The following is a 69,740-nucleotide window of genomic DNA, read 5'->3' as shown; positions in this document are numbered from 1 at the left end:
GCTATAGCGCACTGTTTTGTGGTCCCGGGTCAATTTTTTATGCTGCATGACCCTTGTGCACGGCTATCGATACGTCGCAGAAACACATTATTTTGTCGTTTCGGGCGAGTTTCGTGGGCTATAGCGTACTGTTTTGGGGTCGCGGGTCGGTTTTTATGCTCCATGAACCCTGTTCATGACTATCGAGATGTTGCAAAAAACGGTTGTTTTTGTCGTTTTGGGTCAGTTTCGTGGGCTATAGCGCACTGTTTGGGGTCCTGAACCCTATGCACAGCTATCAAGATGTTGCAAAAACTCGTTGATTTTGTCATTTCGGGCCAGTTTCGTGGGCTATAACGCACTGTTTTGTGGTCCTGGGTCAATTTTTTGATGTTCTTTGAACCATGTGCACAGCTATCGAGACATCACGAAAACTCGGTGTTTTTGTCGTTTCGGGCTAGTTTTGTGGGCTACGTACGTGGGCTTGGGCCTCGACGGAGGGGACGTGGAAGGCATCGAGCGCGGAGGCGGCGGCGCAGGCGGCGACGAGGAGGAGCGGCGTCTCCGTGGATGAGGGCGAGGGAAGAGGATAGGCGAGGGTGGGGGAGGGGGTGGGCGGGGTCTCCGTGGACGAGGGTGGGGGAGGGGGAGGGCGGCGGCGGCGTCTCCCTGGGCGGCGTCTCCGTGGACGAGGGTGGGGGAGGGGGTGGGCGGCGTCTCTGTGGACGAGGGCGAGGGCATAGGGGATAGGAATGGCGCACCCCGAGCGGTGCGCCATTAGAATGTTTTTTTGATAGAAGTGGCGCATCCTCATGGAGTGCGTCATTAGTAAAAAAAATTATATAGCAATGGCGCATCCCAGAGAGGTGCGCCATTAGTAATCTTTTTTTGGATAGCAATGGCGCACCCTAGAGAGGTGTGCCATTAGTAATTTTTTTTGGATAGCAATGGCGCTCGGGTGGGAGGGAGGGGGTGGGTGGTGCGCTCGACCGATTCCGTTCGGGGGAACCGAGCGAGGAGACACGGGAGGGTGCGGGGGGTCGGCGGCTGCGGTGGAGCGGGGGAGGGTGCGGGGGGTCGTCGGCGGCGGTGGAGCGGGGGAGGGTGCGGGGGGTCGTCGGCGGCGGTGGAGCGGGGGAGGGTGCGGGGGGTCGGCGGCGGCGGTGGAGCGGGGGAGGGTGCGGGGGGTCGTCGGTGGCGGTGGAGCTGGCCGGGGAGGGTGCAGGGGTCGTCGGCGGCGGTGGAGCGGGGGAGGGTGCGGGGGGTCGGTGGCGGCGGTGGAGCGGGGGAGGGTGCGGGGGGTCGGCGGCGGCGGTGGAGCAAGGCAGGGAGGGTGCGGGGGGTCGGCGGCAGCGGTGGAGCGGGGGAGGGTGCGGTGGGTGCTCGGTGGCGGTGGAGCGGGGGAGGGTGCGGGGGGACACTATTGGGACACTATGATGCAAATGAGGTGAGGAGGAGGAGGCACCCGAGACAAGCTTGGAGGAGGAGGTGGAGAGAATGAAATTTAGTGTGGTAGGTGGCTGTCCAAAATATATAGCTGGTCCCAGGTTACTAATGGCGCACCACCTACATATGCACCATTAGTAACCCTGGTTACTAATGGCGCACCAGCTGGTGGTGCGCCATTAGTAGTTTTGCAAAAAAATAAATTAGTAGTGACGCACCACCTACAGATGCACCATTAGTAACCCTGGTTACTAATGGCGCACCAGTTTGTGGTGCGCCATTAGTAGTTTTGCAAAAAAAAATATAATAGTGACGCATCGAGTGTGTGGTGTGCCATTAGTGTCCATCACACTAATGGCACACATGCACATGGTGCGCCACTACTATATAATAGTGGCGCACTACTTGTTTGATGCGCCATTAGTGTCTATATCATCTATAGCCTTTTTCCTAGTAGTGATGGCGGAACACAAACGGGCTGTGGGGGTCAAGAAGACTATGAGGTTCCACCTGTCCACGGGCGCCGAGACCAACTCGACCATGAACGTGTACTGTTTAATGAACAGGCGAAACTCATTTATCCTGGTATGTAAAATTGCGGTCGCATTTATCAGCATGTAACTCTCCTCAGATCATAGCATGTTACATTATTTGTTTGTACCCAACATCTTTCTATTCGGATGGATAATATATATATATATATATGTATGTATATATATATATATATATATATATATATATATATTACCGATGTATAATGCGTTGTCGCTTAATCCGTGTATGTAGAATGGTTTAGTCCTGTGCCATGTATTCCAGACAGACTCTGCATCCGACTACGACGAGGACCCCAAATGCCTCGGATGCCATCAACAAGCATGCAGTGGTAAGTACTGAATGACATTTTCTTTCTTTGTGTATATATGGGGTAGTAGTACTATATATACCTAGTTCAGAGCTAGCACCTGCTTCTTAAATGAAATATGTTGATGCTTCCTTCTTGTTTGAAGAATTCCGGCCGTTCGATCCTATGTTCTCTACCACCTCGGTTCCATAATATAAGAGCGTTTTTGACACTACACTACTAGCGTAAGAAGTGCCTTTATATTATGGGGCGGATGAAGTATTGTTTTGTGGAGCTGTTATTAATCTGCTATGCATTTTCATCTACAATATGAGATAGCTTCTTCACTTCTAAAAATCCTGTTTGTGATGCAGGACACCACCATGATCAAGAATTCGGAGCTCCATGCAAGTACGCTTCATTCAGTAAAACCCAACCAGAACCAGAATACTGGCCAATGCACCATGGCCCGCCGCGCCATTCTGACCCAAGATTAATGTCTTACATTGAACAAATTGGAAACCTCTTGTTAAGTGACCCTGATCCTGACAACTCCGTAGGTAAGACTCCTAGATATGGTTTGTAATTGCTAGATACTACTCCCTCCATCTCAGTTTATAAGTTCGACGCATGTACCTAGGTCGTCAATTTGATCAACTTAATGATAAGCATGTATTATAAAAAATATATCATTAAAAACTTTAGATGTTCTATTTTCTAATGATATAATTTTTATATTAAACAATAGATTTTATATTAGTCAAATTAATGACCTAAATACACGTGCGTGCCTAGTAGCTCATAGTCGAAGCTGGTGGAAGTAATAACATATCTTTCTTTTCCAGATGTTGGAAATACTAGTGCAACAAGAGGCGACCCTCCAACGGCTGACCATGGGCAGTCCAAAAAGCGCAAAAAGATCTCAGATGTTTGGGATTACTTCACCAAGATATTTGCGCGCGACATCAACGGAAAGGTCGTGACATATGCGGCTTGCAACCACTGTTGCAAGATACTGTCAGCCAGTTCCAATAACGGCACCTCACAACTTGCAAGGCACGCGTGCCCGTGCAAGTTCAAGCCAGTAGCAGCTGGCAGAAGTGCCAAGGATTCCGGCGGCAACGTCAATGTCCTATCGTCCTAACTTCTTGATCTGGTCTTTTCTTTAGGAATTCTTCAAGTATTATAAGTCTTTTTTTGTGTGTGGGTGTTCTATTATTATAAGTTGAGGGTACTTCTAAAGTTGAAACTTTTTGTGAGTTATGGGCGGCATGCATGGGCTGAATTAGACAATGTTTGTATCCCCCTGATGTACATATGAGATAATAAAAAATAATGCTCTTCAACAAAAGAGAAGTGAGATGGTATCAATGGTGGGGTTTTGCGGGCAGTTATGTAGCATCGAATAAGGCATATTAATCTAAAAATCAATAAAAATATGTCACAATTCAGGTATGTTATGAGCCAAAACAAACTATGGCATAAAGTTCAACACACACAAAAGTTTGGAGTGTAATATCTTGTTAGAAAGGTGTACACTACATTTGATCAGAATTTCACAAGAAACTAATTAACATTGTTGGAAACCGGGATCAACTACTCCATCCTCGATATCCTACATTACTGCCTATATTGATGGGTCGTTCAAACTCACATGAGAACGTCAACATCGAAATACAACATAAATGCAACACCTAAATCTTGACATACTAGGGTATACATATGGGGGTTGTTTGAATTTTGTTTGCCCATGATAGCCCCGCATTGTATGAAAGATCCAAAGGACTGTCAGGTTTCAACGCTTTGTGCCACCCACATCTTGCCTGATCATTGGCCAAAAATTGTTGCAGCTATGTTGGGGACGGCAAATGATGGGCTTTGATCCAAGCAGTGTCCGAATACTTGGTCAACGGAATTGGCTTGGGAGCTCCCATCCAAACAGGCTCGTATAGCCAAGAAAAGGGAGACGTAATCAGAGCATGGTGCAAACAAAAAATTTCATTACAAAAGGAAGATATTAATTTTCAACGGAATTTCAGACTTCCAATTCGCCTTTGTTTTGTGTCCCTCACAAAGAACAATGTATATCGATTTCAAGGTGAACCTTCATATAGGAATTTTAGGCCATATCACTTGGGCGATGTCCCCATAAAGTTGTTTCGGTATCTCGGCACTAAGGTTTTCCAAGATATAACATTTTGCTTTCAAAAGATCGACAAAATAATGTGTGCTAGTTGGTATCAACAACTTCAAAAACCAGCTGGTTTGGGCCCTAACAACAAGAAATCATCATGAGGAAAACGGTCTTTGAGGGCGGATGCCCACTGCACCAATCGAGCCATTTTTTTCCTTTTGAACGGTCACGGAGGAAGAGATTCCGTACCTAAATCTCAATTCGATTGTTAGTTTTTTTAAGGGACAAAATTGTACATGGAGCTCCATCAGCGTAGCAGAAGGGAGGGATCAAAAGACAAGCCTAGACAACAACACCACTTCATCCGTAAACACCTATTCATAATAGAGGTGTGTAGAGACCCCCGCCCCCAAGGCCCCAAGGTTTTTAGGCTTACAAAAAGAGCAGTATCAGAATTCTTAAAATAACCCCCCTACCGCCGCAGTTGTAGCCGTGTTTGGATCTATGAAGTTGTAATCGAGTTACAACGCTTGCAGTTTGCAACTTGCAAAATATGAAAAATTATCAATATTTCATAAAATATTAAAACTATGCACATGTTGTACAACGCTCAATTTTCTACTTGAATGAATTGTACACATGTTGTACCAACGTGTTACAACGCTCAATTTCCTACAAGTATTAAACTATCAATATTTCATATAAAAATAAGTGTCGCTACTTTAGTACAAAATTTGTACTAACGTGGTACTAAATTTGTGTCACTTATTTTAGGATAGAGGGAGTACAATATTAAACTATTTCATAAGATATTAAAATATACGCATGTTGTACAGCGCTTGCAGTTTGCAACTATAGTGGTGTAAAATATGGAAAACTATTCGCATGTCGTACACCCCTTGAGGTGTGATGCTCCCATACAAAAATGTACAACGCTCAATTTTCTGATAAAAAAGTCAAACCACGAATAAGCATCTCCCTGCAAACGAAATAAACAACAGAGAAACAACTGCATAGGGAAAGCAGCGTAAATAAGGAGAATCAGCCCCGAGAGTGGATTTTTGGAACATGGGTGCATTGAATGACTTTATTTTAAATAGTCTAGGAATCACATTTAGAATTTTTCAAAAATCCCGAAAAGAACTCTACATGATCATATGATGGATGTTACAAATGTGTAAAGTTTGGTGATGAAATAAGTAAGCATGTGAGCTACGCCAAAATGAGAAAATGACGATACCTAAATAGTGAACAATACATGCACTGTTTATGATTCCAAAATCATGATTTCGTCATTTGTGTGTAACTCGCATGGTTACTTATTTCATCAATAGAATTTTCACATGTGTAACATACATCCATATGAAAAAGTCGAGTTTTTCTGGAATTTTTTGAAACTTTGAAATATCTTTTTTAACACTATTTAAAATATAGGTCTCCAATGCACCCGTCCACCAAAGTGACTTTTTGAATGATCCGCCAAGAGTTGAATGCTAAAAAACAAAGCCCAGCCTACGGGTCCTTCTATTTAGTGCGTCGAGTGCTTTGTTTTTTTGCAAACGCACACCTGCAGCCCCCCGTGGCGCTCCTGTAGCCCGGCCCATATAGGACTTTTTTTTTGCGGGTACGGCCCATATAGAACTTACCCAGCTCTTTTCACAACGTACGGCTCAAAGTTGTACAAAGTCAACGACTATTATTTTGGGATGGATGGAGTATGATTCTTCTGTTTGATTTTCATCTATTTTTAGCCAGCCTTTTATTTTCAATATTTTCTATTTAAAATACTTTTTAGAACTCTAAAGAGTGTTTATGATTATAAAAAATATTCACAACTTCGAAAGTAAACTAGATATTTGAATAACTTTCAAGAATTTAATAATATGAAATTAAAAAAATGTTTGCAAATTTTAGAAATGTTAGCAATTTCGATAAATGTTCACAAAATTTAAAAATTGCTAATTCAAAAACTGGTCATGAATTTGAAGAAATGTTCATGAATTCCATAAATGTTCACAATTTTAAAGAATTGCACGAAATTGAAAATGTACACGAATTCAAAAGATGTTCGCAGAATTGAAAAAAAAAATATTTCAAAAAGAAGTGTTCGTGAAATTTAAAAATGTTAAGAATTTGGAAATTTTCATAATTTCAAAAAGAAAGTTTGAAAATTCAAAAAACGTTCGAGAATACTAAAAAGCTAAAACATTTTCAAATATGATATATTGTTCATGAAATTAATAAATCTTCACAATTTTAAAAAAAAATCAAATTCAAAATGTTTCTCATGAATTCAAAAAAAACAAATTGAAAAGGTATTCATCACTTAGAAAATAAATAAAAAAGATGAAAAAGGATATCAAACTAAAAAACTGAAAGAAAACAGTAAAAAAACTGATGGTAAGGTTCTAGAACGTTCCTAAAACCGAGAAAGGGAGTTTCGCTATTTGGGCCGGCCATTTCTTATCTAGGGAAACAAAAGGGGGTTTGCGCTACATGGCTACCCGTCGACCCGCGTCCATACAAGCCAACAACTAGGGGATAATAAAAATATAAACGGGTTGCGCCCGCATCGTTCTACAAATCCTATGTGAACACAAACATGAAAAATATATATATGAAAACGGGCCCATAATAGTGACATAGGCCTACAAGCAGTCGAAACATGGACGAACGGGCCGCAGCTAGGTCACTCGACAACAACCAGCACGTATCTCGGCACCCTCCTACTGGAAGGTTGTGGAGGTGAATGAGACGTAATAAAATCTCAGCTAGCTGATATTGCAAAATTGCATTATTGTTTACGAGCATGTAAGATTGTCCTCTGTAATTTGTTGGTAAGCAAGTACACCCTTTTGCTTCTAAATAAAAGAACTTTTTTGCAGTTTTTACCATTTAGCCCATTCCATCAAATTTCCCATTCTTGAAACAAAATCTAGACGTAAGCCAAACATTGATAAGGCTCCTGTATGGAATTGGTCCAACGTGAATTTGCTAGAGTGAAACTGATTTTAATGGAACGGAGCAGTCTCAAACAGGTCCGATCGGAGGTAGTAGTACAAACTAGAGCGGTAGTCCGCGTGGAGTTAGGTATAATAAGTATCACTAGGAATTAGAAGACGCGTGGCAATGCGAGGTTGGGTTCAGAGACAAGGAGAAATCTTGTTCCGTGCACGTGCGTACGTACCAGCAGTCAGTCACATTTTGCACGTATGGAACTAGTATAGTCAGTCACATTTACCACACGAAGAATGAATGGATTCATTCAGGTGGAATTTCTCCGTCCGTTCCATTCCAGCCCGTTACACACCTGCAATTATGCTTGCGTCTACGTTGTCCTTTGTGCCGCGTGCGTGCAGTAATAGTGATAATAAACTACTTTCTCCGTTTTAAGATAAATGTCTTAAGCTTAATACAACTTTGTATTATAGATAATATAAAGTTAAGATATTTATTTTGAAACAGAAGGAATACATACTAATAGCAGATGGAAAAATGAAGCATAGGCCTGGCCTGACTAATTAAGAAAGAAAGATGTGACCCTTTTGGTTGTGAAACGTACGTAAGCATGGCAAGATGGATTGTATTACCAGCAAAGTGGAGGAGACTAACCCTAACCCTAACCCTAGCTACCTAGTTTAATAGTCTCACCATTAATTAATTATTGTAGGGGTAGCAGACAGATGGAGCCAAGGTAGCAGGAGTGAGTGTGATTAGCATGCACAAGTGGAACTAATTTTTTGATTAGTAACATCGTTATACTCTATGGGAAGCTCCTTGATCAGTTAGTGGAAATATGTATATATGTCAGTGGTACGTCAGTCAAGGTCAAAAGTGCGTGCAATGAGTGGAGCCTGCGATTGCGATTGCGATTGCCAATGCCAAATGAGAATGCCAAGCCAACCCCCAAGGTACCTTCATTAGGTTTAGACCAACCAACTCAACAACATCATTGACTTCAACTGATACTTCTTTCGTTCCAAAATTCTTGTCTTAGATTTTTTTAGATATAAATGCATCTAGATACTAAAACATGACAAGATGCATCCACATTTAGAAAAATTCAAGACGATAATTTTGAGACGGAGGAAGTACTTATTACCGTTTACACAAACCCCAAACAACAACCCATCATCAAATAAGAGCATATTAACCAGCATAACAAGTATATAAACTAGTAACGAGTTTTAGGCATGCAAAATCCAACTTGGTCGCCGCCCGTGGATTTGAATAAAAACGGGTCGTTAGCAGATTCTCCTCTTGCATGCAGCTCAAGTCACGGGAGAAACAATCTAATGCTCCAAAATTGTATACTATCCAGCCAGTCGTCAGCGCTTAGGTGTATCCATGTGGAGTGGAGCAGCTATCTATCCACGCACAGATATACATTATCTGCAACAAGTCGCCTGCATCGTCGTGGTCGTCCTTGTCTTTTAGATCCTACACTAATAACATGACAACTTAGCTACAATCATGCATCCATCTTATCGCATGCATGAACAAAAAATATATAAGGATTCATGATCAAAAGAAATCGGGATATCATAGCATGAACAAAAAGAAACACAAGGATGCAACTAACTGTTGTGACTAGGGATGTGGACGGGCATCCCGTATAAGCCCACACAACATAATATTAGTCTAAACTAAGGTAAATCTGGCAAGAAAATTATAACTAACATGAGATATTTTGTCTTGGAAGCGGGGCGGATCGGTGCCGCTCTACATCGCTAGCTGTGACTCCGTTCCCTTAGAAAAAGGAACTTTTGTGACTCGTTATCATAAATGTACCCGAAATCTGGTCTTCACGTCGTGTCAGCGTGAGCGTGTAGCAGTGATATGCATACTTGCACGCGTCTGCATTTCACTCGGCGATATTTGAAAGAAAATAGAAATCTAAGCTTGCCACGCATGATTTTCGTTTTTCTCTTAAATATATGGGGTTCTTTATGTACTTGTTTAGTCCGGTTTCGTGCGATGCAAGATTGGAAGCAGCTGACCCATCTTCATTCCATGTTGAGTTGACTAGGACTATTTTGTAATTACTCAAATCACTCCCCAAACAGGCTTTCGCCCCAATATACCAATAAACCAACCACCACTTCCGTATAACAAGTTTAAGCACAGAAAAAGTAAACATAAGTCTGTTGAGTCAACAACACAAACATTCCCTTCTAAAAAGAAAAGGAATGAGGGCCAACAAGTGCCCGGCAGATTAGTGGCGGAGGAAGGCGGCGTCCAGCCACAGTCGGCTTGTCCATCATGCTGCATAACTGTGTGTCCATCATGTTGCATAAGTGATCTTGGTCCCGCTATCTAGAGAGCGAGTGTCGATGTCATGAAAGGGCCAGATTTTGAATCTGGAGTCAGTTCATTGCAAGAAGAATAGTTCGGTAATCATTTTATTACGCATCGTCCAAAAGACCAGGTCATAACCACGAACACTAATTAGAAAGGGCATCTCCTCCTACTGGTCTGGTTGGGCTGAGTTTCTAGGAACTCAACCAGGTCCAAGGCCTCCCTCTCAGGCCCCAGAGCCTCGCAAACAAAGTACCAAACAAAATGGATAGTGGGCAACCGAAGAAGATATGAATCACCGTCTCCTGAACACCATACAAAAGGGCACAACCCAGGGTATGGCTCATGCCGCTTGACCACCTCGGCCCCCGAGAGTAGGCGATCATGCAGAATCTGCCATCATAAAGATCTTAATCTTCAAAGAGAGGGGCACTTTCCACAAGTCTAAGTAATAGACGGCGCGTGAAATAGAGTGTGGTATGCCAAGACGGTAGAGAAGCGCCCCGATAGGGCCAAGCATCAAGTTATGAAATCGGGATTGGCCGAAAGCATCGGGGGAAAGGCCGCCCGAAAGTCGGCCCAAGCTACAGTTTTCTCGGTCCCAAATGTTCACCGAGACAGAACGTTTCAATTCTTACTCAAATCACTAGCAAAGCCCTACTTCCTTTATTTCTCCCAGAAGTCTTACCTACCAGTTTCAAAACTTAGGGTGTCGTCACTAGTCCCGTACATGTCAAATCTGATATGAAACTATTCAACTGATAGCTACTAAATTTCCACGTTATAGTAGATAAACAAAATATAAAGAACTTCAAGATGACAGCTACTCCCTCCGTCCCAAAATAACTGTCTCAACTTTGTACTAGCTCTAGTACAAAATTATACTAAGCTTAAGACACTTATTTTAGGACGGAGGGAGTATTTTTGTGCTATGCAAGATGGGAAGCAATTGACCTTCCTCCATTCCAGCTGACTAGGACTATTCAAAACGAAAAGTTCCATAGTATACTAATCCTGAAGTACTATTATTCAACAGCTATTGTATATTATTATGCATCGTTTATGTTTCTCTGGAAGCAAACTACGTAATACCAGATAGCTGGGCATCGTTAATTCTAACAAGAGTCTCACACCGTTTCTGCGCAAATCTTGACAAGTTGACATGGAATTGTTCAACTGAAAATTAATGGTTTCCACGTGTTGGTGAGTAGAACACATAACATATATAACAAGCGTCAGCTATCATCCCACATTGTTAAATATAACGCTGTTGTGATTGCTTAATTCGAAAGCCGTACACCGTTTCTGCGTTGAAGCTTTAGCTATGGGGTCTATATTCTGGAAATGAAAAGTAGAATCAATTTTTGCTCCTACACTATTTAAAAAGCCTAAGGTCGGTGCTTCAACCCCGATACTGAAAAAAAAATCTGGTCTTTTGAGTGCCAAAATCATATATATAGATTGACTCTCCGTTGAATGCGTGTTCGATGATGATGTGGCGCTAGCTTCGCACTTGTGGCAACCCCATTACCCCCAATTAGCAAGAAATAATTAGAAGAAAATATAAATGTTCCAATAGAAGTAATTAAATATTCTAGGAGTCTAAAAATACATAAAAGTGCAATTTTTATGGTAAAAATGAATTTGATGGAATTTGGGGAAATCAATAAATCCAGGAAATTGCGAACTTTTTTTATCCTGTATTAAAATATTTACGTATTTTAATAATATTTATTGCAATAGTCTGTACTTCCTCTATAAAAAAATATAAGTTTGTTTAGATCACTAAAGTAGTGATTTAAATGGTCTTATTTTTCTTTACAAAGGGGGTACTTTTCTTACATTGCACATGTGAAGGTAAACATCTTAGTTTGTGATTTTTCGTATGGTTTGCGTCTGCACATTTTTGTACTCTCTTAGTTTCCTAAGACTAAAAGTCCAAAGAGTGACTTTACAAAACACAAATTTTAATGATGATAATAATAACTGTAAATGGTCTTGTTTTTCTTTACAAAGGGGGTACTTTTCTTACATTGCACATGTGAAGGTAAACGTCTTTGTTTGTGATTTTTCGCATGGTTTGCGTCTGCACATTTTTGTACTCTCTTAATTTCCTAAGAATAGAAGTCCAAATACTGAGTTTACAAAACACTAATTTTAATGATGATAATAATAGCTCTATAGCGATCTCACCGAAAAGTGTTAGTATTTTTACTAGTTTGCTTGATAAACAAGAATGAGGAGCGAAACTTTTGAACGGGACTTAAGATCTGCTCGTAAATACCCAGGCACTTGTATGAGTAATCTTTTCTGAATTATTTTGGAGAATACTGTATATTTTCTCATTATGAAAAGAAAGCGTGTGACCCCAAGATCTCTTTGTCCTCCCAACCAATCAATTACCTTATTTGGCTAGCGATGCAAGATGGCAAGCAATTGACTTGGCCTGGTCGTCTTCCTTCATTCCAGCTATATGACTAGGACTAGGACTAGGACTATTCAAAACATCACACTGTAATCCCAAAATACACCTACTATTCAACAGCTACTGCCTAACCATCTCTTGTGCCCTTCAAACTACGCAGCTTCAAAGCTAATTCAAGGTTTTTTATTAGTGTACCCGTACTACTAATAAAAGTACTACAGAAACATGGCATGTATTTTTACACCAAGGAAGTAGTACTAAATGGAAAGTAGCCACTTACTTATCAGCCCAAAAAAATGGGCATATCTATCAATCAACCTACCTGGTGGTGTGCAACAGTTTAAAGTGGTAAAAGGCAGTGAGATCCTTTGCAAAAAGGAAGAGAAAAAGAGAGTGAAGGGAGAAAGTGATGAGACGGGGCTAAGGAAAGATCCAACAAGGCCATGTGAAGGCCGGCAGCTCCGATTCTGAGGCGGTGTGTTTTCCTGCAACCAATCACGTGGCTCCATATGTCAACGTCGATCTCACCTCCTTTCTAGATTGATTTCATTTGTTTGTCATTAGCACACTACCAGTAAACAAATCATTAGTAAACAAATGGTGCACCCAAGCTGATGGAAGAAGATTAGTCAATTTCGTTGGGCCAACCTAATTAAACCCAGAGATTCTTCTTGCACTGCCATGTTAACCGCAAATCAAGCAGCTAATTTGACCCGACTGCTAATCCAGCAGCTGCCCGATTAGGTGGTGGTAATGGATCCAGACAAGATGCCTAACTGCCTGCCTTCTAGAAGGAATAAACATACCTACGTACCATTCAAAATCAAGAAGAAGAGGAAGAAATATATATTGTAAGTAGATGGCAACATGTAACCTGCTGGCCACGCCGCCCCTCCGTTTGGAATTTCAAAGTTGAGGTGGGAGGAAAAATTCAACCCCGTACAAAAGTCTCGCTTGGGCTCGCCGCTGTCGAACCGCGTCTTCTGCCATCCGGTTTGGAATTTCGAGTTGAGGGCAATGAATATTGGCATATGGTGAAGTTGTCCTCTCTCTTTCTTTTGTCTATGTTAAACCGTGTTTTGTCGTCTAAAATTTTGGAAACGCGTTCTAAAATTAAATTAAATGGGCCCTCCTTCCTTTTCCTCTGCATCAACGATTATCCCAGACGCTTATGGTTATAGATACACTATTATGTGGCGTTTCAATTTGGTTACAGAGACTAGTCAACATGGTAGGCAGGAATATAAAAGTCTTGCTTGGCCGTTGCGGAACCGCGTTCGGTTACGTGTTCCAATTTTAGAATTTCAAGTTTAGGCGAAGGGAAAAAATACATACATGGTTTTCCTTTTTGTTGGTGTTGAATCTTTAGCGCCGCTATGATTTTTAATAGTGTTCTTATAGCAAGGATATGTATTTTCCACCGTGTTAGCAGTTAACCTAATGGTATGGTACGGAGAATGTCGACACTCGTTTGTAGACACATGCGCGAAAGAGAAGTCAACAACAAGGTTTGGAGAAGACGTGTGTTTCAAAATTTCCAATATGAGAAGGAAGCTTACGCTAGTTTTGAAATTCCGATGATGGGATTTTAGCGAAGATGGATGGATGGGTGAACATTCACATATGAAATTTCCTCATTTTTTTGTCGCTGTCGAGCCGCGTTTCGAAGACTCCGAGCAAGAAAGAAAAGAAAAATCGCATTCTCTTTCTCCTCTACATCAGCAATTAATTATGAACGCACATAAAAATTAATAATAGGATTACGAGGGGTTTGAATGTGGGTATGGAGACAAGTCAACATGGTAGGCAGGCAGAACTGTATTGTAGCAGCATGTATGTATGCCAGGATTCCAATAAGCAAGTTTCTTAAGAAAAAGAAAAAAAGAATTGCAATAAGCAAGAGGAGGAGGAGGAAGCTTCTAGTGGTACTAATTATCTTTTTATTCACCCACCTGATAATGCGTATACTAGTAGTACAAGTTTGTCACAAATTTCCATGCAGGCCCAATCAAAGTCACCACCACCACCACCACCATCATCATATGAATGAATGGATGGATGGATGAAAAAGTCAACCATGGTGACTGCATGACCAGAGAAGAGAAGAGAAGAGAGTGGTGTCTCTTTCCTGGCATGTGGTGCGTATGCCAAATCAGCCCCCTGATTATAATTAGCAGGCAGGAAGGAAATTAGTACCAGTACAAGAATCAAATCCACCATTTGCATTTGTATTTGTTAGAGACTAAGCCAAAAGCCCACCACCACCACACCAACAAGGAAACAAGAGCAGCTGCTGCTGCTGATGTGAGGGAGGAGAGCAAAGCAGAGCACTTTCTCCTCTCCTTCCTCTTCCTCTTCTTCTTCCTCCTTCCACCCTTCACACACACCAGCCAAGCCAAGACCAGACCAGAGCACACGGAGAAGAAAAAGATTGAGTCTTGAGGGCCTGCGGAGCTTACAAAGCAGCATCCAGCCCTCCTCCCCTTCTCCTTCCTTTTTTAATTCACTTGTCCTCTTTCTTGAGGGCCGGCCGGAGAAGATCGGGTCCTCTTTCTTGCCTGCAAATCAATACTCCATATATATACTCCCACATCCCGCCGGCGATTCTTCCATTGGATCTTCTTCTTCTGCCGCTGTACAAACCCCCCCTTGTTCCATCTGCCGTCCACCGCCCCCCCCCCCCCCCCCCCCCCCCCCTTGTTCCAATCGCCCGCCATTGCCGCCCTCCCAATCCTCCTGCAAATAACCAACCAACCAACCAACCACTATAGCTGTAGCAGCCACCACCACCAGCAGCAGCCCTGCTCTACCTAAGCTCCGCCAGAACCAAGTACTAGTACTGCTCCAGGACACACAAGGACAGCAAAGATTGCTTCTTTCCACTCCCCGGCGCGCTCGCCGCAGCCGCTGATGGCCTCCTCCGGCGGCGGCAGAGGCGACACGGACGACGGGCACGGGCGCCGGGGCAGGCGGCGGCGGCGGAAGGTGCTGCTGAGCAAGCTCTACACCTTCGCGGCCTGCGCGCGCCGGCCGAGCGCCGTGGACGACGAGGGGTCCCGGATCGGCGGGCCCGGGTTCTCCCGTGTGGTCCACGCCAACGACGCCGCGGCGGCCGCCGACGCCGCCGCCGCCGGAGGGTACCGGTCCAACTACGTCTCCACAACAAAGTACAACGCCGTCACCTTCGTCCCCAAGTCGCTCTTCGAGCAGTTCCGGCGGGTGGCCAACATCTACTTCCTCGTCGTCGCCTGCCTCTCCTACACCCCCATCGCCCCCTTCCGCGGCGCCACCGCCGTCGGGCCCCTCGTCCTCGTCCTCCTCGTCACCATGATCAAGGAGGCCATCGAGGACTGGCGCCGCAAGCAGCAGGTTTGTTCCCCTTCTTCTTCTTCTTCTTCCTGGATCTGCATCTGCATCTCCATTTTCTCCTTCTCCTTCTTCCTCTGCACTGCAATTGTTTATTCAAGAAAGAATTCAATCCAATCCCCATTCCATTCACCAATGACATCATTCAATCCACCACTAGCACTAGTACTAGTATATATATTTGGGACCAAATCCATCATTCAATCCCCAGGATTCGAGCAAAATTTACACAAAAAATAGGGAGGCAGGGGTTGGTGGAGCAGTTATAGCCACCCACTCCTTCATTCCATTTCTTCAAAATCATCAGTACTACCACTAGTATCATGTGGTCCTTTGCTACAAACAACAAATTCATAACCATGCTTCTTGCCAGTACAAATATTATTTGCTGAGAAAAACCAGTGGATGAATGTTTCCTTTCTTGCTCCATCCAGGACATTGAGGTGAACAACAGGAAGACAAAGGTGTTCCAGGACGGCGCTTTCCGGCACACCAAATGGACCAAGCTCCGGGTCGGCGACGTCGTCAAGGTCGAGAAGGACGAGTTCTTCCCCGCGGACCTCGTCCTCCTCTCCTCCAGCTACGACGACGCCATCTGCTACGTCGAGACCATGAACCTCGACGGCGAGACCAACCTCAAGCTCAAGCAGTCTCTCGAGGTCACCTCGCGCCTCCAGGACGACGACAGCTTCGCCGGCTTCGAGGCCGTCATAAGGTGCGAGGACCCCAACGCCAACCTGTATTCGTTCGTCGGGAACATAGAGATCGAAGAGCAGCAGCAGCAGTATCCTCTCTCGCCCCAGCAGCTCCTTCTCAGGGACTCCAAGCTCCGGAACACCGAGTACGTGTACGGCGTGGTGGTTTTCACCGGCCATGACACAAAGGTGATGCAGAATGCCACCAGTGCTCCCTCCAAGAGGAGTAAGATTGAGAAGAAGATGGACGAGGCCATTTACGTCCTTATGTCCATGCTCGTCCTAATTTCGGTCATTGGCTCCGTCGTCTTTGGCCTTGCGACCAAGCATGATTTGGTGGATGGCAGGATGAAAAGGTGGTACCTCAGGCCAGATGAACCCGACAAGCTCTACGATCCGAATAACCCGGCCGTGTCGGCGGCACTGCATTTCTTCACAGCCATGATCCTTTACGGCTACTTCATCCCCATCTCCCTCTACGTCTCCATCGAGCTCGTCAAGCTGCTGCAGGCTCTCTTCATCAACAGTGACATCCATATGTATCATGAGGAGAGTGACACGCCAGCTCATGCCAGGACGTCCAACTTGAACGAGGAGCTGGGCCAGGTCTACACGATCCTCACGGATAAGACCGGGACTCTGACCTGCAACTCCATGGAGTTCATCAAATGCTCCATCGCGGGCACGGCGTATGGACGTGGAATCACCGAGGTCGAGAGAGCCATGGCAAAGAGAAACGGTTCACCCATGATCGCTGATATTGAGGATGGCGTCGAAGCCTTTCATCAGTCCGAGGGGAGAGCTGCGGTCAAAGGATTTAATTTCAGAGACGAGCGTGTCATGGATGGTAACTGGGTTCACCAAGAGCACTCCGGTGCGATCGAGATGTTCTTCCGGTTGCTGGCCATCTGCCACACATGCATACCGGAGGTCGACGAAGTAACAGGGAAGATCTCATATGAAGCAGAGTCTCCAGATGAGGCTGCCTTTGTTGTTGCGGCACATGAACTTGGTTTCACTTTTTACCAAAGGACGCAGGCAGGCGTTTATCTGCATGAGTTGGATTCCTCGTCTGGAGAACAAGTTGACAGGTATGATATGACAAGTTCAAACTTCAGTCACTTTTTTTTCATGTGAAAAAAAAAATCAGGAGTGATCAAGCTGTTACACTAACCTCAACCTTTTTTTTCCCTCTTTTCTGGCAGATTTTATAAGGTCTTGCATGTCCTTGAGTTCAGCAGTGCTCGAAAGCGGATGTCGGTGATAGTTCAGGACGAGGAGGGGAAAACATTTATCTTCAGTAAAGGCGCTGACAGGTTAGTATCTTCAACAATCTGATGCACTAAAGCTGATGAGATGATGCATCTACTCTTGCTCTCTGTATTTGTACGATGGCTATATCTTGACTTGTTCTCAACATGTGCAGTATAATGTACGAGAGGCTGTCAAACTCTGAGAGTGCGTATGGTGAAGCGACGCAGAAGCACATAAATGATTACGCCGATGCTGGCCTGAGAACACTAGTTCTTGCATACCGTCCACTTGAGGAGGTCGAATACGCTAAATTCGAAAGGAAGTTCACTGCAGCTAAGAATTCTGTCAGCGCTGACCGAGATGAGCTGATTGACGAGGCTGCAGATTTGGTAGAGAGGGATTTGATTCTTCTTGGCGCCACCGCCGTCGAGGACAAACTACAAAAGGGGGTGAGTAAATCTTACCTTCTTCCGTGCTGTAAAATGGAATGGTTCACGACTTTTTTGTCTTTGGTTTTGCGCATACTGATTTCCTTTTCTCTAGGTACCCGACTGCATCGACAAACTTGCTAAAGCTGGCATCAAGATATGGGTGCTGACGGGCGACAAGATGGAGACCGCCATCAACATTGGGTATAGCATCTGTCCTGCATGTTTCGATGCTTACAGCGATATCTGTTCGATTCGATGAACTTAAAATCCGATTCTCGTTTTCACAGATATGCCTGCAGTCTACTCAGACAAGGGATGAAACAAATAACCATCACACTGGATACACCAGATATCATTGCCTTGGAGAAAGGTGGCGACAAAGGAGCCATTAATAAGGTAGATAAAGTATTGCTGATTATAGTTACCGAGTCCCCTATTGCATTATGTTTCGGTAACGAATTAACTACATAACTTGCCTGCATATTGATCAAACGCTGCTCTGTTTTACGATAGTAACACCAGATTTTTGTGATATATGGCAGGCGTCAAAGGTTAGCGTGGTGCAGCAAATCAATGAAGGAAAGAAACTCATAAATGCATCTGGCAATGAGTCATTTGCTTTGATCATCGATGGGAAGTCACTTACATATGCGCTCAAAGACGACACCAAGGCCACGTTCCTTGATCTTGCAATTGCTTGCGGATCAGTCATTTGCTGTCGTTCTTCCCCAAAGCAGAAGGCTCTTGTAAGCTCAAATTTCACCTCACAATTGTGTTCTTCCATCCCAGGAAATGAGAGTGGATTCTAAACTGTCTTATCTTCATTTGTGATTCAGGTCACGAGGCTAGTCAAAACCGGCACTGGTAAAGTTACGTTGGCAATTGGCGATGGTGCGAATGATGTAGGCATGATTCAGGAGGCAGATATTGGGGTTGGGATCAGCGGTGCCGAAGGGATGCAGGCTGTCATGGCGAGCGATGTTTCCATCGCGCAGTTCCGCTTCCTTGAGCGTCTGCTACTTGTCCATGGGCATTGGTGTTATAGCAGGATCTCGTCAATGGTAAGCAAGCAATATAACTTATTGGCACGTGAATTACTCTACTTATGATTTATCAAGCATGCAGTTTTGCTGAATGTCTCCTTGTTTTTCTTATTGGATCGGCAGGTATGCTACTTCTTATATAAGAACATCACATTCGGCGTGACCCTGTTCCTGTACGAGTCCTTGACAACATTTTCCGGACAAACTTTGTACAACGACTGGTCCATGTCGCTCTACAATGTCCTTTTCACGTCACTGCCTGTGATCGCCATGGGCGTGTTCGACCAAGATGTTTCCGCTCGGTTCTGTCTCAAGGTACGCACTCACATCGGTTTCTGAAAATTAATCAATGCTGAATCCAAAAAGAAAAGGAATTGCTCACTGTTTCTGGAAATGCAATGCAGTACCCGATGCTCTACCAGGAGGGTCCTCAGAACCTGCTCTTCCGGTGGTCAAGGCTCCTAGGCTGGATGCTGCATGGCGTCGGCAGTGCTGTGATCATCTTCTTCCTCACCATCGCGTCACTCAAGCACCAAGCATTCCGTAAAGATGGCGAGGTCATAGACCTGTCGATCCTCGGCGCGACCGCCTACACGTGCGTTGTCTGGGCCGTCAACATGCAGATGGCTATCACAGTGAACTACTTCACCCTCGTCCAGCACATCTGCATCTGGAGCGGCATCTTTCTATGGTACTACCTAGCGCCGACACCTAAACCAGAGCAAATGACTCACTGTTTTTTTGACCATCGGTCACTTGTATGCAGTTCACCAAAACTGACACTACTACTCATTGTGCTGGCTGCAGGTACCTGTTCCTCATAATCTACGGTGCGATCACACCGTCGTTCTCGACCACATTCTTCATGGTGTTCTCGGAGGCGCTGGGGGGCGCGCCAGCCTACTGGGTGGTGACCCTGCTGGTGGCGGTGGCGGCGCTCATCCCCTACTTCACCCTGGCGGTGGTGAAGACGTGGTTCTTCCCGGACTACCACAACAAGATCCAGTGGCTGCAGCACACGGCGAAGCACGAGGACCCCGAGGAGGAGCTGGGCGTCGTCCTGCGCCAGTTCTCGGTGAGGTCCACCGGGGTGGGTGTGTCGGCGCGCCGTGACGCCAAGCTCGTCCGCACCAACAGCAAGATCTTCCACGCGGACTCGTCGTCGCAATCACAAGCCACCATTGAGTTGACATAGCACACACTAGATATCAGCTGCAGCTCCCCTGTAAATATGATGATCAGCAGCAACAGGTTGGCAGAGACTAAGCTTCTGCCTGTTTGCTTGCCTGCTGCTTCTCAGAGTGTTGCTGACTTGGGTCAGGTGTTAGAGATGAGCGGGCTTCGTCGAATTAGGGTTTAACTGTACATGTGAGGATTATTGATTAATTTTGTTTGTAGAACTAGCTACAAAAGGGAGGGGGAGGGGGTGATGAGGACAGTTGATGTACATTGGAGCTGAGGGATGTAAGTGTAGGAGGAGATGGATGGATACTTAGATTTGTTCCCCTCATTATTATTTTGGGGATAATTTTTCCCTTGTTTCTTTTGTTCCTTTGTTCCTTAGTTAAGAATATATACATCCTTGTGGGGAATAATAATATGAATAAAGCATGTATTCTATTATTTGCTGTCCTTGAAAGAATTGATGCTCTTTTTGGTGCTGATATCGCTGTAAGTTTCCGCCTTCTTTCGTTTCGACATTATTTAACACAAGTGGGAAAAGAATTAATGGGCTTCGAAAGGGACCCTGATTTCAGCCGAACTATGAAAAAAAGAGCAGGGAAATCTTATATTACAAGAAGTAGGATGAAGTTAAACAGCCCAACTACAAAGAAATGATGGAATTGATGGTTAATTGGTACTCATCCACTCTTTGAAACACAACCTTTTTTTTACATGTTTCTATCATAATATATCGGTAAACGTATTAAAATTGACAAAGATCCATGATAAATCTATGCACGCATATGAATTTGAATTCGACGTATGAAGTCTGAGTACACCTAAATAAAACTATATAAACAGGTGACCCATGTCTAACACAAGATATTACCTACATAAGTAATCATGACTATTGACTAGTAGGAGTACTTAGAAGAGAATCTGATGAATCCCTGACTTGTCGACTATACATGGCTTGGCCTAACATGGACAGCAAGTCCTCAGAAGAAAGAGTCAAATAATTAGCCTGATGACTGACCTGAAAGCAACCGGCCAGGAATAAAAAAGATCCTTTTCCCCTTTCTGCACGGCTGCCATGCATTACACATGAGGCCCCTTCCATTCAATGGTCTATGCTTCTAGAAGAAGCCATGAATGCCATTCGCCAGAAAAAAAAGTCATGGTACCGGCGTAACATCGTACACGTGGCGAAAACCAACACCAATAATACATGTTACAATTTCACAGTTTCCACCCCGAAAAAAGTGAGTGGGTTCGGCGAAACAAATCCTATGGGTCAAAGAACTCTCATAAAAAACAATCTTGAGGATTAAAAAATAGTCCAGAACATATAGGAATCCTAAGGAAATGTTTATTGAAGTTTGGCAATCATTTTTTTTTTTACTTTCATGATGGTTGGAATCCTCTGGAATTCTTGAAATCTCACAACCCAAAAATGTCTTATGAATTTTGGAATTTTTTTAGAACGAAAGAGAATTTAGGATTGAAGTGTGCAAACCCTAAATTCTCTTTTAGGACCGGGCATACAAGAGGCATTCGGGGATGTGTGGCCCATTGGGCTCTAGATGGGTCCGTGGGAGACAAGAAAGCAAGCAAGCAAGTAAGAGCAATTTCAATGGGGCGATCCATTTTGTCCGCTGCCGTCTGTTTAGATTCGCGCGGATCCATTTTCAAAATGCATCTACCCCGATCCATTTTCGACCCAAATTTAGGAACGGAATGCGTCGGCGCGGACGCGCGCGCGTCCTTTCGGTGTCCGTCCCATCCACATACGCCGGTCGTCCAACTACCCGCAGTCAACTTTAATTTTTTTTACTTACACTTAGGGCCGTCCTGCCGAGGAAACTTCCCTCCCGAAGGGGGAAATCATCGCCATCGTCATCCCCAACACTCCTCTCATCGGAGGGGACTCATCTCCATCAACATCTTCATCAGCACCATCTCATCTCCAAACCCTAGCTCATCTTGTTGGGTAACGTAGCATAAATTCAAAATTTTCCTACGCATATTCAGATCTTCCTATGGAGAGACCAGCAACGAGAGAGGGGTAAGAGCATCTTCATACCTTTGAAGATCGCTAAGCGAAAGCGTTGCTAGAACGCGGTTGATGGAGTCGTACTCGCAGCGATTCCGATCTAGTGCCGAACTACGGCACCTCCGCGTTCAACACACGTGCAGTCCGATGACGTCTCCTGCACCTTGATCCAGCAAGGAGGAGGGAGAGGTTGGGGAAGAACTCCAGCAGCACGACGGCGTGGTGTCGATGGAGAGACGAGGTCTCCCGGCAGGGCTTCACCAAGCACCGGTAGAGAGGAGGAGGAAGAAGGGCAGGGCTGCGCCGAGAGAGAGGCAAAAGTCTGATCTCCAATGGCCAAAAGTGCCCACTATATATAGGGGAAGGGAGGGGCTGCGCCCCCTTGAGGGTTTCCCTCTCCTGGGGGGGGAGCAGCCCTAGATGGGGGCTGGTGCGGCGGCCAAGGGGGGGAGGAGGGGTGTGGCGCACCCCTGGTGGGCCTTAGGCCCACCTGGCTTAGGGTTTGCCCCCCCCCCTTTTCTCTCCCCCACGCATTGGGCTGAGTGGGGAGGCGCACCAGCCCACCTAGGGGCTGGTTCCCTTCCCCACTTGGCCCACCTTACCCCCCGGGGTCGTTGCCCCCCTTCGGTGGACCCTCGGGGCCACCTCCGGTGGTCCCGGTACGTTACCAATGATGCCCAAAACACTTCCGGTATCCGAAACCATTCGTCCTATATATCAATCTTTACCCCCGGACCATTCCGGAGCTCCTCGTGACGTCCGGGATCTCATCCGGGACTCTGAACAACTTTCGGTAACCTCATATAACAATTCCCTATAACCCTAGCATTACCGAACCTTAAGTGTGTAGACCCTACGGGTTCGGGAGACAGGCAGACATGACCGAGACACCTCTCTGGTCAATAACCATCAGCGGGGTCTGGATACCCATGGTGGCTCCCACTTGCTCCATGATGATCTCATCGGATGAACCACGATGTCAATGATTCAATCAATCCCGTATACGATTCCCTTTGTGTGTCGGTATAGAACTTGCCCGGGATTCGATCGTCGGTATACCTATACCTTGTTCAATCTCGTTACCGGTAAGTCTCTTTACTCGTTCCGTAGCACGTCATCGTGTGACTAACTCCTTAGTCACATTGAGCTCATGATGATGTTCTACCGAGTGGGCCCAGAGATACCTCTCCGTCACACGGAGTGACAAATCCCGATCTCGATTCGTACCAACCCAACAGACACTTTCGGAGGTACCCGTAATGCACCTTTATAGTCACCCAGTTAAATTGTGACGTTTGATACACCCAAAGCACTCCTACGGTATCCGGGAGTTGCACAATCTCACGGTCGAAGGAAAAGATACTTGACATTAGAAAAGCTTTAGCATACGAACAATACGATCTAGTGCTATGCTTAGGATTGGGTCTTGTCCATCACATCATTCTCCCAATGATGTGATCTCGTTATCAATGACATCTAATGCCCATGATCAGGAAACCATGATCATCTATTGACTAACGAGCTAGCCAACTAGAGGCTTGCTAGGGACACATTGTGATCTATTTATTCACACATGTTTTACTGTTTCCTGTTAATACAATTATAGCATGAACAATAGACGATTATCATGAACAAGGAAATATGTTAATAACCATTTTATTATTTCCTCTAGGGCATATTTCCAACACATCTCTTGTACCCAGCTCGATGACAATCTTGGCCTTCTTGATCCAGCAAGAGAGACAGAGAAGTAGATGAGTTCTCCGGCAGCGTGACGGCGCGCCGGTTTTGGTGATGATCTATTCCTGTAGGGCTCCGCCCGAGCTCCGTAGAAATCTAATCTAGAGGAAGAACTACGTATACGAGGTGTAGGTTTGAGTTGCACGTGGCAAAGTTGTCTCAAATCAGCCCTAAATCACAACTATATATAGGAGGGAGGGGGAGGAGGCTTGCCTTGAGGGCCAAGCCCTCAAGGGTGCGCCGGCCAAGGGAGAGGAGGAGTCCTACTCCAATCCTACTCCAATTAGGATTGGAAAGTGGAGTCCTTCTCTTCCTTCCCACCTCTTTTTTTCTTTGGTTTTCTTTCCTTGGCGCCAAGGCCCTCTTGGGTTGTACCACCAGCCCACTAAGGGCTGGTGCGCCACCCCTAGGGCCATTGGGCTTCCCCCGGGTGGGTTGCCCTCCTCTCGGTGAACTTCCGGAACCTGTTCGTCACTCCCGGTACATTCCCGGTAATGCCCGAAAACCTTCCGGTAACCAAATGAAGCCATCCTATATATCAATCTCCGTTTCCGGACCATTCCGGAAACCCTCATGACGTCCGTGATCTCATCCGGGACTCCGAACAACATTCGGTAACCGCACATATAACTCAACTATACTAAAACATCGCCGAACCTTAAGTGTGCAAACCCTGCTGGTTCGAGAACTATGTAGACATGCCCCGAGGCACTCCTCGGTCAATATCCAATAGCGGGACCTGGATGCCCATATTGGATCCTACATATTCTACGAACCTCAGTGTCAAGGATTCATATAATCTCGTATGTCATTGCCTTTATCCTTCGGTATGTTATTGCACGAGATTCGATTGTCGGTATCCGCATACCTATTTCATTCTTGTTACCGGCAAGTCTCTTTACTCGTTCTGTAATACAAGATTCCGTGACTTACACTTAGTCACATTGCTTGCAAGGCTTGTGTGTGATGTTGTATTACCGAGTGGGCCCCGAGATACCTCTTCGTCACATGGAGTGACAAATCCCAGTCTTGATCCATACTAACTCAACGGACACCTTCAGAGATACCTGTAGAGCACCTTTAGTCACCCAATTATGTTACGACGTTTGATACACACAAGGTATTTCTCCGGTGTCAGTGAGTTATATGATCTCATGGTCATAGGAATAAATACTTGACACGCAGAAAACAATAGCAACAAAATGACACGATCACATTCTACGTTCATAGTTTGGGTCTTGTCCATCACATGATTCTCCTAATGATATGATCCCATTATCAAGTGAGAACACTTGTCTATGGTCAGGAAACCTTGACCATCTTTGATCAACGAGCTAGTCAACTAGAGGCTTACTAGGGACAGCGTTTTGTCTATGTATCCACACATGTATTTGTGTTTCCAATCAATACAATTATAGCATGGATAATAAATGATTATCATGAGCAAAGAAATATAATAATAACTAATTTATTACTGCCTCTAGGGCTTATTTCCAACAGCCCCCTCCGCCGAAGACCGAGCCCACGGAGCGGCAGACGGAGGTCTACCGGTGGACCGGCTATCTCCGCGAGTGGGTCAGTGAGCCGCCCATCTGGTTGGGCGCGACACCGCACCAGGAGGACGCATGCCTCCGGCATTGGAGGGCGATGCACCTGGCGTAGGAGCGCACCGACGACCGTCGACATATGGCACTGGAGCGGGAGGCGGAGGAGGAACGACTGGAGATGAAGGAGGAGGAGCGTGCCCGTGCTGCGCTGCCACCGCCACCAGCACAACCCACGCCAGCGGGACAGACGACGGAGGCATGGGAAGCGGCACTCTGAAACACGGCGTTTCCCTGGGCCGGCCCTACACCAACGCTGGTTGACCTCACTGGCCCCGATGTCGACGCCGATGCCGCCTAGGGTAGCCTCGTAGTTTAGGTTTTTTAATGTTTAATTGTAATGGGGCCGCGTGCACCCTCGCGGGCCTTCGTGGCCGGTTTTAATGTTTAATTATGGTTTGTTTCTTATTTTTGGAAATGTTTGAATTTTATTTTTGATGCGTCGGCAAAATGGATCGGTCCAGCGTTGGGCACATGCGCCGACCCAAATGTCGAAGTGGACGTTGATGTCCACTGGGCCGACCTAAACGAACAAAAAAGGACAAAGTCGTCGTCCGCATGGGTCGGCCGGTTGGAGTTGCTCTAAGTGGGTTGCGCAGTCTCTTTATTCTCATGCCCTCGGACCTCGGCGCTAATCCACAAGACTAAGTAGACTCCAAAAAAATTTACAAGACTAAAACTGTTCGAGTAATGTGAATTCAAAAAAATGTTCGAGTAATCGTAAAATGTTTGTGAATTCATAAAATGTGTGCAAAATCATAAAATATTCACAGTTTAAAAAAATTTGATTTTGTGAAACTGTTCGCAAATTATAAAAATCACTATTTGGAAAATAAAGCCATGAAATAAAATCGTGTACATGATTTTGAATTATTCAAAAAATATTCGTGAATCTGAAAAACAATGAACATGACATTTTCGGATAATATTAAAAAAACTCAACAAAATTGTGAATTTCAAAATTTGTCCCCAATTTGAAAAAGGTTCATTGATACAAAAAATGTTTACTGAGTGGAAAATTGTTCATGAATTCTAAACCTAGTCACGCATTTCAAAAATGTTGTCGTAAACAAAACAAATGTTCATGAATTTTAAAAAATGATCAAGTTTAAAAAAATGTTTGTCAACTCCAAAAACTGTTCGCCGATTTAAAAGACTCTTATGTCCAGGGTTTGAGTAGTTCTTGGAAGGTCTTGATATGTGTAGGTGTTGGAATAGTTTGTGGTCGATGAGATTTGCTTTTAAAGTTTTAAACACTTCCTAGCGCTATATAATGACAAGTGTGTCATGCAGTTGGCAAGCTCATTGCCTTTGAGAGTTACCACGTCGAATGCATTGCGATCACGTGGACACTGCATCCATCATCAACGAGAGTGGAAAGAAAGATAATGGGCAACATGGTGAGCCAGCATGTTAAAATAGAGGACGCTCATATGTTGGGGTATTGAGTCATATTTATTAGGCTAGCGTGTAAATTTTTTTGTCTTCCGTTGCAATCCACGTGCATGTTTGCTAGTAACTATTAATAAACGATACAAATTACGAACTTTGCTTCGGTACACCACCCCCTAGGAAAGTTTATGATGAAGACCAAAGGTGAAGATTAGAAGGCACACCCTTCAATCAAAAAGGATAATATACATGGTCAGTAGAGTGTAATTCAGTGCTATATATAAGGTGAGTCAGTGACCGTATAATCACCGCTTCGTATAATCACCGCTTCACGTATATGGTGGCCGTAATGAGCGTATTCTTAAGTTCAGTGATGGTGACCGCGAGTGTATTTATCTCTATCTAAAGTGTAGGTTGAAAACATGCCAATGCTCCTTAGTTAAGTATACAAGCATGACATTAGTTAGTGTTGCTTACGTACATATATCATATATCATATATGTACAACAGCTAGCTACGGGGCAGACGAGATGAATGGAAGTCCCTGTCATCATATATATATATATATAGGCCCCATGGATAACAAACGTGTTTTTTTCTTGGCTCAGAAAAGGTGACAAGGACTTGAGAAAATCCCATTCCCAGTCAAGTCTTAGTCCCCTTGGGGTGCAGCTCCCTTGAGCATGGCCATGGCGACGAGCGTGATGCCGCCATGGATTTCTCTTCTTCCACGGGAGGAGTTGCTGTACCTGTACGCGGCGGCGGTCGCCGTCACAGCGTGGTGCGCCGTGCGGGCTCTGGAGTGGGCGTGGTGGAGGCCCCGGCGGCTGGGCCGGGCGCTACGGTCGCAGGGCCTCCGCGGCACGACGTACCGCCCCGTCGCCGGCGACACGCCGCTGATGCAGCGGCTCAACAGGGAGGCGAGGTCCCTGGTCATGCCGCTGGGGCGGGGCTGCCACGACGTCGTGCCCCGGGCGATGCCGCTCTTCCACCGAGCCATGCAGGAGCACGGTACGTACGTAGCTACTCGAGCTCGACCATCTGGATTAATTTCCTTCTTCCTTCTTTACTTTTGATTTCAAATTTCTTTGGTCCTGCCTTTGACAAAAGTGTGTTCTCATATATACGCTTCTCCTACTATATACACAATCTAATACAACTATTCTATTCTAGTGTTATACATATTGATGTGTTTTTCTAGTATATATATCTGGTCTGACTGACCTATGAACTTCAATTAATTTGGAACACGTGGAGTACTAACAGATTAAGATATCCAAGAAGGCATCCAAGGATACAAAGATTTGAAAGAAAAGCGTTAAAAACTAAAAAGAATAGAGTATCAAAAAGAAAATTCTATGCTGCATGATTGCATCCAAGGCCTTGTTCCTATTGTCTCAATAACAGTCCAATGAAAGATACGTACTCACACTTGCTACACTAGTGCGATGATGACTCAACTCTAGACTTTAGATCCTACCCTTCTTATTTTAGTGCGATGCATGCATCACGTTCGAGGGGTAAGGGCATCTCCAACGCTAACCTTCAAATACACCGCAAACGTCTCGATCAAACTGTTCGGACGCATTTTATCATCCAGCACGGACCTGTATTTGTCCGTGGATGCGCCTGTTTGTTTGTTTTTTCCTAAAAGCAAACCCGTCGGAGCTTTATGAGACTCCGGACAAACACATGACTGACCAAAAGCCATCACTTGCTCGTCTCTACTCTCCATCCACGCAACACAACTCCTATTCTAGCAGTTGATCCGTGGGATGGGTACACATCACAGGGAACAATTCTCACAATCACCACGAACGAATATCTCAAACACAGGGAACAACTATTATAATCACAAGGAACAATTTTCACAGAGAGAAGAGAGATTCTAAAGAGTGAGGAATAACTCTCTCAATCACATGGGACAACTCTCTCAATCACCAGGAACTATTCTAATGTTATACATATTTATGTGTTTTCTAGTATATATTTGGCCAAACTTAAACTAGTCTGGCTCATGTAAAACTTCAATTAATTTGGAACACGTGGAGTAACAGATTAAAGTATCCAAGAAGACATCTAAGGATACAAAGATTTGTATGAAGAGTGTTACAAAGAATGGAGCATCAAAAAAGAAAATCACATGCTGCATGATTGCATCCAAGGCCGTGTTCCTATTGTCTCAATAGTCCAAGGAAAGATACCCACACTACACTTGTGTGATGATGACTCAACTCTAGACTTTAGATCCCATCCTTATTATTTTAGTGGATGCATGCGTCGGACTTGTGGGTAAGGGCACCTCTAACGCGAACCCTCAAATACACCCCAAACGTTAGGATCAAACAGTTCGGACGCATTCTGTTATCCAACATAGACTTGTATTTGTTCGCAGACGCATCCGTTTGTTCGTTTTTCCTAGAAGAAAACCTATCGGAGCTTTGCGGGAGTTCGTACAATCACACGACGAACCAAAAGTCACCACTTACTCGTCTCTACCCTCCGTCCGCGCAAGACAACTTCTATTCTAGTGGTTGATCCGTGGCATGGGTACAGATCATAGGGAACAACTCTGACAATCACCGGGAACAAATATCTCAATCACGGGGAACAACTATTATAATCACAAGGAACAAGTAACACAGAGAAGAGATTCGAAAGAGTGAGGAATAGCCCTCACAATCGTAGGGAAAAGCTCTCTCAATCACCAGGAACAAATCTCACAATCATAGAGAACAACTCTCTCAATCACCAGGAACAAATCTCACAATCATATATAGGGAACAACTCTCATTCACAAGTTGTTGATGTGTGTTCTGACGGAAGCAAGGTAGTAAGCTATGTGCAAAAAAATCCTTTTGAGTTCATTGCGGCAACCGCATGTTCTCGTATCGTCCGCGAACACATCCGGAAGCAGTCCACAAACGGATAGTGTGTCCGCTTCGGGATGCAGCACTGACAAAGTTGTCAGAATCATGACTCAAGTCTTAGAATGTTACGACCTTATGATCCAAACTAGCCCATCCGACTCTACGATTGATTTTTCTCATAGAATCTAAGTTTCTACGATCCTGATAGTTATGATTCTACGATTCACGGTCCTACAATGGAGCTTCAATCCGATTCATAATCTCGATTCTGACAATTTTTAGCATTGAAGATGCCCTAACCAGCCGTTCATTAAGCATGCATGGTAAACCAATATAGATATTATATACTAAAGGAACAATATAAGATTCTCCTCTAGACACTGCAGTAATACACATCACCAAAATTATATCGACCATCACATCTTTAAATTCTGGCTAGGATTAAGCTAGAAATAAGGAATCACTACTGATGTTGTCTTTGTGAAACAAGTATGTTGAAAGCAAATTATGTAGTCGTGTCAAAGAAAATAATCCTTATTTTGTTTATTAGTGGAACACAACCGATGGGTATTTAAAGATGTACCTAAGCAAATTGACAAGAAAATTCTAAATGTCGATGGTATGAGCAATTATTTCTTTTAAGACTTTTCCATTGTAATTTGTAAAAGTGCTATTAAGTCATTGCCCGTGCATATGCCATTGTAATTTGTAAAACTAATAGTTGGTGTGTGGGCCACTGTGCTGGTTAATATTCTAGCAACATCTTTATTACAAACTAAACAAACACCCTATCCAAAATAAGTGTCATAGTTTTGTTGGTTTAATTTTAAACTAAAACCAGAACGATTATTTTAGATAGGAGGGAGTATATTCGTAGCTACTAATTAACAAATACTCCACTTAGATAAATAGACTAACAGTAACTGCACATGAAAATCGAAACAGGTAACAAAACTACAAAGAAATGATGCTTCCCATTTTGACAGGTAAGATTTCATTCACTTGGTTCGGACCTGTACCCAGGGTGACCATTAGCAAGCCTGAACTGGTGCGAGAGGTTTTGTCCAACAAGTTCGGCCACTTTGAAAAGCTCAAGTTTGGCCGGCTCCAGAGGATGTTGCACAACGGCGTGGGCAGCCACGAGGGCGAGAAATGGGCCAAGCACCGGAGGATCATCAACCCGGCCTTCCATATGGAGAAGCTCAAGGTGATATATATGTACATACCATCTCTATTGTGTCATTAACATGATTGATGCCAGGGAGTGACAAAAGAAATTAACTGGTGTTTGATCAATTTTCAGCGCATGTTGCCGGCCTTCGCAGCATGTTGCACGGAGCTGGTGGAGAGATGGGAAGGCCTAGCCCTAGCCGCCGGCGATGCGCCGTGCGAGGTGGATGTCTGGCCTGACATGCAGAACCTGACGGGGGACGTCATCTCCCGCGCTGCGTTCGGCAGCAGCTACCTGGAGGGACGGAGGATCTTCCAGCTTCAGGGCGAGCAGCTCGAGCTCGTCACGCTCGCCATGAGCAAGTTACACATCCCTGGTTACATGTGAGCCTCATGAGTTGTTGTTCCCTTGCCTTGCTTGTTGCAGTTACTCTCATGCTGCATTGCACTGCAGCAGGCCGGCTGTACTGATGCAATACTTATGTGCAGGCTGTTGCCAACAAAAGCCAACCGGAGGATGAAGCAGATCGCCGGCGAGATCGAGCGGGTCCTCAAGGGCATCATCGCGAAAAGAGAGAGCGCCATGAGAGCCGGCGAGGCCACGAGCGACGACCTTCTCGGGCTGCTGCTGGAGTCCAACATGGCGCACTGCAGGGACTCGAACACCGGCACGGGCATCACGACCGACGAAGTGATCGGGGAGTGCAAGCTGTTCTACTTCGCCGGCGCGGAGACCACGTCGGTGCTGCTCACGTGGACGCTGATCCTGCTCTGCATGCACCCGGAGTGGCAGGACCGGGCCAGGGAGGAGGTCTTGCGCGTCCTCGGCCCAGACGGCACGCCGGACCACGACGCGCTAGGCCGGCTGAGGGTGGTGACCATGGTGCTCTACGAGGCGCTGCGGCTGTACACGCCGTTGACGGCGATCCACCGCGAGACGTACAAGCCCATGGAGCTGGGCGGCGTGAGGTACCCGGCGGGCGTGGTGCTGACGCTGCCCCTGCTGTGCGTGCACCACGACAGGGAGGTGTGGGGCGCCGACGCCGACGAGTTCAGGCCGGAGAGGTTCGCCGAGGGGGTCTCCGGGGCGGCGGCCGCGCCGGCCTTCTTCCCGTTCGGCTGGGGCCCCCGGGTGTGCGTCGGCCAGAACTTCGCGATGCTGGAGGCCAAGATGGGGATCGCCGCCGTCCTGCGCCGCTTCTCCCTGCAGCTCTCGCCGGACTACACGCACGCGCCGTTCCCCGTCGGCATGCTGCAGCCACAGCACGGCGCCCAACTCAGGCTCAAGAGTCTACTGGATCACATGTGAGCTAGCTACTCCTACATATCACAAAATGGGATCCATGATATGGATGTACATCGCTCAACACACAAATTTCCTGCGTGTTGCATATATGGCGTGATGAATATAACAACGTACGCAAATTGCTTGTATCATCATATTATAACAACGTACGCAAGTTCCTCTAGTAGTGCTTGCTCAAGAAAAGCGTTCTTGTGCAGCTAGTACTCTTGATTGTATTGCGTTCACCAAGTGGTAGAGATGTATATATATTTGGAGTTGGAGATTGCACTGGATTAGATAGAATACCACCAAACTGTTTCCATCGATCGTATCAACAGGAGACTTATATATCGTCCTTCAAGTTTTGTACCGTCAAGGCTCGGTGATGATTCTCTTTGGCCGCCTTTTCTCTTTGGCGGTTGCTCGGCTGGCAATTTGTTGTTTTTTTGGGTTCGCCAATCATAGATTGGATCCCATCGCCCATCAACCCTTCAAGTGTCCTTACTCGCCCATCATAAATTGTAATTATCTAAAACTAAACGGGTGACCCATGCGCAATACGGGACCTTTTCTTCTATGACTAGTAGAAGAGAATCTCATGGATAATCCATCCAGAAATAGTTGTAAAAAATGATAAAAATAAATGTAACTAGAAATAAAACACGTCTAGATACATTTATTTCTTCGATAAATATTTTCGAACGTAGAGAGTATAAGTCTTTTTAAAGATTTCAATATTACGAAGCAAAATAAGTAAATCTACACTCTAAAATATGTCTATATACATTTGTATGTAGTTTCTAGTAATCGGGTGTGATTGAGATGGAGATGCGTATGTATGAATTGACTGGCTGACTGGTCGACTATAGATGGCACTGCTAACATTGACAGGAAGAAGTGATGGAAGAAGAAGAAACGGTCAAATTAATTGTTAGCCCCATGAGGATGATGAATATCATGACTGACTTGAAAGTGACGAAGATGTTTTCCCCTTTCTACACGGGTTACACATGATTTATTTTTTCTTTTTTTTTTCTTTTTCTTTTTGTTAGGAGACAAGAGGAGAGGTCAATGGTCTCTGCTTCTAGATGAGATGACAGTGTTTTTCTCTTGCATGTGATTTTGTGTATTAAACATTTACACTAGCAAACATAGAAAATAAAATATGGTGGTAAGCACAGCTTGATTATCATTACTCTTGGATGAAAACAATTTGATTGAAGCAGAGTCTATCCCTATCAGCGTGTAACTACGCATCAAGGAAATGGAATTAAGCTCGGCAGCATTATTCAAGTAACACAGAAGATAACAAACTCACTATGCGAGTGACATCTAGTGATAATTAGTAAAGAAAAGGTTGTGTATATGAGAAACGTAGTTCATAGAGAAAAAAGGGAAAAGGCCTGCAAGATTTTTCTTTTTTAGGAGAGAGAATTTAGGAGTGGACTGTGCTGCAAGCCCACATTGTACAGGAATGAAAGATGCATGTTCGGGGCGAGCGTGGGCCATTGGGCCTTTGTGGGCGGGCCTGCAGCCAAGAGACAAGGGAAGCAAAGTGAAGCGGGCTGCATGTCTGGGCAGTCTCTCCTCTGTCCTAGTGTCAGACCTAGAGTTCGATGTCGTGTCCGAAAACATGTTTCCCCCGTCTGATTCTTTCAACAGCAATGGTCTTTGCCTGTGGTAAATATTTTAGAGGCCCGTAAAGCTGCAGGTCAGCGATGGAGCCGTGTCGAGCTCGATAAAGAGGCGGCCCGTCTCCTTTCCCTTTTTGCGGCCGCTTCGACGGTGCCGAAGAAGAGGGACACACAATGGCATTTTGCGTAGGATTATCCTATCTTTCCAGTCTGTCTTGTAACTTGAACTTACATTCTATAAAAGAGAGGAGACACTCATTACAACGGAAAAAAAAAAAGCCCACACCGTACAGAAATGAAAGGTGCACATTCAGGGCAGTGCGGCCCATTTGGGCCTTTCTGGGCGGGCCTGCAGCAGAGAGGCAAGCAAGCAAAGCAAAGCAAAGTGAAGTGAAGTGGGCTGCGCGGGTGTCTGACAGACAAAGCAGCATGACTCCCGACCAAGCTGCTGCTATCGCCTCCCTGCCCTACCTCGCCGCCGCCGGCGCCACCTCCGGCTCCGTCTCCGGCTCGCTCCGGCGACCCGGACCATCCTGCTCCTTCCCTCCCCGACGCCCTCCGCCCATATACCTCACCTGCGCCGCCTTCCCTTGCACCCCTCCTCCGCGCGCCGCCACGGCGTGGCCGGCCCCCGCCGGCGATGGTACGTTCCTCCCCTTCGCCTGCCCACCGGTGGATACACGGTTGATTGCTATGCTAACTCTGCACTGGATTTTCCAAGCTGAGCTGTGCTGTGTTGTATTGAATTCCCCCTCATTAAATGATAATGCTTTCTTTACTCTCGTATATATAATCTCCAAAAAATCAGCAGGCTCATTTGCTATAATAACTGTGTGCTGCAATTCTCAGAACAGAAACAAAAAAAGGCTGAAACTTTTTCCTGTTAGTTGACCCAATCCCACCCATGCCGTGTCAAAACCAGGTCTTCGACGCTCGAATCCTGCATATCAGCTTACTAACGTCTGTCTGGTCATATCTGTGCGCTATCCAGTGTTTGTGTCCCCCTTGAGGTCATGATTGGATTGTCGTTTTCATTAGCAATACAGCTGTAAACAATACACGCCTCCGGCCGTCGTTTCACTTTCGGCCGGAAATCGCTACTGGCCCGGTAAATTACACCTGTAGATAAAATACCTCTGTATTGAAATACATCGATACCAAGCGCGGCCTGAGCTACTTTTCAAAAAATTACAAAACGCCTTTTACGAACGGTAACGCTCCTGCAATTTTTCCTTGTCTCAGGACAACACATGCTCCGTGGCCCTCCCCAGCCACGATGCTCCAACGTGGAAGCGGTCGGCGACGTGGCAGCAGCGGTGCCCGAAGATTATATAGAGGACACGCCGTCAAGCAGTGGGTATGCGAATGGCCATATGGCCACCGCTTCATCGCACCAAGACCATCCTGAAGGAAGCGCGGGCAAGACAAACGGCAAGGCTACTACTGCCAACGTCGATCAAAAAATGGTCAAGATATCTGACAAGTTGATTGGCGTGTTCATGGTCGACAAGCCTACCCCGACGGATTGGAGGAAGCTGCTCGCGTTCAGCAGGGAGTGGGACAACATAAGGCCGCATTTCTTCAAGCGCTGCCAGGAGAGAGCGGACGCGGAAACAAATCCTGAGATGAAGCACGGTCTTCTCAGGCTGGCTAGAAAACTGAAAGAGGTGGCGTGGGCTTCCTTATCTACAGGATACACTTGACGATTCGGTTTATGATTTAACTTGGCACTTTGCTAATGGTTCCCTGTGCTTTTTCAGGTAGACGAGGACGTACAAAGGCATAATGAACTATTTGAAGTAGTGAAATCCACACCATCTGATAAAATTGGTGATGTTGTTGCTAAGCGCCGTAAAGATTTCACGGTGGAGTTTTTCAACCACCTTTATTATGTCGCGGAGTCATATCAGGACGACCCTGATAAGCAAAAAGGTGAGACATACATGAGATTGTGATTATCATTTTTTTGCAAATTTGGCCTTTTTCCTCTTTCATGTCTTAACGACTGTACATTTCCCCTCCTGATGTCATGTACTCCCTCCGTTCCTAAATACAAGTCTTTCTAGAGATTTCACTAGGTGACTACATACGAAGCAAAATGAGTGAATCTACGCTCTAAAATATGTCTATATACATCCATATGTGGTCTCCTAATGAAAACTCTAAAAGACTTATATTTAGGAACGGAGGGAGTAACAGAGAAACGTAAACTGTCGGTTAGGACACTCGTTTGCTACCTTGCTGGGTCCTAACTACAGATCATTGTTTCCCTTGTTCACCATGTTTCACCTCATTGGTTTGCTTGCAGAGTTGGCAACACTTGGAAATGATTGTGTGGATGCTCTACAAGCTCATGATGACATGTCTGGCAGTCTTCAAGCGTTGAATGTTGCGGAACTAAAGCTAAAGGACATACTCAATTCACCTTCAGTGGACGCTGCATGCCGAAAGATCGATGACTTGGCTGAGAAGAAGGAACTAGACTCCGCGTTGGTGCTGATGCTTTCAAAGGCTTGGTCAGCTGCAAAGGGCACCGACATCACAAAATCTGATGTAAGGGTCTAGGGATGCATTACTTTTATGTGTCTTTCCTATCTGTGTTTCTCTGTACAATTTCATCAGCTTAAGCGGATATACCGACATTCTGCAGGCAAAAGACATAATGTTCCATCTATACATGACTGCTGTAGCCAATCTCCAGAGGCAAATGCCAAAGGATATCAGAATACTAAAGCATCTTATAATGATTGAGGATCCAGCAGAGCGTCTGAGTGCGCTGAATGACGCTTTTACTCCTGGCCCTGAACTTCAGGGCGAGAATGTCGATACATTATTCACGTAAGTATTGTTTGCATTTCAGAAAAAAAGATTCTTTTGTGTAATCTCCAAGCTGATTTGACATAACCCGGTGTATTGCAGGAGTCCTGAGGTGTTGCACACTTGGGCAAGCGCCATAATCGATGCGTATTACAGCAGCAGGGAAGGCACTCTCCTTGGGCAGGCAAGGGACTTGATGAACCCTAAAATTATAAAGAGGGTTGAAGAGCTTGTGAAGACGATCAAGGATCAATACCTCTGACTCTGAATCTCAGCCATCGGAAAGATTGTGGTCTCACGCTCCTAGTGATTGCGCTACAAGTATTATCATCTGAACAACAGGATGGCGCTCTGCTTGCTGCGCAGCGGAGCTCCTGTCGATGGCAGCTGGGAACGAAGAATGCGATACTTCACGGACTAAATCTGGATTGTACGGCGCATAAGTGATTGTAGCATGTGATGTATGGATGTAGGTTTCACTTAGATTGTATGTCTTACTCCCCCAACCTCCCCATAGATAATTAGATAGTGTATGCAGATTGCCTTCTGCTCAGGCAGAATCTGAAGATGACAGCACTTTATTGTGATCACGATAGACATAAAAGATTAATACTGTATTTTTCTTCAGATTTTCTGTGCAAACTTGGGCTGTCACTGCTGAGTGACATAAAAGCGAGTGAATTTGAAGGTAATTTTGTGAATTGCGGCTGGTTATCAAAATTTTGTGAAGTTTGGAAATCTGCCTGCAATCATGGCAGCTGGGTGAAAAAACACATGTTAATTATGTACCTTTTGAAAACCTTTTCATTTGTTAGTTATATGTTAGCTGCTGGTACAGGTAAAGGTACTTCATCATAGCAGCTGATGTTGATCTGAAATCACCATCATGGAAAATATTTCAGCTTGAGAGGTCATAAAGAATTATTTCAAGGGTTTGTTGGTCTTAGAATGCAACCTCTGCCCAGATTTCAATGTAATGAATCATCATCTTAGAGTTAGCGAAACATCAACGTCATTTTGACCGTGCATATCATACAATACATGTGCTGATAATATATTGGAAGAAAGCAAGACTATATTGTCAGTCAAACAGACTTCATCAGTATCCTTTTCTTTTTCTCCCTTAGATGTGGCCTCAACATCATTGTCAAGCCAACAGCACAAAATGAAAGACTAGAAAAGTTCAAACATTTGTGCTATTTCAGTTAGGCAACAGCAAGAGCAGGCAGCCTAACAAGTTGGTTAACAACCACAACAACAGCTAGCTTAATTTGTCAAACAAGAATTACATCTTCTCGTGTGATCTACACATGAGCAATCATAATAAGGCAAGAATTACACCAGACTTTTCGGTGATCGATACAGCCCGGCCGAATCAGTGGGTCGAGAAGAATGGCTACGTACACGTGGAGCACATAAACAAAGGAGAAGCTTGCTACTAGTGATGGTCCTGATGATCATCACAAGATCCGGGAATTTGAGGAGGTGGCCTCGGCGTCGGCCCTACTACGACTGATCCAACTATACTGGCTGAACGCGGAACTGTCATCCTGGTTGCCCTGCACCATCTGCTGGAACATCCTGATATCTGCGGTGTTTGCCACGTTGAAGAGCTCGCTTTGCCCTGGCTGGACGCCGTTCGTTAGGTCAATATCCGCTAAGCTATCAAGGACACGCACCACCTGAAAGGAGCGTGAGATGAATGACAAGTTGTTAATCCTCTGACCAGATCAAATAAAATAAAATGGTGTGATTTTCCTTCTGCAGAAGATTAGGAAGTAAAGTTGGCATACAATTTTGTCTGTGTGCGCATTGGATGTGGTGCTGAGATTCACCACAAGGCTCAGAAGTTACGATGTCCGATGTTCCGCTAACAAGGACAATTTATTCTGATGGCAGAAGGATTTGACAAGGACAAGACTACCTAAATGAACATTGTTTACCAAACGTTGGTATTTTGTTGTTTAGTGGTTGGTACCTCCCAAGCATGCGTCTCATTTTATTGGCTGTCGGAATGTCCACATAATACTACTCCCTCCATACCTAAATAGTTGTAGTTGGGGAGAACTAAACTAGTTCTCCCCAACTACAATTATTTAGGTATAGAGGGAGTATATGATAGTAATATAAAGTGGTCAGATAGACAATGTTCATGCGTACCTGGCTCATTCTGGGCCTCTTTGATGACGAGTGTCGAATGCAGGCTGCTGCAGATTCAATCATACGGAACATTTCGACCTCATTGAAATTCTTCTCAAGCCTAGGGTCGACCAACCCTTCCAGCTTTCCGGTCTCAAGAGCTCGACTAAGCAATGGTCTAGCCTGCAAATAATGTCGGTTTGAAAAAAAAATTAAACAAGGACAGACCAACTAAATGAAGGAACATGTGGGAGGAACTACATGTCCATTTAAATAAAGAGCAAATAAGCACCCAAGTTAATGTTGTGAGGAAGAAACGCCAGAATATTTCTATACAAGATAAATCATGATGTGTTATCACACAAAATACAAATACAGAAACCCGGCATTTAAAGTGAAATTTGAACTTATAACCTCTAGAACTACTAATACATTATACATGCATGAAGTAAGTTTGTACGGCATGACTATTCTAATCAACAACAAAAACATAGGAACAAGGCTATCACACAAAATACAATAACTCACCCACTCAACAAGGCTCTCATCTCCCAATGGTCTTGATGAATCGACGGGCTTTCGACCGGTCATAAGCTCTAAAAGAACAACACCAAAAGAGAACACATCGGATTTCTCAGTCAGCTTGCCACTTGATGCATACTCTGGAGCCATGTATCTGCAGGAAAGAAAGAAAGAAAAGGTGAACTTTTTTAGTCATCAATTCTATATGATCATAGTATATGCTAATGAATTTGCCAGTACTTTGCTCACCCAAATGTCCCCATAACCCGTGTAGTCACATGTGTCACAGCATCCAAAGCCAGTCTTGCAAGACCAAAATCAGCCACCTAGAGTTCACGAATAGCATCTTATCAGCAAATGAACTAAATCATGAGATGTTCTCAGGCTCGTTTAGGGAATGCAATTACCAATGCGTCAAAGTTATTATCCAGCAAAATGTTTGAGGATTTGATGTCTCGGTGGATAATCCTTGGATGGCCTGGTCAAAGAAGGCAGACGGGTCAACACAAAACCGGAATAATAAACGGGAAAAATGAGAAAAAATGGCAAGAAAGGGCATTACAATCTTCATGCAGGTATGCTATTCCACGAGCAGCACCGGCAGCGATTTTAACCCTAGCCGGCCACTCCAAAACAGGCCTTCCCTGTCCTGCGGCCGCAAACATTTCAGAACCACCTCAGTTTGTACAGCCAGAAGCTATATATGGCAATGCTCTTTGCACAACAATATTGACAAAATGTTAAGAAGCTTACCGTGAAGATGATAATGCAGGGTGTCATTCGACACGAAATCGTAGACGAGCAGCCTCTGGCTATTGGCAATGCAGTACCCCACGAGAGAAACCAAATGCCGGTGATGCACGCGACTGATGATCTCCACCTCGGCCTGGAACTCGCGTTCCCCTTGCCCGCTGCCGTCCCTCAGCTGCTTGACAGCCACGTCTTTCCCTTCGGGCAGGCGTCCTTTGTACACGGACCCGAACCCTCCTTCGCCGAGCAAATTGCTTGGCGAGAAGCCGTCGGTTATCTGGTACATTTCTTGGTAAGTGAAGAAGCGTGAGTTGCCCATGCTCATGTCGGACACGCACGCTTTCAGCCTCGGGCTCCCGGCGCTGTAGTTGGTGTGGACGGAAGGGTCGGCCGACGACGACAACGCCGCGTTCGCCGAGCCCGAAGGAACTGCAAAAAACATCAGTTTGAACTGAATTAGTGAGTGTGAGTGTGGACTGAATTCACATTCAGCATCAGGTTGAACTGAAGTGAAGTGGTAGGTACCTGAACCTGAGGAGGGTGGCAGCTCTGAAGAGTAGGGCGGCGACCTGAAGCCGGGACGGTAGTCGTCCCTCCCCCGCCTCCGCTTCTTGGTGTAGAGGACGGCGGCCGCTATGAGGGTGACGACGAGGAAGGCGAGCACGGCGCCGACGGCGATGACGACGCTGTTGCTTGCCGTCCCGTTGCTGCCCGGCGGGGGCGAGGCCCTGCCGCCCCGGTCCCCGGCGGACTGCGTGGAGGACTTGTTGGGGCTCCTGCCGTGCTGGTTGGCCGGGTCGACGGCCGTGGCCGGCGTGGGCAGCTGCGGGTGGTGGCCGGCCGCGGGAGGTGGCGTCGGCGAAGGCTTGGCCCGCGTCGGGGCGTGGGCGGGAGGCGAGGCGGCCGGTGACGGTGCGCCCGGCGCGGTTCTCGGCGGGGGAGCGTCCGGCGTGGTTCTTGGAGCGGGAGCCGTCGGCGGCGTGGTTGTTGGGGGCGGCGGTGCTGCGGCGGGGGGCCGCTTGGGAGGGGGAGAAGGTGGGGTGGTGGTTGGGGTCGGCGTGGTGGAAGGCGCGGGCTTTGGAGGGGGGAGCGCGGCGGGCGGCGGTGAGGCTGGCGGTGGGGAGGCGGCAAGCTTGGGACTTGGAGGTGGGGCGGGGGGCGGGGAGGAGGGAGGTGGGGAGGTGGTGGGCGCGGCGGTGTCGGCTGCCGGAGTTGCATTGGTGCGGCTGGAGGAGGCCGGCGCGGGCGCGGAGGCGAGGGCCCGGGAGCGCGCGGAAGGGGCCGGCGCCGACGCCGCCATGGCTGCTCCCTGTCCCTGGCTTGAGTAGAGTGGAGCTGTCCGTCTGTCTATGTAGCTGGGTTGGGGGATTTGGCAGGCATGGCGGCTAGCCGGGAGGTAGGTTCAAATCGAATGAAGAGGAAGAGGAAGAGGGAAGCGGGGGACAGACAGATCCATTGGAATCAGTGCTCCATCTCCATGGATGAGGATGAGGATGAGGATTGGAATGGAATGGAATCAGAGAGAGAGAGGGGGAGGGAGGAAGATGAATCCAATCCCTTTTCTTTTGCTGCCTGCTTTATTATTTACACAAACGCACTCCTTTCCTTTCCCCTAGCTACGCTACGCTACGGTGGTAAGCTACAATAAATTAGGTATGATGAGATGATTTCACTCAGATTAGAGTGGATGGATAGTGTGATGTGAGGATGAATCAACTCATCATCAGCTCAGCTCAGCTTAGGTAATCAATCTTGCTGCTGTGAGAACAAAAGTGAAGAGAAGAAAGGTGGAATATTTTGGTGTGTTGTGTCGGCACAAGAAGCAAGTGAAGAATGAGGAGCGTGTAGGTGTAGGTGTAGGCGAGGCAAAGTGGAAGCCGAGGAAAATGACGAACGACTCCAATTTGGAACAAGAATAAACCGTTGGTTGGTTCTTACTTCCTTCCCCCTCCCACCTTCCCGGTTTCATACTCTTTTTCCCTCTTCCCTTTTTTAAAAAATACAACACATACAAAACAAACAAACATCTAACTCTGCTCAAAAGAGCGAAATGAGTATGAAACCCTCTTTTTTTATTTTTTGCTTTTTTGGAATTAACAAACACCGGTCAACCGGTTGGTTTTTGAACCACGTTTGTAAATTAAATAGTTTGCGCTCCAAACTAGGTTAACCCTTTTCGCCTTTTTTTCCCTCCTTTCTTGCTAAAGGGTAAAGCAGCCTCCCATCCTTTTTTTTTCAAATCAGACAATTAAAAATAGTAAAACATGTACATCTCATTCGACACCGTAGACGGTGTCACCGCTCCGACAGAACAAGACACACTAAATGATACAACAACCCGCAACACGTCGAAAGCGGATACCATCCGTTGTGAAAACCGAAACCAGATTAACCAGCAATGCGAAAAAGGAAAAGAAAACTCAACCATCATGACCATGAACGATAACTCCGAGGATGCGCTTGGTTACTTGCATGGGTTTTTGGCATTCTGCATCTGTGGCTTGATCGAGTGAATGAAACGAAAGAAAAACATGCTCTGCACATAGTTTATTTGCCTGCATGGGTTAATGAGCTATGGTGAGGAGGGCCACCTTTTATCAAGGTTGAGCATGTCATTGACCGACTCTCCAGGTGCAGCAGATGTTCATCATCAGCATGACTTCCGGTGCTCGGTCAAGCCAGTGGGCATCGACAAGGACTCCAACCTATAGGTGCAAAAATAATCTTGCAGAAGTGAGTTGGGTATGAGTTCTTATGGAAATGGGCGTAATTCTGAGGCCTCTTGGGGGAGCATTGCCGACCTCCACCACAACCTTGCCTTTTCGAGGACTTGTCGAGGACGGGCTTGTCATTCTGCGTTGAACAAATGAAGAAGAGATCAATGAAGGTCCCATGGATGCAAATCAAAATGCAATATACAAATGAACCAGGCTAGTGGAGGTATGTTGAAAATACAGTATTCCTTCATTCCCACCACCTCTCTTGTTGTTTCTACTATCTCCTATTCCAAAGTTGTCTCTTTTTCTCTCTCTCTCTTTCTCTGAGCGCCTCAGGCTCGCCGTTCTTAGTGAAAATCATCCGCAAGCCCTTTCACTCCCCCCCCCTATCCCTAATTGGATATGATTTCTTTGATCCCAAATCAAAGCCCGGATCTTTCAATCGACGCCTAAATCCAATTCGCAAATAGTGTAATCCATGCCTAAATTGAATTTGAGAATTGTAATCATTGAATAAATCAATGCCCACTTCAATCACTCATCGAGGACAAAGGTCTTGCCACCATTTGGCGAAAGTGTGGTTGAGGAGTGCTTGCCGTCCAGATCTAGCCTCCGATGCTTGCCGTCAGTGCGACCTGTCCAGATCTTGTGATCGTGCCGCCAGTGAAAGAGTGAAGAGAGGGGAGAATGAGTGGTGAGAGGATTTATCCCGCCCCTTCGGTAACCAACGTGTCGTCTCTCGCGTGCTACCACCTTCACCCCATGTGTGCTCACTTTCATCGCTCGATCTGACTCATTGGAAGTGTACTTGTGAGCATACGTGCAACCTCGCCAAGCATCAAGGCCACCAGCCCTACGCCACCCCTACCACCACCCGGGCGATAGAAGGGACGCCATGGAGGTGGGGCATCACAAGGGCCATGGAAGTGGAGTCAATTTTTTTATTAGGCATTTTTTTCATGTATGATGGCCAAGAAGTTGATTTATGTTAATTTTTGGGTTGAAGTGTCAGCCCGATAGAAATGCCACATGTCACAAATTGATTACATGTGTGATCGCGAGCAATTACTAGGTTAAAAGAAAATACATCTAACAATCCAGAATTTACCTCAAATACAAATAGGCCTAGTAAAAAGGGACACAGGGAGTATTTATTTTGATCTTTCAAAGTTTAAAAAATAAGAAAAATCTCACATGCGCATATTCAAATGCACAGTAGGTCCACTAGATTTTATGGGAAAATCTCAACTCATCACATGTATCGTTTCAGTATCATTGTTTTTTGTACCGGCCAAAACTTAATACTTCCTCCGTTCCAGAACAAGTATGGTGGTTTTAATTCAGATTCAAAATAACACGACGACTAGAATTATTTTATGACAGAGGGAGCAATTATTTGTACATATTTATCAATAAGTTAGAGTGCTCGTTGTAGCTCCAGAAACACAAGCAATCACATCCCCTCTTTGGTGTACCACGAGAGGCATTATGTGGCATCCATCTTGTTGTTAGTTTACAATTATCCACTCCACACCCACCAAGATAAATCAACAAGACGATGATGTGGGTGGCCCGATGACAAGCACAAGCACAAGCACAATGCATTACAATTATTAACAACCAGCAGGACAACAAGATCAGGACAGTTGCAACCACTGCAACAGACAGCCACCATTGCATGCTTCTCTCTTCTTTGACTGACCCCAACCAAAAGCAGCACCAACAAAGACCAGGCCACACAAAGTGACTGCTTTGTGAGCCCCTCCAACTTTGCGGCCGAGCCTGCGGACCCGCCTCCTCCGTACCCATCGCTCATGATGTGAGTGGTGGCTCCGTGTGAATTAATTTATATTCTTGTTAGACATTTACGAAATAATTAATAAAATTGACTGCATGCATTGATTGATGCAGAGGCAGGGGGTTTAACCTCCTTTTCCAAAAGAAAAATAGCCGATGGCGGGGAGGGGGTCTCAGTGCCTCGGCTCCGGCTGGTAATTTGGGCCAACTGCGTTCAAATGGATGTCGCTATTTTTCTTGTAAGGGTGGCGTTCAAATGGATGGCGACGCTTCATTTTAAGTTGGTCTTCCAGGTTTCGATCCCCTTCAAATTTGTTCTTTGCGACAGAGATTCCCGCCATCTCCTTGTGAAGGTGAGGCTAGGGTTTCTCTCCATTCATGTGTGATGGCGAGTTTCGATGTCAACCGTTTCAAAACAATGACTTCAAGTGTTTGTTGGCGATGACTTCACCTTTGGGATAGTGGTCATTAGAGGCATGAGCACGAAGACTTTTCGTCTGTCATTGACAAAGTTAGGCCGACTTCTGCAGGGGAGCAGTGACATCAACACAATGACACTCATTTTGCGTTGGTAGTGGTCGTTCAGAGGTACAAGATCCTCGCTAGAATTTTTATTATGTTTGACATTCTGATAAATCTTTATAAATAATATACCTGGGTATTTTCTGAAAGAAGAAAAGAAAAATACAAGACCAGACAACAAACAACAGAACATAGTGGTGTGGTGTCATGAGGTGGCCCTGCCTAGTGTCCAGTGTCCTTCCCTAAGGATAAGCTATGCCCACACGAGAGATATAGACAAGCAAAAAAGGTGATTTGGGCCAACTGCCATCCACTCTGCCTGCCTGCTAATCCATCACCTTAACAAGACATCAACATTGCACTCAAAATCACCATAATTATCATCATTATGATGATCAGTTAGCCCTCAACATTCAGGCAAACAAAAACATCACTTCCCTCACCAAGGCAAACAAGCAGCTCATAAATATATGTCACCATTGCTCAATACCAGTATATATATGATTAATTAATACCAGGTCTAACACAAAGGGAGAGGACTCACTCACACCTGACCTGGTGCCACAACACAATCTGATTGGATACATCATCTCATCAACATACTCATCACAGGACTAGTAACAATCGATCCAAGATAGCAGCACTAACAAAACTTCAGTTAAAAACAGAGAGAGAAAAGAGAAAACATGAGCCATGATTGGCCGGCTTATTGCTTTGCTCAGCCTAACAGCTGCTGAGCATCATCCTCTGCCTCCTCCTCCTAGGCGAGGAGGAGGCTTCTTCAATTGCTTCACTGCAGAACGGTCATGAGCTCAAACTCGATCAAGGACACGTTGTTGTCCTCCTTGACCTTGAAGTCCGCCGGGCTCTCGGCGGCCTTGAGCGTCCCCCACTTGTCCACGGCCAGGCGCATCGACCCCTTGTACATGTCCACCCTCGCCTTCCTCGCCTCCACGACCGCCCCGGGCTTCATGATATCCACTGGAGCAACAAAACAACTAGTCGTCAGCACAATAATTGAACAAAAGCGCACATGTATTTTTTGATAACTAAAACTCGCAAACATATTACTAGGAGATAACCAATTGCCAACTGTTGAGTCAGGCAGACAAAATAAGAAACAAACAGAGTAACAATCAAGCTAAGCCAGCAACGAGTGAACACGGGCAGGTTGTTTGGACTGACAAAAAAGAGTTATGCATCATGATCTCAACTCAAGTTCATTCGGACCGATAAGCATACCACGCGTTAGTCTATAATAAAAGTTTAAATGCTACGTATATAGGTCTGGCTGAACCAGTACAATTTCAGATATGTTGGGAACGAAACTAGAGCATGCATAAACAGAAGTATGATGGAATAATGGGAGGAGATTTGAATAAGATAATTTGTTGGAAACCGGGCAGGTAAGTCACGGGAAGGTGGCCCGGACCTAGTAATCAATGAATGAATGAATGCTAAATAGTATTACGAAAGGAAAAAACAAATACAGGGATGAGACCTTTGATGGGAAGAAGAAGACTGATTTTGCAAATTAAAATCCTGGTAGTATTACATTGTTTGTGCAATGAAGGCGCGATGTTGTTTGGAGAAAAGATCCATGATGCCATTGCCACCAACTATGACCAGAAACAGGTTTTACCACGAGCATTCAATCTTATTATAGGTTGCTCCTTGGTTGTTTTTTATTAACAAGCAACCAACAGATAATAAGACCCCCCCAATTCATCAATCAGGCAAACGCAGGAACATGTATTGGACTGGATTGGATTGGATTGGACTATCTTAGATTAGATGCAGGATTGAAGAGAGCAGCAGATAATTACCTTGCTCGTTGCGTGCTGTGAATACGACGACCCCGGTGTCGTCGCCGACGATGCACTCTGCGATGCGCATGTTGTTGCCGGCCCTTCCGCCCTGGTGCTGCCTGTGGAGGACGACGGGCTTGGAGCTGAGGACCCTGAGCTGGAGGTTGTGGCCGTAGGTGCCCGGCCGGAGCTCCTCCACCTTGTCGAACGTCATCCTCGCTGCCCTTGCCCTGAAGAAGCAGAACAAACCGATGGATTTCCGTGTGGACAAGTCTTGGGACGAATTCGTCGGCGACGCGTGGTGTGGTGTGGTGTGTTTAGGGTGGCGGGGATCGGGATCTTGAAGAAGAAAGAAAGAAAGAAAACAAGATCTGGTCCGATCCGATCTGATCTCCGATTTGGAGCTAGGCTTGAGCAGAGGCAGAGTAGCGCATCCGAGGAGGACACGAGTGAGTACGTACCTGCTTCTGCTTGGTCGGCTGGTTGGTTGTCGACGGTGGAGCAGAGCAGAGGTTGGAGATGAGATCCCGACGAGGTCTCTTCTTCTCCGCTCTGCTGCTGGTGGATGAGAAGAAGAAGAGACGGAAACCGGGCCGCAACTTGTAATTTTGTTTCCGACGAACCAATCCAAATTCTTGTTTGTTTGCGTCTAGCCCAACCCGGCCCGGCCCGGCCCGTCTCTCTTATATTTCTTGTTTGTTTGTTTGTTTGACAACCATCAACACAATCCAAAATCTTGTTTGTTTGTCCACCATCAACAAATCCTTCTACTTCGAGTCGGTGTGGCACCTCGGTAGAGGGCCGACGCACGCTCGTCTCCAGGATAAGACCGGGCGCACGCCAAAGACATGACACATCAATTCCAGGGAAAAATGGCTTTATTAACATAATGGAGTATTACAATACTGTTGTTTACAACAATATTACATAACTCCAAGGTTAACTAAATGGTAGCAAAGGTCTTGATTGAGCGGCAACGATGTCTCTGGTTGGGCTCCATAACTCGCACGACTAGCTCGGTCACGATCTAGCACTACGAATCTTCTCCTGCAGCTGCACGGGGAACTTGACGGAACACATCCTGACGACGAAGTCGCCGGATAGCTCCTAGAATGGAGTTTCGGTGGATGTTCCCGGGTTGATATGGGTCCACAGATTGCGAGGGCGGTACTAGCTGCGAAGGTGGCACTGGGTTTGGCAACAGGGAACGGGTGGACTGGGTGCAACTTGACAGGTCGCACGGTATGCTTCCGTAACAATCCATGTGGTGTCATGGGTAACGACTTTGAACTCTCTAAGAATGCCGGAGAGCAATAGTCCCTGGGCAGCAACAAACTAGATCAATCGAGCTATTGCTGGGTCTGCGTCTTCGACTGTGCCGGAAAAATCGCAACATGCGTCTGACGTAGAGGGAAAATAGCAAAACTCTTGCATTTCCGCCACTTGCGATAACTGGAAACGAAGACGGATGATGGCTTCCACAACAGCTATCTGGACGGCCAACATGGGAGCGGGCTTGGGTTTTCCCCGAAAATTCATGGGCTTTCCATCCGCTGCTCGGCCTGGGTTGATATGCACCTCTGCATAGAATTGGCAAAGATGGAGAACGGGTTCCGATTGGAACACCATATATACTGGAGGCTTACTACGGCCAAGGGCTCGGGTGAGCATACTCGAAAGGATGGGCGGGAAGCCAGGATAATCATTGGCCAAGGTTCGGCTATGGAAAGTGGGTGTTTTGGACGAACTGGCCATGGCTGCTGGTTTGGGGATACTAGCCTGGGTTCTCTTGCAGGGATTTGGCTTACTAGATGGAGAGAGCTGCGGCTCACAAGTGGGAGGGGTTAAATAGGCAGTCGGGCTGGAACACACCAGGATGCCGTAGATCCTTCTCGTGCCGGGTAAAAGATACACCGGCACGGCCGACAACTGGGTAAGGTCGTGGTCCAATCTAGAGTGCTTGGGTGGGCGGACAACTAGGTAGGGACACGTCCATTCCGACTGCGCCGCCTATTGGTCAATAGTGGCCATGTCGGATGCCAGAGACGGGTCAAATATATCGGGCTCACTACCGGTTGAACCTAAGGCGGTCTTGGTGTTAGGGTAACCTACAACCAGCTTAGCTCTCATACCAAGTCTTGTGACACCACGATAGAGGGTCGACGCACGCACGTCCCCAGGATAAGACCGGACGCACGCCAAAGACATGATACAGCAATACCAGGCAAAAATGGCTTTATTATATAATGGAGTATTACAATGTTGTTGCTTACAACAATATTACATAACTCCAAGGTTAACTAAATGGCAGTAGAGGTCTTGATTCAGCGGTAACGATGTCTCTGGCTTGGCTCCGTAACTCGCAGGACTGGCTGGGTCACGATCTAGCACGACGAATCTTCTCCTGGAACTGGCCACGTGCAAGGTCAGGTGAGTACTTTGAATGTACTCGCAAGACAACCAAATACATAGCATCCAAACAAGCAGATAACAAAGCAAGCCCTATGCTATATAAGAATTATTCTAAGCATGGCATGGAATTAACATGAAAACAACATAACATGAATCAAGCATGTAATCTACCTAACTAGCATGGCAAAGATCACAACAAGTGCTTAAATTACTTACTGTTACCGAATGTCAACTTACTCTCTTCTGGGTTATCCCACAACCCTCGATATACTCGAAATACAACCTGAACGAATCCAAATCCCATCCAAATCATATGGTCATCTGACCACTCATCATATAGCCATCTCTTGACTAACATATCATGTTCCCGACATCCTCTAATGTTCACACAAGATGAGTTCTTCCCGACATCCTTTGGCGCATTGTGCTCGTGGTCACCGCGTGGCCACGACGTTTCCACGCCCTGCTCGATGCCAAACCATATATAGAGCCTTCTCCATACCTCTCTGAGCTGACCTGACCCCTCAAGCACGACACTGGAGCTCTGGGGTGACTGAACCAAAGTCAAATAGTCTCCAACAACAAGGTGTTTGTGTTGTGGTGTGGCCACCACAGTGCACCTCTTGGCATGATCTTTGGCTTAGGTTGACCACTCACTAAGGTCACTATCCTGGCAAATTTTTAGCTCAAATGAGCATACCTAACTAGCACTTCCTTTGTAACTTGGCAATCTGGCCAGAAATGAAGAAGATGATGCTGGGGTCAACTGGCTATATGAAAATGGTTCAAATTTGGTGGAGACCAATTATTTAGGCATATGAAGTCACTGTAAAAATTTCATACCATTTGCATAAGTAGAAATGGTACTTCCTTCACAGTGCTCCAATCTGGGCAGAAACTTAGATAATTTACTGAGGAAGATTGGCTAGAGGGAATGGGCTCAATTTTGGTGTAAAATGGTAATTTATAATAATGAAATACCGTGCAAAATTTCATACCAAGGGAATCAAGTAATCAAGCACTTCCTTTGCAAACAAGAACTTTGGACAGAATTTGCAAAGGGATGTTGTGCTCAACTTTTGAATTGGGGAACTTGATATTTTGATGAAAATGATGAATATATGGATATGAGAAGCTCCACAAATTATTTGGGATTTTTCATAGCTACCAGAATGGTAGTTCCTTTGGAAAGGCCCCAAAAGGCAATATTGGCTTTAAATAGGAAAAAGGCAATTTTCCCCACTTAGTAATGGACAATATTTTATGAGAGCTCCATATGATCACAAAGAATATCTCCACGAGTTTTCATGACCTTGGGAGATCGATAGATATATTCTTGGATTTAATTCTTCAGAAAGGCAGAAACAGGAATTAACTCTAGATGAGAAATATGGCATATAACTTGGCAATATTTTTGCACATCTATGGTTTACGAGGGAAGAATGATCTCTGGGAAATTTTGGAGGATTAACAGAGCAAGGGAAATGATGGCTCCTTTGTAAACACAAAGGCAGGATTCCCAGTTCCAATATTTCGGAGCTAGGGTTTGAAAGAGGTTCGGGGTTTACTCAACAAGGGCATGCTGGCACAATGACATGGGAAAAACACTGATAGGTTGAGGGTAGCCTTGGACTCACCTGGTCAATTGCCAAAATCCAGTAGAAAAATTTGGGATGAGAAGAAGAAGAAGAAGAAACGAGAGAGGGAAGGGAGAGGACAAGATACGGAAACCGGACCGCAACTTGTAATTTTGTTTCCCGCGAATCAATCCAAATTCTTGTTTGTTTGCGTCTAGCCCGGCCCGACCTGTCTCTCTCTCTTATATTTCTTGTTTGTTTGTTTGTTTGACGACCATCAACAAAATCCAAAATCTTGTTTCTCTGACCACCATCAACAAATTCTTCTACTCCGACCTGGTGTGGATGTCAAGCGGAGTATTCCCGAGTCCCGACGCTCTTATATTTCTTTACGGAGGAAGATCTAAATGCTTTCATGTTTCTTTATCAAGGGAGCACATTTTACATGGGGGTTGGGGCGAGATTCGCCTACCCACAATCTTCTTTCCAAAATTCATTTTGGTCGTCCTACTCAATAATACTCTTTACGAGTTTTTGTTGTACCCGCTCCGAGTGGTCAAGACGAGGGGTCGGGTGACGGTGGTGAAGGCGATCAACCTTTGCGGCCATGGCGGTCGTGGCGTGGAACTCCGATGGGAGGCAGGCTCGGCAAACTAGTGCTCGTCATCATCACAAGATGACAAGTGGAAGGCATTGTTGGTTTTTTATGGCCCCTATTCGCCCCCAAGAGCACGGACTACCGCCTCCCCGAACATGGTAAGTGCCAAGGAATCCATCTGTCCTCCTTCTTTAATTTCAGATCTTGTTATTTCGTCGGCCACTAGGATCTCAATGCCTTAATTTTGATAGTCTGACATGCTGAAATTGGCGTTACATGTTAGGGTTTGGATTTGGGTCTACTTTGACCCTTTCTTTTCAGGGCTAACAATTCAATACTCCCGAATGGGGAACTGATGTGTTTCATATACATTGTGCACGTTGACATGGACACTATTTCTTTATTATGTTGGTGCATGGGGAATTCTTCATGGGCCCCACGGAAGTATGTCATACTTGTGCATACAAGTGTATTTGGATTAATCATCGCGTGGATATAATCTAATAGAGGAAATAATTTATGTGCATACAAGTGTATTTGGATTAATCATCGCGTGGATATAATCTAATAGAGGAAATAATTTATGAGAGTAAGGGAAAAGATGAAGGTGTATTATTGTATATATGCCTAGCCTTCAAGTCAATACGAATGTTTGGGAGAGACAAATGAAGAGAACACCATAATGTTGTTACTTGCTGCAAAGACCAAAGACCAAAGACGTGAACATGTGTCGGTATCATAGCTAAGGGGTCTCTCATGATGACAGTCCGCGACCTGGTGGGGCTAGGATAAACACCAGCTTAGCTAGTTTCGACCCGGGACATTCTGGACGGCCTATGATGGTGTGCATGGCGGTTCTACAAAACATGGCGCACAAGGAAAGAAGACGGAGTCATTCAGAATTCTACATCCTTGGACGTACCCAACCTAGTTGTATAAACCTTAGGACCCCCGGTGTGCTATATAAACCAAGGGTCGGGCTCGTCATGGAATAGAACATCGTACTTTAGAGTGTCTCCATATTTTGTACCGTGTATACACCCCCAACACAATAAATCACAAGCAAGATGTAGGGTATTATCTTCACTTGAGATCCCGAACCTGTGTAAATCCATGATGATCATGAACCCGCATAAAACCCGTCCGTGTCACCATCGCGCCAGGTAGCCTAGCTTAGGATACCCTATTAAGGGATCTGCCCGGATTTAGCTTCGATAGTGGTGGCCCATGTAGGTCCCGGTAGGTGAACGTAATGGTTCGATGGGAATTCGCATCAACGCTCAAATCGGTTCTAGCATGGCCTTATTGTAGGGGCAGATGTTTGTCTCCGGCGTTGCCACTTTCGTCGCATGGGTACCCACCATGCCGACATCAAGCTTATTGGATTTCTCTTGTTTGGCGCTAAAATCCTCCAATGCTTGTTGTTGCACCAGAAAGTATACATATGAATTCTGGAGGGACTTCCTCGGTCCTTCAACTTATTGTCGTGGCACAACTAATCGATGTCTTTCAACTTGTAGTTGAGACTCAAGAAGCCGAACTGAGTCAGGCAACGAGTTTGAAGAGCGTGTGCCAATGGTAGTGGCCAGTAACTCCAACCAGGACCGGTCATGAGGGGGCGGCCGCCCTAGGCCCAGGATGCCAAGGGGCCCCAATCTGGGTGTTGTTTTGTACTAGACTGGCCCAAAGTATCACTACATACTAGTTTGCCAAGCAACCATATCGAGATTTGGTTTTTTATCATCTATGTTGAGATCTTCTGCTAATAAAAGGAAACAACACGATGAGATCACTCGTTCTTTCCAAGAAAAAAGGAACCGCGCGACCAAGTATCAACTGCAACATTTAATCTTTAGGGTTCCTCTATGCGCTGCACTGTCTTATGGAGAGGCGGAGAATATAATCATCGGTGGCAGCGTTAGGAATTGAGGGGTTGGAAAAACCAGGTAATCTGCGCCATGCTTATTTCCTAGATCAATGATCTAAGGTGTTCTTCTTTGCTGATTGGGCGTAGGCTATAGTCCTAACCTTGCTAATTCTAGCTAATAGAATTTTGTGTTGTAGTCATGTTCAACATCTAGGTGTAACCCCTCGAGCTGGTACCAATTCACATTCCCAAATGAACTCCAATTTAATCAAATAGGTCTAGTTCCAATGAAGAGTTGTACTTTTAGATATATTATAGAAAGCCTACCAATCTGTCTCACCTGACAAGATAAAAAGAAAAGTCACAATTCCTAGCAACATCCTAGTATCTTATGATTTCAATTCAAGTTACCTTGTAAACTCTATGTGACCCGGATGTGTGAGGCCAAATGTTTGACTCAGCTGAATTTTCTTTCATCTTGTAGCATTATGAGATTAATAACCTCACAAATATTATTTGAAAATGCTCTATCAAGAAGTTCGTGAAAACTTGCCATGCTACTGTTTCTTCATCAGTTGGACAAACATTTGGTTGATCTTTACGCTTGTACCTTAATGGGCATATTAAGGGCCCCATTTTCTAACTCGCCCACGACCCCCGAAATCTCAGGACTGGTCGTGACTCCAACACTAAATGAAGACTTTGGGGTTGTCTCACTATTTGATTTGACGACTCTCTTTAGAACTTAAAGCATGTGGTTAGATCACAAGAGTATGTTATCATGAATACCTCTACGATCTTCTTTTGGTTCAGAAAAAATTCATAAAAAGTTTCAAGTCAAGTGGGCTTCGTTTGATACTGAAACCTGAAAAAGTGGAAAAAATGCACAAAACAACAACTGACACTGGGCACTGGGTCAATAGTTTAGTGTTCAAAAATAATATAAATCGATAGATAAGTGCCTAAAAAGTGTTCTAAAATGATAACATAATAGCATGAAACAATAAAAAATTATAGATACGTTGGAGACGTATCAGACGGTAAGAACACCGACTTCAAAAATTTCAAAAAATATATTCTGTTGGTTTTGGTATTTTAGAAAAATTCCAAAAATAAAAAGGAGTCCGTGGGACCCATGAGGGAGGCACAAGCCAACATGACGCGTCCACCCCCTCAACGCGCCCTGATGGCTTGTCGGGCCCTCGTGTGCCTACCGGACTCCGTTTTCTTCTCGAGCACGTATTCTGACCTAGAAAAATTTATTATATATATTACCGTATGCTTTGACCACCACGTCGCGAGTTTCTCCCCTCTTCTTGTTTCGTGCTATTTTTTTGGCAGATCTAAAAATATGTCAACACATGATTCAAATGGAGAGAGCTATGTGTCTCACTATGTTGCAGATCCAAAGATCTTTGGGAACATCTATCCCTACCTATGGTCCATAGATGAGGAGGAGGATGTTGATTGAGAGGAAACGAAATATGCCGGTTCAGATGAAAATGAAGTTCTTAAGCCTCAGCCTGGAAATATGCACATGAAATTCAAGAAGTCAAGCCTCCCAAATGGAGTAAACAAATCTAAGATCCAATTTATACCGTCCCTTTTTTGCAGGAAAGCAAGGTGACACTATGCAAAAAGATATTGAAGCTTGAGCAAAAAAAAAAAAACGTTGTCTTGAGAGAGAAAAAATTTATCCTCAAACATAAGCTGAAGAAGAAGAATGACGCTGCATCATCACCACCATCAACCAAGAGGGACACCTGAGTACATGGGTATGGGCACCACCCTTAGCTTGTGGGAGGTGCCCGGTATCGTATCACCATCACCTTTACCATTACTATCTAACTTAGTTCGATCCTTAGCTATTTCGTGATTCAAAGAAATAAAATTTCAAATTTGCTTTGCTTAGAATATTTGCTTTGAGATCTATCTATACTGCATTGGTTATACAAAACCCAGACAACACAAAATTGAATAATTCAACCATATGCATATTTCTTACTTCCTTTACACACATGGAAGAGTGACAAACAGAGAGATGATAGATACAATATAAACTGTAAGTCCGTAACAATAAATATAATACATCACATGAATGAGAAGCCAGAAATTGCTAGTTAGCTACCTACTTACCACCTAATCCTCCTTGATTTCCCTGTCTACAACCAATAATAATCTCGGTACGACCACGGCCAAATAAATAAATACCCAGCTACAAGCAAGCAAACAACACTCTCATCGACTCCACACTACTTGAAGAAGATGCCTTTCTTCCTTCCTTTGCTCTTCTCAACAGCCTGCACACACCAAAAACATGTCACATTAACTCCCAAGTGCATCCACTCGACGTACCACACGCACACACAAATCAAAGCACGGTACATGACACGAAACATGGCACGCACCTTCATTCTAAAGAGCCGCAGAATCAGCACGATGCTATCCCGTGACCTGCAGAGTGTGTCTCTCTCATCACTTGACCATTAACACACGCGTATAACATATAAGAGAGTGTTGACTTGGTATCGAAACTCAAACTCACGGGGAGTTTTCTCCAGGCTTGAGATTGTACTCGGCACCGTCAGCAGACTGGATCGAAAACTCGGTAGGATGCCCATAAGGGATATTGATCTGCAAATAAATGCAGTACAACATTACTTCTCAGATCTCTATACTGAAAATGCTTCTCAGATCTGTATGCTGAAAAGGCAACGCAGTCTAAACTTAAGTTAATCATTCGAGAACCCACAACCACAAGTATGGTCATGTATAAGGAAAGCTAGGAAATAATTACTATCCCCAGCCACACACAAGGAAGTGTTCGGTTTAGTGCGGCCTGACCTCCTAATCTGGCCAGTCACTTTTGTTACATTCAGGAAACCTACTAAACACATGGAATTTTACCAAAGTACTTTCTGTGGAATAGTATGATGATTTAAATTCCATGCAGACAATGCAAATACTTGGTTATCTTACAGCTGTAGCAGAGTATAACCAGAAGGTAGAGAGTAATTTGAAGGGAATTGGTTTTTTGGAAGGAAACATACGGCTGTAGCTTGCTGGAACTTCTCTGTGATAACGACACCACGCTGTCCATTACACTTGATGCTGTAGCCTTCCCTCTTTATGGCCAATACCGCAGGTTCCCACATATCTATAAATCTAACCTGCATGCTCAAGTTTTTCGATGGTTACATGACATAAAAAAGGTGCAGCGAGTTTTGGCAAGCCTGTAACAGAGAAACGAAGGCATACAGGTAGTAGAACTTCATACGACACATGCCCAACGGAAAGAATTTTCTTGATGAGCTCCTTCATTTCTGGATCTGCGCGGATAATGATTCTGTACTCAGCAATATGGTTCTTCTAATATTTTCTGTTGTTGACTTGTTCTACTTAAGAACAACCAGCACAGAACCAACATTATTTTAGGAATTCTTAGGGGGGCACTAAGCTCATATACTTCATCAACTACAACATAACAGGCATGCAAAAGTTTCTGCCATCTACCAAAGATACAAATATCTTCTCAACAAACTCACCACATGTAATTTTTCTCTGCTCATTAGCATAAACCTTCACAATCTCCCCCTACAAAACAAAAGAGATGAAGAAATGCTTCAGATATAGTTATATATTACGAGTGTCCTACGGAAAGTTACGACGGTCAACACTTTCATAGTTTCCAAACAAACAACTATGCCTGGGTGCCTTACTAATTTAGCAACGGATACTGAGACTAATCCATACCGAGGGCATATAGTATATGATTCTCAAACTATAGAATCTGCTCTGTGAACAAAACCAGATCAAGCTATTGGTTCTCCACTTATGAATATCAGACAAGAGGATTTACCTTTCTTTTCCGGTCATCTAGAGGTTGGACCTCTATGGCTAGTAAAGAGTCCACATCATCAGCAGTAACTAAATATGTGGGCTGTTTTGCACCTACACCAGGCAACGGTAATTTTTGTTTCCCTTTTGTTGTAGTATACACAAAAATAAAATACAACAACAGCTTCCTTGCAGCAGGTGAAAACATAATACCTTCTATGTAATTCACCGATCCATCTTCCAAATGGCGTACCCACTGCATGCACAATTATTTTTGCAAACATTTAAATTGTAGCAAACTAACAACAAGCTCAAAAAAGAAAGGAATTTGATAGAATGTCAGAGCATGTTGAACCACAACTATAAACCGCACCTCAAAATTACAACTCGTGGTCCCGTTGATGGAATACCCACTTGCTTGAAGTTCTTTTCCAGGAAAAGCTTCACCTGTGATTCTTAGCCCATCTATGGCTGGCAGTGGGTCATCCTCTGCAACTGCATATTCATGAAAATAATGTTTACCATCAGGGCAGAAGAAATAAGGAGAATGAAATTGCATAAATCACAATTATCTAACACCTTCAGAGAAAGAAGTGCTAGGCTCCTCAAGGACAGTAGGAAGATAAGGGTAAGGCAAGTTGCCATCGTCAGGGCCAGATGCCAAGCTAGGTCCGCCTTCAGGACCCCACTCTGCAGGAGGTTCTTGTGAAGCTTGGGTTTCAGCTCCCTCCAGGTTTTCTGATGCGTCACTCCTAACAAGGTTTGTGAATGATGGGTTTTGATCCTCAGATTCAAAGCTAAATCGTACAGCACGAGAATCACGCTCAGTTCCTTGTGCTGAAACATCCTTGGTAATTTGGTTGCTGCATAAACACGAGAAGAAAGACCCAGTAAGACAACCAACTTTGCCATGCTCTGTAGCTGAAAAATACAAAACTAACAAAATGTGATCATAAAAGATAGATATGTCAGCAAAAGGGGAGCATGAATTACAGATGATACAGATAAAGAGTGCTATAAAAAGCTAGGGAAGTTGTCATGCTGAGCTCTTAATAGAACAGTAATAACCTGCTTGGAGGAGAGGCCCTTCCACTTCCAGCATTGCCATGCTCTGTATTTGTCGCGGCAGCCTCGGCTGGGATGACCTGTCGGTTGTCATTTGCCAGTAAATCCCAATCCCGTCTAGCTCGAACGGGAGAAGAAATTGGAGATTGTACATGAGAATATGGTTGCTGGGGCACAATGGCAAGGCTGGGTTGGCTCTGCAAATGTGAAAAGTTAGAATATCCATCCACCCAAAGAGTAAAGGACAAAGCAGTGTGGAGTCATACAGAAGCCACCAATGCATTTCCAGGAGGAGGTGACTGCGCAGGACCACTTGTATTATTTGAAGATTCGGCACGCCAAGGAGTAATCTGGTACTGTGATTCCTTCAGTTTCTCCTGCACCATCCAAGTTTGCACACAAGGCAACTTCAAAGTTCTGTGAGAGAAAATCATCACTAAGCTCTGAAGCATAACAATCCCACTACTGGCCAGGAGGTAGGTCCATATAAGCTACTGTCTTAACTCTCAAGAGCAAACTCCAACCAAAGCTCATTGTGACTCACCTCAGAAATAATGAGTTTCTCTTGCAAATGCGTAAACAAAACCTACAAAAAAAAGGCAGTCTTAATAGAAAGTTATGTAATACAGGCCCAGGTTCAACAAAGCAAGGAGCAAAAGGAGCCGTATATAGTGGCAATAAACAAAAGAGAATGTAAAGTAAAGTTAGCTCATAGCTTTATACTCCCTCCGGTATCCGAACCGGTCGACAGGGCCGGGGAAAAATATCGTGCAGACCGATATGTAAGTCCAGAAAAGTAAACCCCTTCCCTGCCTGGCCATCCCGCATTTACCCTTGTAGACACATGCGCACAAGAGTGAAATTCGAGGCGGAACATTATTAAGGAGCTTAAATTGACGCGGTGCGCTCTGCCTTGGTTACCAGAGATTTTTTGGCCGGCCCTCTAAACCGGCCAGTTGAAAGCATTCCGTTAAGAGGTTTGGTTGGAGCAGGCAGTCCTTTTTCTCTTAAGCCAAGCACAAACCTCTAAGTTAGAAATCGTAGGTGTTTGTTGTCTGTTAAATAATCTGTATAGCCTACATCACATCACATAGAATCCCTATTGAGAAGATAGTTGGCTCTCTCTTACTACACCTAAATTTCATTACTAACTACCTGATCAATGGCTCCACGTCGTACGAGCTTATTTGGTGAAAATTGGAATTTAATCAAGTCCAAAATAAGCAAAATGTCGGCACACATATGGTAACTGAAAAGGGGTACATACCTTGAGATTGCCAACAATTGATTGAGCATCATGAACAGAAGGCTGCAGGTTATATTCTGACAGAATAGGCAATAAAGAAGATACGAAAGTTGATCTCTCTTGATGTGCTGCCTGTAGATTACAAAAGGTACATTTCAGCATTACATCACCAAACTAAACAAAGAACAATTCAAGAAGATAAGGGGACTCATAAGTCATAACACCATATAAAATAAGCTTCTAATAGAAATGGCTAATAGAGCAAGAGACTAACGCCCCAGTTTTCCTATTCTCTGGGTGGTTCCAGTGTTACTGGCCGGTTTTATAATAATTTATTTGACTACGTCCTGGCAACATAGGTTCCAGTATTACTCTGTATATACACGGAGGTCATGAAAGTCACCTACACTTATTTGGAGCTTTGTGGAGCAGAGATGAAGTTCAGTTTTATTTTATAAATGCTTCATTTCACACAGGAAAACTAGCTCTATCAGAAACAAATGCCTCCAAATGGTTCTAGACGTACAGTAAGGTTGAATCAAGCACATCAGTGCAACATCAGTTCAGTACTGAAAAGAAATATTAACTGCCTCTCTGAATTTTAAGAGAAAGTATAACAGCGACGAAAGTTACCTGCAATGCGTATGTCAGACGGATGTTCTCTTCGATGATGTCTTGCCTATAAGATAAAGCTTTTGATGCAGCATCAACCAAATCTTGTTGCTGCTGATCAAATGCCTGAGAACAATGTGTCATGGAATTAGCTACAAGATGGTATTTTAACCTGATAAGATTAAGACATTTACCATTCGCATATATGCAATGCGCTTTTCCAGAACATGTTTCTCATTAAGTATTTTGGCTTCCTATCAAGAAGCACGAGAAATCAGAGCGAGCAAAAACCACAGGAAGTGGAAGGGATAAACAAGGTAACAACTGTTTTGTATGCACGGTACCTTCACCGAGTAGTCAGCAAGATGCCTTCTTAAGTGTGCAATCTCTTCTTCATGTTCTTTAACCTTAACAAGGAGATCCTGTGCAAGGAACTAGATTTATGAGGACCACCGGATGACATACGCGCGCGCGCGGCAGTACGGGCCAGGCGAGTTATATGTGTACCTGCTTCCAGATGATGTTTGAGGTCATCTCCATACCTTGCCCAGCTAAGTTGAGCCTGGAATCGTACTCTCCTTCTTTGCGGTGCCTGAAAGGAAAGGCTCTTTTCCGTAACAAAGCTGTTTCAGGCAAAAAGATGCATACATACTGATACAGTGATGGAAAACGTTTTTGTTATTTTTTTTAAGTGGCGCTAAACACGTTGTGGCAGTACCTAGTCGGCGAGAGGGAACGCGACGACGGTGTAGAGAAGTGAGATCGCACGCCAGCCTCGGCAGCGATGTGCTCCCCTGACGGCTTTCGGGACATGCCACCGGGCTGGTCTCCATCCAGGTACTCCCGATTGTGATGGCCAGGCAGAGTGGGTTGAGAAGAAGCCGGCAGGGAAGAAGAGTTGCGGAGCAACCTTTGGTCATCCGACGACATGTTATTCCCGTCCGAGTTTCCGTAGGGCTCGACGGCACGGTCCTGATCCAGGCCGCCTGAAGAAGTTTGGTTTGCGGCCTCTGACCTCTGGCAGCAGCAGATAAAAAAGTTAGTGTCTCTGTGTGGACATGGGAAGAAAATGTAGGCATTGATTTCATTGTGTAAGGTGAAGTTGGTAAAATCTGGTCTTATATAAGTGAATAAAAGAGGGGAAGCGTTGGTTGATTGGTTATATGGGGGGCAGTGTTGAGCGTCAATAATAATAAGGTAAGGTGGCGAATACTAGCAGAGGACCATGTATGTAGTAGCGCTAGCTAGTGAGTGGTGTATGAAACAGAACAGAACAGAACAGAACAGAACAAAAGAAAAGAAAAGAAAAAGAAGAGAGTAATGCGGAGGTGAGAGATTGGTTGGATGGATGTGTTTACGATGATGTTGAGCTCTGTGGTCTTGCGCATCAGCTCTTCCTTGAGGCGGCTGTTCTCCTCCAGCTGCGTGAGTGAGTGAGTGAGTAGTAATGGAAGGAGGGGGATAAATAGAATGGAAACGGTGAGAGAGAGGACCTGACCTGGTGTCGGATTGTTGCCTCGGCGTCCTCGACGGCGCGCATGACCTGGAAGAGGTTGCTGGTGCCGTCGGCGTCGGCGTCCGAGTCGAGCCTCCGGGCCAGCAGGTCGTCGGCGTCGGCCATGCCCCTGGCTGGATTGGAGATGCGGGGGGGCGAGATGTGGGTGGGGGGAGGCGAATGAAACCCTAGGAGATGCGGTGGCCTCCTCCAGTGGCTGCGCTGCGTGGGATTGGGGATGGATTCGCTCCCCGTCTCGTCTCGTCTCGTCGAGTGGTTCCGTGATTCGAATGAAACGAGACACACACACAAGGAGGAAAGGAAAGGGAAGAATGATGCCTCACTCACTCACACCGCACCGCATACCTGGCCAAACGGGCCGGCCCGCCTGAGCCCAATTAATATACGGGTCGTGCCGTGTCGGCCCGCGTGCCCGGGTCCAGGCCCAAACACGACACGTTGCCTAGTCGGGTCGGCCCGCGGCACGCTAATCTTCCGTCACTGCAAAAACTCCCGTGCGGCCGTGCCTCACGAAGAAACCCTGAAAAAACTCCCGCCCCCTTCCTTCCGCCCGCCAGCTAGCCGCCTCGAGCGCAGCGCTCCTGCCCCGCTCCCTCGAGCACCGCGTCGGCCCCAAATCTCCCGCGTGCCCCGCTCCCTCAAACAAATCTCCCGCGCCCGCCCCCCTCAAATCTCCCGAGTCCCGCGCGGCCGCGTCTCCCACCCGCCACGCCTGACTCGCTCGCTCTCGCGCCTCCTAATCGTGTCGTGCCGGGCTGGCACGCGGGCTGGGGGTGGCGGCCCGGGCACGGCCCATGGCGTGCTCGTGCCTGGCCCGGGCACGATTAGGCCGGGCCCGTCTCTGTTGGGGAACGTCGCCTGGGAAACAAAAAATTTCCTACGCGCACGAAGACCTATCATGGTCATGTCCATCTACGAGAGGGGATGAGTGATCTACGTACCCTTGTAGATCGTACAGCAGAAGCGTTAAGAAACGCGGTTGATGTAGTGGAACGTCCTCACGTCCCTCGATCCGCCCCGCGAACCGTCCCGCGATCAGTCCCACGATCTAGTGCCGAACGGACGGCACCTCCGCGTTCAGCACACGTACAGCTCGACGATGATCTCGGCCTTCTTGATCCAGCAAGAGAGACGAAGAGGTAGATGAGTTCTCCGGCAGGGTGGCGGCGCTCCGGAGGTTGGTGGTGATCCAATCTCAGCATGGCTCTACCCGAGCTCCGCAGAAACGCGATCTAGAGGTAAAACCGTGGAGATATGTGGTCGGGCTGCCGTGGCAAAGTTGTCTCAAATCAGCCCTAAAACCTCCGTATATATAGGGGGAAGAGGGGGAGCCTTGCCTTGGGGTCCAAGGACCCCCAAGGGGTTCGGCCGAGCCAAGGGGGGAGTCCTCCCCTTCCAAACCGAATCCAACTAGGTTTGGAAGGAGGAGTCCTTCCCCTTTTTCCCACCTCCTCTTTTTTTTCTTTTCTCTTTGATTTTCTTCCTATGGCGCATAGGGCCTTCTTGGGCTGTCCCACGAGCCCACTAAGGGCTGGTGCGCCACCCCCAAGGCCTATGGGCTTCCCCGGGGTGGGTTGCCCCCCCCGGTGAACACCCGGAACCCATTCGTCATTCCCGGTACATTCCCGGTAACTCCGAAAACCTTCCGGTAATCAAATGAGGTCATCCTATATATCAATCTTCGTTTCCGGACCATTCCGGAAACCCTCGTGACGTCCGTGATCTCATCCGGGACTCCGAACAACATTCGGTAACCAACCATATAACTTAAATACGCATAAAACAACGTCGAACCTTAAGTGTGCAGACCCTGCGGGTTCGAGAACTATGTAGACATGACCCGAGTGACTCCTCGGTCAATATCCAATAGCGGGACCTGGATGCCCATATTGGATCCCACATATTCTACGAAGATCTTATCGTTTGAACCTCAGTGCCAAGGATTCATATAATCCCGTATGTCATTCCCTTTGTCCTTCGGTATGTTACTTGCCCGAGATTCGATAGTCAGTATCCGCATACCTATTTCAATCTCGTTTACCGGCAAGTCTCTTTACTCGTTCCGTAATACAAGATCCCGCAACTTACACTAAGTCACATTGCTTGCAAGGCTTGTGTGTGATGTTGTATTACCGAGTGGGCCCCGAGATACCTCTCCGTCACACGGAGTGAAAAATCCCAGTCTCGATCCATACTAACTCAACGAACACCTTCGGATATACCTGTAGAGCATCTTTATAGTCACCCAGTTACGTTGCGACGTTTGATACACACAAAGCATTCCTCCGGTGTCAGTGAGTTATATGATCTCATGGTCATAGGAACAAATACTTGACACGCAGAAAACATTAGCAACAAAATGATACGATCAACATGCTACGTCTATTAGTTTGGGTCTAGTCCATCACGTGATTCTCCTAATGACGTGATCCAGTTATCAAGCAACAACACCTTGTTCATAATCAGAAGACCGTGACTATCTTTGATCAACTGGCTAGCCAACTAGAGGCTTGCTAGGGACAGTGTTTTGTCTATGTATCCACACATTTATATAAGTCTTCATTCAATACAATTATAGCATGGATAATAAATGATTATCTTGATACAGGAATTATAATAATAACTATATTTATTATTGCCTCTAGGGCATAATTCCAACAGTCTCCCACTTGCGCTAGAGTCAATAATCTAGCCCTCACATCATCATGCGAATTACATTGTAATAAATCTAACACCCATACAGTTCTGGTGTTGATCATGCTTTGCCCGTGGAAGAGGTTTAGTCAGCGGGTCTGCTACATTCAGATCCGTGTGCACTTTGCATATATTTACTGTTGGAATTATGCCCTAGAGGCAATAATAAATGTATAGTTATTATTATAATTCCTGTATCAAGATAATCGTTTATTATCCATGCTATAATTGTATTGAATGAAGACTCATTTACATGTGTGGGTACATAGACAAAACACCGTCCCTAGCATGCCTCTAGTTGGCTAGCCGGTTGATCGATGATAGTCAGTGTCTTCTGATTATGAACAAGGTGTTGTTCTTGATAACTGGATCACGTCATTGGGAGAATCACGTGATGGACTAGACCCAAACTAATAGACGTAGCATGTAGATCATGTCATTTTGTTGCTACTGTTTTCTGCGTGTCAAGTATTTATTCCTATGACCATGAGATCATATAACTCACTGACACCAGAGGAATGCTTTGTGTGTATCAAACGTTGCAACGTAACTGGGTGACTATAAAGATGCTCTACAGGTATCTCCGAAGGTATTAGTTGAGTTAGTATGGATCAAGACTGGGATTTGTCACTCCGTGTGACGGAGAGGTATCTCGGGGCCCACTCGGTAATACAACATCACACACAAGCCTTGCAAGCAATGTAACTTAGTGTAAGTTGCGGGATCTTGTATTACGGAACGAGTAAAGAGACTTGCCGGTAAACGAGATTGAAATAGGTGTGCGGATACCGACGATCGAATCTCGGGCAAGTAACATACCGAAGAACAAAGGGAATGACATACGGGATTATACGAATCCTTGGCACTGAGGTTCAAACGATAAGATCTTCGTAGAATATGTAGGATCCAATATGGGCATCCAGGTCCCGCTATTGGATATTGACTGAGGAGTCTCTCGGGTCATGTCTACATAGTTCTCGAACCCGCAGGGTCTGCACTCTTAAGGTTCGACGTTGTTTTATGCGTATTTGAGTTATATGGTTGGTTACCGAATGTTGTTCGGAGTCCCGGATGAGATCACGGACGTCACGAGGGTTTCCGGAATGGTCCGGAAACGAAGATTGATATATAGGATGACCTCATTTGATTACCGGAAGGTTTTCGGAGTTACCGGGAATGTACCGGGAATGACGAATGGGTTCCGGGAGTTCACTGGGGGGGGCAACCCACCCCGGGGAAGCCCATAGGCTTTGGGGAGACACACCAGCCCTTAGTGAGCTGGTGGGACAGCCCCAAGGGGGCCTATGCGCCAAGAAAAGAAAATCAAAGGAAAAGAAAAAAAAAGAGGGAGGAAGTGGGAAGGGAGGGGGACTCCTCCCACCAAACCAAGTCCAACTCGGTTTGGGGGGGGAGTCCTCCCCCCCTTGGCTCGGCCGACCCCTTGAGGGTCCCTTGGACCCCAAGGCAAGGTCCCCCTCCCTCCTCCTATATATATGGAGCTTTTAGGGCAGATTTGAGACGACTTTCTCACGGCTGCCCGACCACATACCTCCATAGTTTTTCCTCTAGATCACGTTTCTGCGGAGCTCGGGCGGAGCCCTGCTGAGACAAGATCATCACCAACCTCCGGAGCGCCGTCACGCTGCCGGAGAACTCTTCTACCTCTCCGTCTCTCTTGCTGGATCAAGAAGGCCGAGATCATCGTCGAGCTGTACGTGTGCTGAACGCGGAGGTGCCGTCCGTTCGGTACTAGATCGTGGGACTGATCGCGGGATTGTTCGCGGGGCGGATCGAGGGACGTGAGGACGTTCCACTACATCAACCGCGTTCAATAACGCTTCTGCTGTACGATCTACAAGGGTACGTAGATCACTCATCCCCTCTCGTAGATGGACATCACCATGATAGGTCTTCGTGCGCGTAGGAAATTTTTTGTTTCCCATGCGACGTTCCCCAACATTTACGTCCTCCCCTTCGACGTATTCGCGGATCAGGTTGAAGCGTCGTTTGATGTGTCTGGTCTTCTTGTGAAGCCGTGGTTCCTTTGCTAAGGCAATGGCACCCGTGTTGTCACATAACAAGGTTATTAGATTCAATGCGCTTGGCACTACTCCAAGATCCGTCATGAACTGCTTCATCCAGACACCCTTCTTAGCCGCCTCCGAGACAGCCATGTACTCCGCTTCACATGTAGAATCTGCTACGACGCTTTGCTTGGAACTGCACCAGCTTACCGCACCCCCATTAAGAATAAATACATATCCGGTCTGCGACTTAGAGTCGTCTGATCTGTGTCAAAGCTTGCATTGACGTAACCCTTTACGGCGAGCTCTTCGTCACCTCCATACACGAGAAACATCTCCTTAGTCCTTTTCATGTACTTTAGGATATTCTTGACCGCCGTCCAGTGATCCACTCCTGGATTACTCTGGATCTGAGATAGGAGATGTACCCAACTATTTTGGATATCCTATGAAGATGCATTTATCCGCTTTGGGTTCGAGCTTATCAGACTGAAACTTTTTCACATAAGTGTCGAAGCCCCAAACTTTCAAGAAACGACAGTTTAGATTTCTCTAAACCTCAGTCTATACCGTGTCATCTCAACGGAAATACGCGGTGCCCTATTTAAAGTGAATGCGGTTGTCTCTAATGCATAACCCATAAACGATAGTGGTAATTCGATAAGAGACATCATAGCATGCACCATACCAAATAGTGCGTGGCTATGACGTTCAGACACATCATCACACTATGATGTTCGAGGTGGCATGAACTGCGAAACAATTTCCACATTGTCTTAACTGCGTACCAAAGCTCGTAACTTAGATATTCATTTCTATGATCATCTCGTAGACAGTTTATCTTTTTGTTACGACGAACTTCACTCCGAAACAGAATTGAACTTTTCAATATTTCAGACTTGTGATTCATTAAGTAAATACTCTTGTATCTACTCAAATCGTCATTGAAGTAAGAACATAATGATATCCACTACGTGCCTCAGCACCCATTGGACTGCATACATCAAAATGCATCACTTCCAACAAGTTACTATCTTGTTTCATCTCAATGAAAACAAGGCCTTGCTCATGTGGTATGATTTGCATGTCACTAGTGATTCAAAATCAAGTGAGTATAAAGATCCATCAGCATGGAGCCTCTTCATGCAATTTATACCAACATGACTCAAGCGGCAGTGCCACAAGTAAGTGGTACTATCATCGTTACCTCGTATCTTTTGGCACCAATATCATGAACATGTGTGACACTACGATCGAGATTCAATAAACCATTGAAGGTGATTATTAAAGCAAATAGAGTAACCATTATTCTATTTAAATGAATAATCGTATTGCAATAAACACGATCCAATCATGTTCATGCTTAACGCAAGCACCAAATAACAATTATTTAGGTTTAACACCAATCCCGATGGTAGAGGGAGCGTGCGACGTTTGATCATATCAACCTTGGAAACACTTCCAACACGTATCGTCACCTCGCCTTTAGCTAGTCTCCGTTTATGCCGTAGCTTTCATTTTGTGTTACTAATCACTTAGCAACCGAACCGGTATCCAATACCCTCGCGCTACTAGGAGTACTAGTAAAGTACACATCAACATCATGTATATCAAATATACTTCTTTCGACTTTTGCCAACCTTCTTATCTACCAAGTATCTAGAGTTGCTCCGCCTCAGTGACCGTTCCCCTCATAACAGAAGCACTTAGTCCCGGGCTTGGGTTTAATCTAGGGTCTCTTCATTAATGCAGCAACTGCTTTGCCGTTTCACGAAGTATCCCTTCTAGCCCTTGCCTTTCTGGAAACTTAGTGGTTTTACTAACCATCAACTATTGATGCTCCTTCTTGATTTCTACTCTCGCAGTGTCAAACATCGCGAATCGCTCAAGGATCATTGTATCTATCCTTGATATGTTATAGTTCATCACGAAGCTCTCACAACTTGGTGGCAGTGACTTTGGAGAACCATCACTATCTTATCTGGAAGATCAACTCCCACTTGACTCAAGCGATTGTCGTACTCAGATAATCTGAGCACACGCTCAACGATTGAGCTTTTCTCCTTTACTTCGTGGACAAAGAATCTTGTCGGAGGTATCATACCTCTTAACAAGGGCACAAGCATGAAATCACAATTTCATCTCTTTAGAACATCTCTCATGTTCCGTGACGTTTCAAAACGTCTTCGGCGCCTTGCTTCTAAGCCATTAAGTATTTTGTACTGAACTATCGTGTAGTCATCAGAAACGTGTATGTCGGATGTTCACAACATCTACAGACGATGCTCGAGGTGCATCACACCGAGTGGTGCATTAAGGACATAGGCCTTCTGCGCAGCAACGAGGACAATCCTCGGTTTTACAGACTCAGTCTGCAAAGTTTGCTACTATCAACTTTCAACTAAATTTTCTCTAGGAACATATAACAACAGTAGAGCTATAGCGCAAGCTACATCGTAATTCGCAAAGACCCAACTATGTTCATGACAATTAGTTCAATTAATCATATTACTTAAGAACTCCCACTCAAAAAAAGACATCTCTCTAGTCATTTGAGTGGTTCATGATCCACTTACACTATCTCAAGTCCGATCATCACGTGAGTCGAGAATAGTTTCAGTGGTAAGCATCTCTATGCTAATCATATCAACTATATGATTCATGCTCGACCTTTCGGTCTCACGTGTTCCGAGGCCATGTCTGCACATGCTAGGCTCGTCAAGCTTAACCCGAGTGTTCCGCGTGTGCAACTGTTTTGCACCCGTTGTATGTGAACGTTGAGTCTATCACACCCGATCATCACGTGGTGTCTCGAAACGATGAACTGTCGCAACGGTGCACAGTCGGGGAGAACACAATTTAGTCTTGAAATTTTAGTGAGAGATCACCTCATAATGCTACCGTCGTTCTAAGCAAGATAAGGTGCATAAAGGATTAACATCACATGCAATTCATAAGTGACATGATATGGCCATCATCATGTGCTTCTTGATCTCCATCACCAAAGCACCGGCACGATCTTCTTGTCACCGACGTCACACCATGATCTCCATCATCATGATCTCCATCAACGTGTCGCCATCGGGGTTGTCGTCCTACTCATGCTATTACTACTAAAGCTACGTCCAAGCAATATAGTAAACGCATCTGCAAGCACAAACGTTAGTTTAAAGACAACCCTATGGCTCCTGCCGGTTGTCGTACCATCGACGTGCAAGTCGATATTAACTATTACAACATGATCATCTCATACATCCAATATATCACATCACATCGTTGGCCATATCACATCACAAGCATACCCTGCAAAAACAAGTTAGACGTCCTCTAATTGTTGTTGCATGTTTTACGTGGTGACCATGGGTATCTAGTAGGATCACATCTTACTTATGCAAA

General features: G+C 45.4%; 6 protein-coding genes across 8 annotated transcripts; 3 read left to right on the top strand and 3 right to left on the bottom strand.

Moving 5' to 3' along the window:
* Positions 1-14,801: 14,801 nt before the first annotated feature.
* Positions 14,802-20,535, top strand: LOC123429323 (putative phospholipid-transporting ATPase 9). Its single transcript, XM_045113689.1, has 11 exons — positions 14,802-15,492; positions 15,924-17,275; positions 17,390-17,500; positions 17,611-17,887; positions 17,982-18,070; positions 18,157-18,265; positions 18,412-18,615; positions 18,706-18,930; positions 19,036-19,227; positions 19,317-19,603; positions 19,720-20,535. The coding sequence occupies exons 1-11, from the start codon at positions 15,034-15,036 to the stop codon at positions 20,105-20,107; spliced, it is 3,693 nt and encodes a 1,230-aa protein (XP_044969624.1). The 5' UTR covers positions 14,802-15,033; the 3' UTR covers positions 20,108-20,535.
* A 6,929-nt stretch (positions 20,536-27,464) lies between these two features.
* Positions 27,465-32,498, top strand: LOC123428321 (cytochrome P450 72A15-like). Its single transcript, XM_045112834.1, has 4 exons — positions 27,465-27,876; positions 30,722-30,942; positions 31,039-31,289; positions 31,395-32,498. Exons 1-4 carry the CDS (start codon positions 27,549-27,551, stop codon positions 32,212-32,214), a joined length of 1,620 nt encoding a protein of 539 aa, XP_044968769.1. The 5' UTR covers positions 27,465-27,548; the 3' UTR covers positions 32,215-32,498.
* A 1,737-nt stretch (positions 32,499-34,235) lies between these two features.
* LOC123427420 (uncharacterized protein At4g37920) lies at positions 34,236-37,342 on the top strand. The gene is made up of 6 exons (XM_045111828.1): positions 34,236-34,467; positions 35,067-35,491; positions 35,585-35,756; positions 36,133-36,377; positions 36,475-36,662; positions 36,744-37,342. Exons 1-6 carry the CDS (start codon positions 34,254-34,256, stop codon positions 36,901-36,903), a joined length of 1,404 nt encoding a protein of 467 aa, XP_044967763.1. The 5' UTR covers positions 34,236-34,253; the 3' UTR covers positions 36,904-37,342.
* A 541-nt stretch (positions 37,343-37,883) lies between these two features.
* On the bottom strand, positions 37,884-41,936 carry LOC123426545 (proline-rich receptor-like protein kinase PERK8). Its single transcript, XM_045110735.1, has 8 exons — positions 40,578-41,936; positions 40,056-40,481; positions 39,865-39,951; positions 39,710-39,780; positions 39,552-39,628; positions 39,309-39,456; positions 38,802-38,963; positions 37,884-38,323 (listed from the first exon to the last, which is right to left on the bottom strand). Exons 1-8 carry the CDS (start codon positions 41,350-41,352, stop codon positions 38,102-38,104), a joined length of 1,968 nt encoding a protein of 655 aa, XP_044966670.1. The 5' UTR covers positions 41,353-41,936; the 3' UTR covers positions 37,884-38,101.
* Positions 41,937-45,548: 3,612 nt separating this feature from the next.
* Positions 45,549-47,506, bottom strand: LOC123425748 (uncharacterized protein At4g28440-like). The gene is made up of 3 exons (XM_045109790.1): positions 47,358-47,506; positions 46,915-47,126; positions 45,549-46,069 (listed from the first exon to the last, which is right to left on the bottom strand). The coding sequence occupies exons 2-3, from the start codon at positions 47,108-47,110 to the stop codon at positions 45,879-45,881; spliced, it is 387 nt and encodes a 128-aa protein (XP_044965725.1). The 5' UTR covers positions 47,111-47,126; positions 47,358-47,506; the 3' UTR covers positions 45,549-45,878.
* A 7,817-nt stretch (positions 47,507-55,323) lies between these two features.
* On the bottom strand, positions 55,324-61,908 carry LOC123415192. 3 transcript variants are annotated; one of them, XM_045107342.1, is made up of 21 exons: positions 61,609-61,908; positions 61,469-61,531; positions 60,829-61,127; positions 60,618-60,717; positions 60,455-60,532; positions 60,305-60,364; positions 60,132-60,236; positions 59,520-59,630; positions 58,797-58,838; positions 58,519-58,629; positions 58,256-58,449; positions 57,767-58,050; positions 57,561-57,682; positions 57,401-57,443; positions 57,210-57,301; positions 56,896-56,944; positions 56,609-56,679; positions 56,401-56,520; positions 55,896-55,984; positions 55,759-55,804; positions 55,324-55,650 (listed from the first exon to the last, which is right to left on the bottom strand). In XM_045107342.1, the coding sequence occupies exons 1-21, from the start codon at positions 61,729-61,731 to the stop codon at positions 55,603-55,605; spliced, it is 2,250 nt and encodes a 749-aa protein (XP_044963277.1). In that variant the 5' UTR covers positions 61,732-61,908; the 3' UTR covers positions 55,324-55,602. The 3 variants fall into 3 exon arrangements, with proteins under 3 accessions (XP_044963277.1, XP_044964070.1, XP_044964744.1); XM_045108135.1 differs by having other exon boundaries at positions 57,561-57,676; XM_045108809.1 differs by having other exon boundaries at positions 60,618-60,702.
* Between the last annotated feature and the right edge of the window lie 7,832 nt (positions 61,909-69,740).

This window comes from Hordeum vulgare, chromosome 1H, assembly GCF_904849725.1.
Source record: "Hordeum vulgare subsp. vulgare chromosome 1H, MorexV3_pseudomolecules_assembly, whole genome shotgun sequence".
In the NCBI taxonomy this organism is placed as follows: Eukaryota; Viridiplantae; Streptophyta; class Magnoliopsida; order Poales; family Poaceae; genus Hordeum; species Hordeum vulgare.
The sequence above is the reverse complement of the archived record's forward strand: the minus strand, read 5'-3'. Positions and strand labels throughout refer to the sequence as shown.

What these genes read in the sequence shown, in the direction of transcription:
- LOC123428321 (XM_045112834.1), top strand. Translation starts at nt 27,549, where the DNA reads ATGGCCATGGCGACGAGCGTGATGCCGCCATGGATTTCTCTTCTTCCA. An exon ending in CCGAGCCATGCAGGAGCACG is followed by an intron (nt 27,877 to 30,721) that starts GTACGTACGTAG and finishes CCATTTTGACAG; the next exon opens with GTAAGATTTCATTCACTTGG. An exon ending in TTACACATCCCTGGTTACAT is followed by an intron (nt 31,290 to 31,394) that starts GTGAGCCTCATG and finishes ACTTATGTGCAG; the next exon opens with GCTGTTGCCAACAAAAGCCA.
- LOC123415192 (XM_045107342.1), bottom strand. Translation starts at nt 61,731, where the DNA reads ATGGCCGACGCCGACGACCTGCTGGCCCGGAGGCTCGACTCGGACGCC. An exon ending in TTGCTGACTACTCGGTGAAG is followed by an intron (nt 60,365 to 60,454) that starts GTACCGTGCATA and finishes GCTTCTTGATAG; the next exon opens with GAAGCCAAAATACTTAATGA. An exon ending in ATCGGTGAATTACATAGAAG is followed by an intron (nt 57,302 to 57,400) that starts GTATTATGTTTT and finishes TGCCTGGTGTAG; the next exon opens with GTGCAAAACAGCCCACATAT.
- LOC123425748 (XM_045109790.1), bottom strand. Translation starts at nt 47,110, where the DNA reads ATGACGTTCGACAAGGTGGAGGAGCTCCGGCCGGGCACCTACGGCCAC. An exon ending in CACAGCACGCAACGAGCAAG is followed by an intron (nt 46,070 to 46,914) that starts GTAATTATCTGC and finishes TTGTTGCTCCAG; the next exon opens with TGGATATCATGAAGCCCGGG.
- LOC123426545 (XM_045110735.1), bottom strand. Translation starts at nt 41,352, where the DNA reads ATGGCGGCGTCGGCGCCGGCCCCTTCCGCGCGCTCCCGGGCCCTCGCC. An exon ending in GCCACCCTCCTCAGGTTCAG is followed by an intron (nt 40,482 to 40,577) that starts GTACCTACCACT and finishes TGTTTTTTGCAG; the next exon opens with TTCCTTCGGGCTCGGCGAAC. An exon ending in ATAATAACTTTGACGCATTG is followed by an intron (nt 39,629 to 39,709) that starts GTAATTGCATTC and finishes CGTGAACTCTAG; the next exon opens with GTGGCTGATTTTGGTCTTGC.
- LOC123427420 (XM_045111828.1), top strand. Translation starts at nt 34,254, where the DNA reads ATGACTCCCGACCAAGCTGCTGCTATCGCCTCCCTGCCCTACCTCGCC. An exon ending in CGACCCTGATAAGCAAAAAG is followed by an intron (nt 35,757 to 36,132) that starts GTGAGACATACA and finishes GTTTGCTTGCAG; the next exon opens with AGTTGGCAACACTTGGAAAT. An exon ending in CCGACATCACAAAATCTGAT is followed by an intron (nt 36,378 to 36,474) that starts GTAAGGGTCTAG and finishes GACATTCTGCAG; the next exon opens with GCAAAAGACATAATGTTCCA.
- LOC123429323 (XM_045113689.1), top strand. Translation starts at nt 15,034, where the DNA reads ATGGCCTCCTCCGGCGGCGGCAGAGGCGACACGGACGACGGGCACGGG. An exon ending in ACTGGCGCCGCAAGCAGCAG is followed by an intron (nt 15,493 to 15,923) that starts GTTTGTTCCCCT and finishes TGCTCCATCCAG; the next exon opens with GACATTGAGGTGAACAACAG. An exon ending in TGGAGCGGCATCTTTCTATG is followed by an intron (nt 19,604 to 19,719) that starts GTACTACCTAGC and finishes TGCTGGCTGCAG; the next exon opens with GTACCTGTTCCTCATAATCT.